At 35.9% G+C, this 72,089-nt stretch overlaps 2 protein-coding genes and 1 pseudogene across 2 annotated transcripts; 2 read left to right on the forward strand and 1 right to left on the reverse strand.

Annotated features, from left to right (window-relative positions):
• Window positions 1-12,853: 12,853 nt before the first annotated feature.
• LOC107610675 (putative serine/threonine-protein kinase PBL18) lies at window positions 12,854-19,130 on the reverse strand. The gene is made up of 7 exons (XM_021123050.2): window positions 19,006-19,130; window positions 18,330-18,691; window positions 17,934-18,069; window positions 17,702-17,838; window positions 17,296-17,419; window positions 16,484-16,786; window positions 12,854-12,945 (listed from the first exon to the last, which is right to left on the reverse strand). The coding sequence occupies exons 1-7, from the start codon at window positions 19,064-19,066 to the stop codon at window positions 12,854-12,856; spliced, it is 1,215 nt and encodes a 404-aa protein (XP_020978709.2). The 5' UTR covers window positions 19,067-19,130.
• Window positions 19,131-34,726: 15,596 nt separating this feature from the next.
• On the forward strand, window positions 34,727-36,444 carry LOC148578272 (uncharacterized; annotated as a pseudogene).
• A 477-nt stretch (window positions 36,445-36,921) lies between these two features.
• On the forward strand, window positions 36,922-37,684 carry LOC148578273 (uncharacterized). Its single transcript, XM_088501226.1, has 2 exons — window positions 36,922-37,289; window positions 37,540-37,684. Exons 1-2 carry the CDS (start codon window positions 36,922-36,924, stop codon window positions 37,682-37,684), a joined length of 513 nt encoding a protein of 170 aa, XP_088357352.1.
• Window positions 37,685-72,089: the final 34,405 nt, after the last annotated feature.

Here is a 72,089-nt window from a genome sequence, read left to right on the forward strand (position 1 = left end):
AGAGTCTTTTATTATTTATCCCTTGTTAAAACACTTTAAATTTATAACTCAGTTAGTTAGAACGTGGTGTTTATGTTCATGGTAATTGGTTATCATATTTTTTAAAAAAAAAAACCTTTTTCATAAATAATATTTTCTCTATTAAACTGTGTGCCAAACCTTAAGTTTGGTGTTCTTCAAAGTGTTCTTAAGTTTTCCTTGTGTCTTGATCTTAAAATTTTTAAGTTTGGTGTTCCTTGGTGTTTTCCCCCCCCCCCCCCAAAATTTTCGAAAATAAGGAACCTCAGATCTAAAAAATTTTAAATCCTGTGTTATCTTATTGTTTTTTCTCTCCTAAAAAAAAATTTAACTTCAAAATTCAAATTCTTTTTAGTTATTTTATTTTATTTAAGTATTCACTTCTTATAAAATAAAATAAATAAAAAGGTAAATCAGTCCAAGTTATATCCATATATCCATCATGGACATAAGTGGAGATGGACAGTCCAGGAGGACTTTGGGGTAGCATCTGCATACCCTCCATTGGAGTTAGTAGCTTTGAGTTGAATCCTCAGCTCATTATCATGGTGCAGCAAAGTTGTCAGTATTCCGGTCTTCCACAGGAAGAACCTACAGAGTTTCTGGCACAATTTCTACAAATTGCTGACACAGTACATGATAAGGAAATAGATCAGGATGTCTACAGACTATTACTGTTTCCATTTGCTGTAAAAGATCAAGCTAAGAGGTGGTTAAATAACCAACCTAAGGCCAGCATAAGAACATGGAAACAGCTGACAGAAAAATTCCTGAATCAGTATTTTCCCCCAAAAAGGATGACACAGCTAAGGCTGGACATCCAAGGCTTTAAACAAGGAGATAATGAATCTCTTTATGATGCCTAGGAGAGATACAGAGAGATGCTACGAAAATGCCCCTCTGAAATGTTTTCAGAGTGGGTTCAGTTAGACATCTTCTACTATGGGCTTGCAGAAGGAGCTCAGATGTCTCTAGATTACTCAGCTGGTGGATCTATCCATATGAGAAAGACAATTGAAGAGGCTCAAGAGCTCATTGATACAGTTGCCAGGAATCAGCATCTGTATCTAAGCAGCAACCCTTCCATGAATGAAGAGGTTAAAACAGTAACTGCTGAATTCAGTACTGTAAAACAAGCTGCTGAATTCAATCAGCAATTGGATTTTCTAACAAAGCAGCTAGCTGAATTCAAAGATAGGCTACAGGAGACAAGGATAGCTAATATACATATGGACGAACAGTTTAAGCAAACAAAGCAGCAGCTATCAAGGCAAATAGCAGAAGAATGCCAAGCAGTTCAATTAAGAAGTGGGAAAACATTAAATACCCCACCTCAAGGCATCAAAAATTCAAGAAATGAGCGACCCACCAAAGATTCACCTGAGGACAGTAAGAGCCCAGGGAAAAATAATTCTGGCACTAAAACGCCAGAAAATGGGTGGAAGGCTGGCGCTGAACGCCCAGACCATGCCCAAAACTGGCGTTCAGCGCCAGAAACAAGGCAGGATTGGTGTTCAACGCCAGAAATGGGCAAGAATCTGGCGTTGAACGCCCAAATGGTGCAGAATCCGGCGTTGAACGCCCAAAATGGGCACATTTCTGGCGTTCAGGCGCCAGAAACAGACAGTGAGTTGGCGTCTAACGTCACTCCAGCTTCTGACTCTGGTACTCAATTGCCAGTGAGGGATCAGACACACACAAGTGCTAATAACAACCCCTCTAAAAAGGCTTCTTTAACCACTAAGGTTGAGGAATATAAAGCCAAGATACCTTATCCTCAAAAACTCCGGAAAGAGGAGCAGGATAAGCAATTTGCTCGCTTTGCAGATTATCTAAGGACTCTTGAAATAAAGATTCCATTTGCAGAGGCACTTGAGCAAATACCTTCTTATGCCAAGTTCATGAAAGAGATCTTGAGTCATAAAAAGGAGTGGAGAGAAACAGAAAGAGTTCTCCTCACTGAAGAATGCAGTGCAGTCATTCTGAAAAGCTTTCCTGAAAAGCTTAAAGACCCTGGGAGTTTTCTGATACCATGCATATTAGAAGGTGATTGCACCAAGACAGCTTTATGCGATCTTGGGGCAAGCATCAACCTGATACCTGCATCCACTATCAGGAAGCTTGGCTTAACTGAAGAAGTTAAACAAACCCGGATATGTCTCCAACTTGCCGATGGTTCCACTAAATACCCATCAGGCGTGATTGAGGACATGATTGTCAGAGTTGGGCCATTCGCCTTTCCCACTGACTTTGTTGTGCTGGAAATGGAGGAGCACAAGAGTGCTACTCTCATTCTAGGAAGACCCTTCCTAGCAACTGGACGATCCCTCATTGACATTCAACAGGGGGAAATAACCCTGAGAGTCAATGATGATGAGTTTAAGTTGAACGCTGTCAAAGCCATGCAGCATCCAGACACATCAACAGACTGCATGAAAGTTGATCTCATTGACTCTTTGGTAGAAGAGATCAACATGGCTGAGAGTCTCGAATCAGAGTTGGAAGACATCTTTAAGGATGTTCAGCCTGATATGGAGGATTCAGAGGACATAAAAGAGCCTCTGAACTTTCTTCTGGAAGAGGAAAAACCTCCTAAACCCGAGCTCAAGCCACTACCACCATCCTTGAAATATGCATTTCTGGGAGAAGGTGACACTTTTCCAGTGATCATAAGCTCTGCTTTAAATTCACAGGAAGAGGAAGCACTTATTCAAGTGCTAAGGACACACAAGACAGCTCTTGGGTGGTCCATAGGTGACCTTAAGGGCATAAGCCCAGCTAGATGCATGCACAAAATCCTATTGGAGGATAATGCCAAACCAGTGGTTCAACCACAGAGGCGGCTAAATCCAGCCATGAAGGAAGTGGTGCAGAAAGAGGTCACCAAGTTACTAGAGGCTGGGATTATTTATCCTATTTCTGATAGCCCCTGGGTGAGCCCTATTCAAGTCGTCCCAAAAAAGGGAGGCATGACAGTGATTCATAATGAAAAAAATGAACTGGTTCCTACAAGAACAGTTACAGGGTGGCGCATGTGTATTGACTACAGAAGGCTCAATACAGCCACCAGAAAGGATCATTTTCCTTTACCATTCATAGACCAGATGCTAGAAAGACTAGCAGGTCATGATTATTACTGCTTTTTGGATGGCTACTCAGGCTATAACCAGATTGCAGTAGATCCCCAAGATCAAGAGAAAATAACATTCACATGTCCATCCGGAGTGTTTGCTTATAGAAGGATGCCCTTTGGGCTATGTAATGCGCCTGCAACCTTCCAGAGATGCATGCTCTCTATTTTCTCTGATATGGTGGAAAAATTTCTGGAAGTCTTCATGGATGACTTCTCAGTATATGGAGACTCATTCAGCTCCTGTCTTGATCACCTGAAACTTGTTCTGAAAAGATGCCAAGAAACCAACCTAGTTTTAAACTGGGAAAAGTGTCACTTCATGGTGACTGAAGGAATTGTTCTTGGGCATAAAATCTCAAACAAGGGAATAGAGGTGGATCAAGCAAAAATAGAGGTAATTGAAAAATTACCACCACCTGCCAATGTTAAGGCAATCAGAAGCTTTCTGGGCATGCAGGATTCTATAGGAGGTTTATAAAGGATTTTTCAAAAATCGCAAAACCTCTAAGCAATCTGCTAGCTGCTGACACGCCATTTGTGTTTGACACAGAGTGCCTGCAGGCGTTTGAAACGCTGAAAGCTAAGCTGGTCACAGCACCAGTCATTTCTGCACCAGACTGGACATTACTATTTGAGCTAATGTGTGATGCCAGTGATCATGCCATTGGTGCAGTATTGGGACAGAGGCATGACAAGCTTCTGCATGTCATTTATTATGCCAGTCGCGTTTTAAATGATGCCCAGAAAAATTACACAACCACAGAAAAGGAATTACTTGCAGTGGTTTACGCCATTGACAAGTTCAAATCCTACTTAGTAGGATCAAAGGTGATTGTGTACACTGACCATGCTGCTCTTAAGTATCTACTCACAAAGCAGGATTCAAAACCCAGGCTCATCAGATGGGTATTGCTTCTACAAGAGTTTGATATAGAAATAAGAGACAGAAAAGGGACAGAGAACCAAGTAGCTGATCATCTGTCCCGGATAGAGCCAGTGGAAGGGACGTCCCTCCCCTTTCTTGAGATCTCTGAGACGTTCCCTGATGAGCATCTATTTGCCATTCAGGAAGCACCATGGTTTGCCGATATTGCAAACTATAAAGCTGCAAGGTTCATACCCAAGGAATACAATAGAATACAAAAGAAGAAACTAGTTACTGATGCAAAGTACTACTTGTGGGATGAGCCCTATCTCTTTAAGAGATGTGCAGACGGAATTATCCGTAGGTGTGTCCCCAGAGAGGAAGCACAGAGAATCCTATGGCATTGCCATGGATCTCAATATGGAGGCCATTTCGGAGGTGAGCGAACAGCCACCAAGGTCCTCCAATGTGGCTTCTATTGGCCCACACTCTATAAAGATTCCCGAGAGTTTGTACGTAATTGTGACAGTTGCCAAAGAGCTGGTAATCTGCCTCATGGTTACGCCATGCCTCAACAAGGAATCTTGGAAATAGAGTTGTTTGATGTATGGGGAATTGACTTCATGGGACCTTTCCCACCATCATACTCAAACACTTATATTCTGGTGGCAGTTGACTATGTATCAAAATGGGTTGAGGCTATTGCCACACCCAACAATGATACTAAAACAGTGCTGAAGTTCCTCCAGAAACATATTTTTAGCAGGTTTGGTGTCCCTAGAGTACTAATCAGTGATGGGGGCACTCACTTCTGCAATAAACAGCTTTACTCTGCCATGGTTCGGTATGGAATTCGCCACAAGATAGCCACTCCATATCATCCACAAACCAATGGGCAAGCTGAAGTCTCTAATAGAGAATTAAAGAGAATCCTGGAACGGACAGTAAGTACCCGTAGAAAGGATTGGGCACGGAGCTTGGATGATGCTCTGTGGGCTTACAGAACAGCATTCAAGACCCCTATAGGGACCTCTCCATACCAACTTGTGTATGGTAAGGCATGTCACCTGCCCGTGGAACTGGAACATAAAGCCTATTGGGCAACCAGGTTCCTAAACTTTGATGCCAAATTAGCAGGAGAAAAACGATTGCTCCAGCTAAATGAGCTAGAGGAATTCAGATTCACAGCTTTCGAAAATGCCAAGCTTTATAAAGAAAAATCAAAAAAATGGCATGACAGAAAGCTGTCATCTAGAATCTTTGAGCCAGGGCAGAAGGTCCTGTTGTTTAACTCTAGACTCAGGCTATTCCCCGGGAAACTGAAATTCCGATGGAGGGGACCATACGTGATTACAAGTGTGTCACCATATGGTTATGTGGAGCTTCAGGATATTGATTCTGATAAGAAGTTCATTGTCAATGGGCAGAGAATCAAGCATTACCTTGAAGGCAACATTGAGCAAGAATGCTCAAGGCTGAAGCTAGATTAAAAGCTCAGCATGGTCCAGCTAAAGACAATAAAGAAGCGCTTGCTGGGAGGCAACCCAGCCATGGGGCATCAATCCTATAAGCATTTTTGCCCTATTTTTATTTTTATTTGTTTATATAAAGTTCACTGACACTAAGGTATAGAATCATTTGTATAAGTTTACAGGGTTACAGAAGGAATCTGCACACAAAACAGAGATAGGGAGCTCAATGGCAAGAAAACGCCAGTAAAGAGGCATTTTGGGCATTCAGCGCCCAAAATGGGCATCCACTGGGCGCTGAACGCCAGTAAAGACAGCAATTGGGCGTTCAACGCCAGAAACAGGCACCCAATGGGCGTTGAATGCCAGTAATGGCAGCAACTGGGCGCTGAACGCCCAGGAGATCAGCATTTGGGCGTTGAACGCCCAAAACAAGCAGTGTTTGGGCGTTCAAACGCCAGGAAGACAGGGAGGAGCCAAATCCAGTTATCCCACACGTATTTCCATTTTAATTTTAGATTTTATGCTTCAATGCATGATTTTTACATGAACATATCAAGAACCCTGATTTCTAAAATCCTTAATTTCTAAAAATCCATCTTTCCAAATTCAATCCAACTCTTTTCAAAATCTTTTCTGAAAACAAATCTATCTTTTTCACTCAAAAATCTTTTCAACTAATCCATATCTTTTTCAAATATCCATATCATCTTTTTCAAAATTCAGAGTTATCTTTTTCAAAAATCTATCATATCTTTTCAAAATTAAACTCTATCTTCTATCTTATCTTTTTCAACTCAATCTTTTTATCTTATCTCTTCCAATTTTTCGAAAACCCACCCCCCCACCCCTTTAAAATTGGGTTCGGCCTCCCCCCTCCTCCATCAACAAGTGCACCTCGATCTCCTTCTATCCCTCTCCTTTCTTTTCTTTTGCTTGAGGACAAGCAAACCTCTAAGTTTGGTGTGTTTTTCCGAGATCACTAAGATCATGGCTCCCAAAGGAAAACAATCCAATCCAAGAGGCAAGAAAGAGAGCGTTCCAAAACCACTTTAGAATCAAGGGAAGTTCTTATCTAAAGAACATTCAGACCATTATCTTAAAGTAATGGGTCTGAGATCAGTGATCCCGGAAGTTAGATTCGATCTGAAAGAAGACGAATATCCGGAGATCCAGGAGCAAATTCGAATCAGGAACTGGGAAGTCCTAGCTAATCCTGAAACGAAAGTAGGAAGGAACATGGTCCAGGAGTTCTATGCTAATATGTGGCAGACTGACAAGCAAAGACTATCTGGAACAGCCTGCTACGAATTTTGGACCATGGTCAGGGGAAAGATTGTTCATATACCACCCCTGACAAGATCAGAGAGATATTAAAGCTACCTCAGCTAAAGGATGATCCAGACTCCTTCAACAGGAGGATGATGAGAGTAGACATTGGCCTGGATAAGATCCTAGAGGACATATGTATCCTTGGAGCCAGGTGGACCACCAACACAAAGGGCGTCCCAAATCAACTCAAGAGAGAGGATCTCAAACCAGTTGCTAGAGGATGGCTGGACTTCATTGGGCGTTCTCTGTTGCCCACTAGCAACCGTTCTGAAGTCACAGTTAAAAGAGCAGTGATGATTCATTGCATCATGACGGGGAAGGAAGTGGAGGTTCATCAGCTGATTTCCACTGAACTCTACAAGATAGCTAATAAAAATTCAAGAGAGGCCAGGTTGGCTTATCCAAGCGTGATTTCTCTGCTCTGCAAGGACGCTGGAGTCAAGATGGGAATAACTGAATATATCCTAATTGAAAAGTCAATCACCAAAGCATCAATGGAGAGACAACAAGCACAGGAGGATCCTATCAAGAAGAGAGCACAGGAATTCCTCCCAGAGATTCCTCAAGCAGAATATTGGGAATATCTTGAGACGTCTGTCACCAAGATACAGGAAGCTATGGAGCAAATAATAAAACAACAGAAGGAACACAATCAAATGCTGACCTATATGTTTAAAGAACAAGAGGAGCAGGGGCGTGACTTAAGGGAACTGAAGCGCCAAAAGCCTTCTCTACCAAGCATCCCAAGGATCAGAGGAACCCCCGTGCCCCCAGAATAAAGGTTGTTAATTTCCAATTTCTGCCTTAACTCTGTGACAGTGTCCTTATAAAAGTTTACCTTAGAAGTCATATAATAGTAATTAGTATCTATTTGATTTTATCTCCAATTAAGCTATAGTTTATTTTTCTCATCATCATTAAACATGAATAAAATAGTAGATCTTTTGAATAAGAAGCAATAAAATTTTGAGTTTAATAAAAGAAATTCTAATTGGTTAAATGTGGTGGCAATGCTTTCTGAATCTTCTGAATGAATGCTTAAACAGTGCATATATCTTTTGAATTTGTTGTTTAAGACTGTTAAATATGTTGGCTCTTGAAAGATTGATGAACATGAGACATGTTATTGATAATCTGAAAAATCATAAAAATGATTCTTGAAGCAAGAAAAAGCAGCAAAGAACAAAGCTTGCAGAAAAAAAAAAAAGAGAGAAGAAGCAAGCAGAAAAAGCCAAAAGCTCTTAAAACCAAAAGGCAAGGGCAAATAAAAAGGATCCCAAGGCTTTGAGCATCAGTGGATAGGAGGACCTAAAGGACTAAAATCCTGGTCTAAGCGGCTAAACCAAGCTGTCCCTAACCATGTGCTTGTGGCGTGCAGGTGTCAAGTAAAAACTTGAGACTGAGCGATTAAAGTCAAGGTCCAAAGCAAAAAGAAGAGTGTGCTTAAGAACTCTGGACACCTCTAATTGGGGACTTTAGCAAAGCTGAGTCACAATCTGAAAAGGTTCACCCAGTTATGTGTCTGTGGCATTTATGTATCCGGTAGTAATACTGGAAAACAAAGTGCTTAGGGCCACGGCCAAGACTCATAAAGAAGCTGTGTTCAAGAATCATCACACTGAACTAAGAGAATCAATAACACTATCTGAATTCTGAGTTCCCATAAGATGCCAATCACTCTGAGCTTCAATGGATAAAGTGAGATGCCAAAACTGTTCAGAAGCAAAAAGCTACTAGTCCCGCTCATCTAATTAGGATCTGAGCTTCAATCAAAAACTCTGAGATATTATTGCTTCTCAACCTATTAGTCTTTTATTTTATTTGTCTAGTTGCTTGAGGACAAGCAACAGTTTAAGTTTGGTGTTGTGATGAGCGGATATTTTATACGCTTTTTGGGGTTAATTTCATATAGTTTTGAATATGTTTTAGTTAGTTTCTAGTTTATTTCCAGTAGTTTTTAGGAAAAATTCATATTTCTGGACTTTACTATGAGTTGTGTGTTTTTCTGTAATTTCAGGTATTTTTCTGGCTGAAATTGAAGGAGCTGAGCAAAAATCTGATTCAGGCTGAAAAAGGACTACTGATGCTGTTGGATTCTGACCTCCCTGCACTCAAAGTAGATTTTCTGGAGCTACAGAACTCGAAATGGCGTGCTTCCAATTGCGTTGGAAAGTAAACATCCAGGGCTTTCCAGCAATATATAATAGTCCATACTTTGCACAAGAATAGACGACGTAAACTGGCGTTCAACGCCAGTCCTCTGCCCAATTCTGGCGTCCAGCGCCAGAAAAGGATAAAAAACTGGAGTTGAACGCCCAAACTGGCACAAAAACTGGCGTTCAACTCCACAAATGGCCTCTGCACATGAATTGCTTAAGTCTCAGCCCCAGCACACACCAAGTGGGCCCCAGCACACCAAGTGGGCCCCAGAAGTGGATCTCTGCATCATCCATCATAGTCCACTCATATTTTGTAACCCTAGGCTACTAGTTTAGTATTTAAACGACTTTTAGAGACTTATTTTGGATCTCATGACATTTTCAGATCTAACTTTGTATTCTCTGACGGCATGAGTCTCTAAACCCCATTGTTGGGGGTGAGGAGCTCTGCTGTGTCTCGATGAATTAATGCAAGTATTTCTGTTTTCTATTCAAACACGCTTGTTCCTATCTAAGATGTTCATTCGCGCTTAACTGTGATGAAGGTGATGATCAGTGACATTCATCACCTTCCTCAAACCAAGAACGTGTGCCTGACAACCACCTCCGTTCTACATCCGACTGAATGAGTATCTCTGAGATCTCTTAATCAGAATCTCCGTGGTATAAGCTAGAACTGATGGCGGCATTCATAAGGATTCAAGGATTGAATGACTGTGACGAGCTTCAAACTCCTGAAGGCTGGGCGTTAGTGACAGATGCAAAAGGATAGTAAATCCTATTCCAACCGGATCGAGAACCAACCGGTGATTAGCCGTGCTGTGACAGAGCGCGTGAGCGTAGTTTTCACTGGAAGGATGGAAGGTAGCCATTGACAACGGTGATCCACCAACACACAGCTTGCCATAGGAGGACGTGCGTGCGTGAATCAGAAGACAGAGAAAAGCAGAGATTCAGAAGACAAAGCATCTCCAAAACTCCAACATATTCTCCATTACTGCACAACAAGTAACCTTTAATTTATGCTCTCTTGGTTATTCACAATTCAACTGATTAACATAATTGACTTCCTGACTAAGATTTACAAGATAGCCATAGATTGCTTCAAACCAACAATCTCCGTGGGATTCGACCCTTACTCACGTGAGGTATTACTTGGACGACCCAGTGCACTTGCTGGTTAGTGGTACGCGTTGTGAAAAGTGTGATTCACAATTCGTGCACCACTTTGTTTACTTGAGTTTTCCTAATTGTATAACATGCCTACCTGCTTATTGATCTACTTGTTGTATATGAATATTATCTGTGTTTTACTTATTTGCATTAATTGTGTTTGTCTGGTGCTGAGGAGGTTAGGTAGGCGGTGGCGATGGGATCGCACGGAGGTTAGGGTGGTGAAGGCTGTGGGATACAGCGGTGTGATTAATATTAGTTAGAATTCCCCTAAGTTTAGATAACCCGGTTTATGGTTTAAGTTCCTGATTTATTTATTTTGTTCTAAGCTTGAATATCCGTATGTGATGTGAAGCTCTAGGATCGCCTTCGGCGTCCCGAAGCCTTACATCTTACATTATTGGACACTGTTACCATACTAAGAACCTCCGATTCTCATTCCATACTTTTTTGTTGTTTTTCATATGCAGGTCGCAATCTCGGTGAGTTGTCTGGATGGTGACAAAGGCGGAGGATCTAGATACCTTTTGAGTCTCTTGATTTATTTTTCTATTCATCTCTCACTTTTATATTTTGTTTAGCCTAGAGGCATGTATTGAGAGATCAAAACTTGTATAAGCTGTTTTTACTGTCTGGTTTCATGTATGGTCTGTATATGGCTAGCTAGCTTAAACTCCGCGAGCCGGGGCTAGATTCTTATGATATTATACTATGATATTTTGATTATATGGTATCTATTTCTTGTACTTTAAGTTAGTAACTTCGCTAGTACGTTTTGCGCTTTTCAAATCCTATTAAATGAGCTATATGCTTCATTAGGCTTCTAGAATATATTATTTCCTTCCATATATAAATATGTATAAGCCTTAGGACTGTCGTAACCTCTAATTAACCTTGGCTTTACGGCTAGAGGTAAGGCTTAGGGTAATTGGGGTGTTACAACATGCTTCTTTGATTCCTTGCTATTTACATTTCTTGTCTCTTGCCATTAAGACCACAATCCCTCATAGCCAATAATTGATCACTTATTGCAATTCCTAAGGAGAATGACCCAGAACTTAAAACTCTCGGTTAATTGATTTAAATTGTGATAATTCTTGATTTAAACTTTGATGTGAGGATCCATTGCCGGTTTGGACTATACTTGCAACGAAATTTAATTTGTGAATTCCAAATCGGCATAAATCATATACATCACTGATTTATGCAATCTTGTGAAGCATTTCTTCTCTACCCCTGAAGAGATTGGAGAAATTAACAAAACTCTTATCACACTGATTCCCAAAAATGAACTAGTAACCACCTTCTGGCAAATGCAACCCATAAGCCTCTGCAATGTGTCTTACAAAGTGATAACCAAGATTATTGCTACCCGACTGAGGAGTTTGATGGGAAAACTTGTCCAACCTACCCAATGCAGTTTTATTCCGGGAATGCATAATTCTGATAATATTTATTATTTTCCAGGAGGTTTTCCATTCTATGCGAAATAAAAATGACCCAAATGTTGGATGGCTATCAAGATTGACTTCGAGAAAGCATATGACAGACTTAAATGGAGCTTTGTGGAGGACACTCTTCATGACATTGGCTTTCCTACCCAGACCGACAACCTTATCCTGTACTGTATCTCTACAGCCAAGTGGAGTATGTTATAGAATGGGGAGGACCTTGATAAGTTTACACCTTCGAGAGGGATTTGCCAATGGGATCCTATTTCCCTGTATATCTTCATTTTGTGCATCAAAAGATTATCCCATCTTATTAATGCGGTGGTTCATCATGGGTTCTAGAAGCCTATTCGCCTCAGGAAAGATGGCCCTAAGATATCCCACCTTTGCTTTGCTGATGACCTCTTTCTTTTCTTAGAAGCTCATCTAGAACAGGCTGATGTCATTAAGAGATGTTTGAAGGCCTTTTGTGATAGCTCAGGTCTAAAATTCAGTCAGGATAAGACTGGTGTCTTCTTCTCCAAGAATGTGGGAGATCTGGTTTGTACGGAGATTAGTGACGCTCTTCAGTTTTCTAGAACGGACGACATAGGAGAGTACTTCGGAGTCCCCCTCCTTCATTCTAAAGTAACCAAGTACATCTACAAAGAGATCATTAGTAAGTTGAATTCAAAACTGAATTCTTAGAAGGTATCAACTCTCTCTTTAGCTAGCAGGATAACTTTTGGTGAAATCTATTCTTTCATCTATTCTTTTTTATACTATGCAGTATGCTCTTTTACCTATTTTTACTTGTAATAGTATTGATCGTAAATGCAGGAGCTTTCTTTGAGGAGATACCAAAAATTCTAAAAAGATCCACCTCTTAAGCTGGGATAAAGTTTGTAAATCGAAGAAGGCTGGGGGTTTGGGTATCTGTCATGCGAGTAAGATGAACCATGCTTTTATGGTGAAGGCTGGGTGGGGTCTTGTTGAAAAGAAAGACTCTCTCTGGGGCCGTGTTATCATATCCAAATATAATGGAGCGAATGATATTATTCCAAGGGTTGAGAGGAAGTGGAATGAATTTAACCTGTGGAGAGGAATTTGTAAAGCTTGGCCAGATGTTTAGAAAAACCATATTTGGCGCATCAAGGAAGGCTCTATGATTAATTTCTGGAGCCATAATTGGGTACCGGAAGTGGGCCCTTTGAACCAATTCACCTCTCAGGTAAGTAACAGTTTTGATCCTTCTGGCTTTCTCACAGATTTTCTTACCGTTTCAAGGAGCTGGAATGTGGCAAAACTGATACGTGGCTATTGGAGGAGGTGGTCAAGAAGATTACGGCCATTGTGCCTCCATCGCCTTGGAAAAACAGTGATCAAATTGCTTGGAATGCTTCCTCGGATGGTACTTTCAACCTCAAGATAACCTATCAAAAGCTGAATGAAGATCACTATAATCAGAATAAGTTGTTTTCATTGATTTGGAAATGGAGAGGCCCATAACATATACACATGTTTCTCTGGTTGATTTCTCATGGTGCCATCCTAACTAACCTGGAAAGAACCAGACGCCATTTAACAACTGTCGCAATTTGCCCAAGATGTAATCGACAACATATTTTTTTGTCATTCCTAGGTGGCGCAACAAGACCCACGTAGTTAGGGTTAGAGACTATGATAAATAACTGATTCTGTAATGACCCAGGAGTAGCCGAGGTAGAAGGCAAGGACTGAGAAGTCCCATGGGAGCCAGTAGTCACCCTCCTTCTATCCCAACCACGAGGCTGCCTGGTGACACCTCTATCTGGTGCCATGTCTATCTGAAACAATATAATTATATCATAATCTAATTGTCAAATCAATAAAAGATATATATATATTTTGAACCTCAAATCGTAGGTTTAAGCTTTACTCTAAGTATGGTATAAACTAATTGGCAAATTAATGTCCTTTTAACCAAGTACATAAACACTTTAAATTACTTTATCGTCAATAGGTCAACAACCTACATTCTACATCCCGAGGGTCATAATACCTCAAGTAAGTCACCCTCATCTTTGATATTACATAATTAAGATACTTGAGAAGAGAACATTGAAATTTAGTAACTTTAACTTTCACTAATTAAATTTACCCACAATTTTGAAAAATATTTTACAGTTCCTACAAATCTACCTAACCTCTTATTTCACAAGTTCTCAATCCACCACAACAATCAAAACTCAATTAAATTCACCAAATCTCATAAACATAATATGAAACTAAAAAAATACAATAATATATCCAAAGCTCAAATCTCCCTTATTAAATTAAAAACGAAAGTTCTTTGGACATTTCGATTTTACAAGTAGCATTGCCTAATTTCCCAAGTATGAGTCTTATAAACATAATATCAACAAGTATGAGTCTCATATGGACTACCATTCTGCATTAATTCAGTTAAAGATAAGATAAGAAATTTCTAGCAGCAGATCAAAATTTTCAATACTTTCAATAACTTAGGTAATTGTTGCTGAATAAACTAAGACATACATAATTTAACAAGAAGTAGAAAATTAAAGATTCATGGATTGAAACTCAAGAAGAAAATATTAAAATAAAATTAATCCATAAATATTTATCATAATAAATATAAAAGTATTGAATTCATAAATTTTCATCGTTGATTTTGAACCTATATCAAAATTGTCTTTGTGAGAGAAAATAATCACTCATTAGATCAATCTTGTTAGAAGACTCATCATTTATAATAAAACTTTTTATTCAACAATAATTTTCACTTTCCCCTTTCTTAAAAATTCACTTCTAAACTTAAATTTTAAACCCTAAATCTGAAATATAAATGTAACATACATAAATTAATTTTTAATAAAAAAAACCTCTTAAATCTATATCATCAATATAATTTATACTAGAAAGTTAAAACCTTTAGAATACATACAACAAGTACTCATTCTAAAAATACAAATCATAAAATTAATCTCTACAAGAGGGCTCCGACTAGCAGCAGTGGCAGTAGCGGGGACACAATGAACCATGTGACACAAGGAGTTCCAACACAGTCCACGCAGTTTTTGGAGGCTGTTGGTGGTAGCCGGTATTGGCGGGGAGAGAGAGAGAGAAAGAGAGAGAGAGAGGGAGGGAGGGAGGGAGGGAGAGAGAGAGAGAGAGAGAGAGAGGGTGCGCATTTTGAATTTAGGGCAAGTTTACCGTCGGATTTACTGGCGGATAAATCCGACAATAATGCATTGCGGGTCACCAAAATGCTGCATTCTACTAATTGAGTTATCCGCGGGTAAATTCGACACTAACGTTCACGTCTATTTTCCCCGTTTTTCTTCTAATTATTACCAGCAAATTTGCTGTCGGATATACAAATTTGCCCATAATAATTTCAGCTGACGAATTTATTGCTATGTCTGTTAGAAAATTTGACACAAATCTGCGACACTAAATTTAACGAAAAATCTAACGATATTTAACATTTTTCTTATAGTGTCTTCTGAGTTAATAGACATAATTTTCTATTTCTGAGTCACAAATTTTTCATCCCCAAATTGTGCAGTTTGTGGAGAAATAAGCATCGAATGCTTTTAAGATGGTGATTTCATCAAATTCATTTGTTTAGTTAATTTAATACATAATAAATATAAATTAATGATTCCTATTTTTATTAATATAGTCATGTATGTAATTAGGTATTGGATAAAGTAATATTGTGTGTCAAATATTGTAGGTAAATATTAATATTATTTTATACTTTTTTTAATCTTATTTTACCACTAATTCAATAATTTGGTTCATATGATTATTAGTTTTCTAGTTCAATATCACCTTTTTTTTCCAAAGGAATATGACTACTAAATATGAACAAAATCCAACTTCTTTCGCTGGAAACTTATATTAATAAAATACAATGGCATGATTGTCAAATGGATATGATAGGAGAGGTTCAGTGAATTGAATCAGATATGGTTAAAATCTAGATTCGATCTCATCGGATATTGAATATATTCATAAAATATAAAATTTATTAAAAAGTTTATTTTTATAAAAAAATTATTCTTTTAAACTTGTGTATTCTTAAATATTATTAAACTATTTTTTTTTAAACAAAACGTTAAAATAATACCACATATATTTTTAAAAAATTATGAATTAAAATAAAATATAAACACAACATATATATTTTTATTTATTTATTTATTTATTTATTATTTAATGTAGATATATGGATATGTAGCTTGAATCTATGAAAACAAATGTGATATCCATGATGCGATTCCATTAGAGTGCGAATCGGATCCAAATCAATTTGACATTCTGCGGATTGGATTATATTTGTAATTTGCAGATAAATACGAATAAATACTTCTAAGGATGAATTGATGATAAACAAATATCTGAGACTATGAAGACATTTCTAGTCACTACAAGTAAGAAAGTAAAAGTCTTGGGGTGCCTACCACTTGCAACACAATCCAAAAAAAGGCTAACGAATGTAACCTACGTAAATATATTTACATTACAATGAACAAGAATTTTACAGAATGAAGATATACAAATTCTTTTTTTTTTTTTGCCATTGTCAAATATAAGCATCAAACTTTTTTGTCATTCATTTTGTATTGTAAAATCTGTAAAATATACCAGACTCGTACAAAATGAATTATATAATATATGACATCGATATTGACATTAAAAAAAGTGTGTGAATCATTAATAATGATGCGTGGGTTGCAAGAGGGGTGACCTGCCGGTGTTGTATGGTGAATAATAATTATCATTATTACTATTATTATATCTCAAAGGAGACAAAACCAATTGATTAGGGGCCCTGGGTAACCTTGGGCTTGATGATATGGGCCTATTCTTGGGCCTATGTGAGTGGTTATTACTAGTTAGTGGAAGCCTTTCTAAAGTAGATAAAATATCAAGCATCTGAGGCCTGAACTTGGGCTCACTAATGCATTGCAAAGCAAGAAGAGCAACTATATAAGCTGCCCTTTGTGAGTATTGTCCTGCTAACTTAGTGTCCATGATCCTGAACAACTTCCTCCTATCACCCAAATAGGGTTTTGCCCATTCCACAAGATTATGTTCCATCCCAGATTTTGTTACCTCAATTGCACGCCGTCCAGTTAGTAATTCCAATAGTACTACTCCAAAACTATACACGTCACATTTTGTAGTTAGCCGACCTGAAAAAGGGGTCCAGAACAAATAATCAATAGCATAATAAAAGTCAGGAAAGATTTTTAAGGATATCAAAAATAGCATTGTTCGAGTTATTTTAACTATTAATCTCAATAATAAAATATTTACATGATTAAGATTGATGATTAAAACTATTAAACATCAGTATTTATAATATATTTGAAATTTTTTCTAAAAGTTATATCGTTGTTGATTTCTTTTTAGGAAAAGACTAGGAGGTTAGCACTTTTAGCATAAAGATGAAGAGAAATGGCTGGTATTGATTCGAATGTAAGGCAAAAACAAAAAGAAAAGTTGTTGATGAGCGAAAATTTCTAAATTTTTTTATTCAATGATAAAATCTAATGAGTAGTATTAGAGTTGAAATATGAATTGAAATAAAAAATTTAGCCGATACCAGATGGAGTGGGGATTATTTACCAGCATTGCCATATAAGATATGAATGATATGCATGGAAACTATACAAATTTTGGAAGAAAAAATGAAACCTACCTGTAAGGATATATTCAGGAGCAGCATAACCTACAGTGCCCAAGACCTGAGTAGAAACATGACTTCGATCACCAATGGGCCCTGCTTTCGCCAATCCAAAATCAGAAAGTTTTGCATTAAATTCCTGCATTTAATTAATCAATAATTTTAATTAGTAAAAGTACTACACAGGAATTAATAAAATGGGCATACATACATATCAGAAATGCTTGAAAAATAATAAAAATTAGTCTAAATAATTCTAAAGTTATTTTATTTTATATTTATTATCTATTTTTGAAATAAATAGATAATCTTAAATATAATAAATATGTAATTTTAGATGTTATATACATAAAATTATAGATATTAAGATAAATAAAATAATTTTTGATTATTGTCTCCCTAATATTATTGATGTCCATACCAAATCTAATAAAATGTTAGAAGTCTTGAAGTCTCGGTAGATGACTTGTTGCTCAGATTCATGTAGGAAGGTTAGTCCTCTAGCAGCATCAATAGCAACTTTCATTCTTGTTGTCCAAGGAAGCGTTTCATTCCCCTCTACATCCAATATTCAATCTTTTATATTAAATATGGACCAAGCTAAGATTTATGTGATAGTTTTTGTAGTAATTAAGCAGCAACAACCAACATACTATGAAATAGGTGATTTTCTAAGCTTCCTTTTGGCATGTATTCATACACCAGAAGTCGATTATCCCCTTCAAAACAGTATCCAATAAGTCTCACTAGATTTGGATGATGAAGTTGTCCAAGATGATTTACTTCACTCTGTAAATTATGCATGAAAATTCTATATAATTTGGTGATTCATTTGAAACTAAATTAAGATGTTTACTCTCGTACAGAATAAAATTGCCTAGAGAATATAAAAAAATAAAAAGAAATGATCAATTATGTGAATTTTATCACTTTTTTAAATAAAATATAATTTCATTATCAAATATGCCAATACTCTGTATTCTGTATTATTTACTCTATATGTGAGTATTGCCCGTGAATTAATAGGTAGCAATTAATAAGAAACCTACCAACCACTCCTTATGACCTTGAAAACCTTGAGGTTTAAGCTTCTTTACAGCTACAACAACAGTTCCAATTCCAAAGGTAGGGTCAAATGAATGAGCATTAATCCATCCCTTATAAACATAACCAAATCCACCTTCTCCTATTAGATTCTCATGATCAAAGTTTCCAGTAACATTCTTAAGATTATTGAATGTGAAGGATTTTAAATGAGGGGATGAAATTAGTAGTATGTCGCCTTCAGATCTTGATGTTGCTAGAACAATCTCATCATCTTTACCATAATCATCATCATCAACATGTTGTATTGGTGGTGGTGGTAACAATAATGTGCTTCTTTTTCTATAATAACCTCCTTTTGTAGCACCTGCAAAATAATTTTTTTGTTACTATTAAATCAATAAATATAACGAAATAAAGCCAAAAACAAATACAAGATCAAAAACTTAACATTAATATCAAAAGGAAAATCAACACATTATGTAATACAATCAAAACATACAACTAGTCTTGCAATATTAACGAGAAATTGGAAATTGAAACAAAAACACACATGCACAATAATAACAACACCAAAAGCATAACCTAACTATTGCATATATGCATGATGTATATTCAATCATATACCTATTAATTTGAAATTAAAGCACATAATAGACAAAAACATAGTAACGGACGTACCTATAGGATTATTTGGGTATGGCGTGGTGATATCAGAACTTTCTCGAATGCAATTTCCCATTAAAAAAAGAAAAAGAAAAAAATTTCTTGAATAATCAGCATAGAAAATACGAGTAACAATCCATCTTAAATTTCATGCATGCAACATTTCATCTATGGTTATGATTCTCGTGCATGTATTGTCCTTCTCCGTCCCTTTTTAAATTTCCAGAAAAGGCAACAAAAACATAGAATAATGATAATGTTTCATTGCATTTTTTGTTTCATATAATAAACTATAAATAAACATATCTATTAACATATTAAATATATGGACGCATTGTGTGTTTATTATTGATAGAAAAATTTGCTGATGTATTTCGATATAAGCAGGACGGACCCACACACAAGTACGTGGGTGCATTTAGTCTGATAAAATTTTAGGAAAAAAGAAAGTATACACAAATTATATATATAATGTCTCCATTGAACAATGTATTCATCCCTATGTTTAAAGAAATTTTATGTTGTGCAAAACAAAATTATATTATTAACTATGAACATAATGATAAAAGGTTTTGTATTACATAAATTTAATCTATTGAAATTGAAAAAAATATCATATCTACTTGAACTAAAACACAAACAATAATTAATTATCTAAAATCAAATTTGACTTCTCAAATATAAATAAAACTATTAGTATTTAATAGTTTTTCTTAAAAGTTTATTGATATATACATATCATTTACATATTGTATATATACATTATATATTTATTTTTATTATTTTATAAATTTGGTCTTACATATAATAGTTGTTTTTATAAAAGAAAATTCTTTCATAAATATTATAGAAATCAATTCTTCAACTAAATGACAAAAAATAGTTGACTAATTTTTTAATAGAAAGAGAGATATTAATTTTCTAACCTATATATAAAAATAAGGGTTAAGTATTTTTTCGTCCCTAAGGTCTGGGGTGAAAATCAAATTCGTCCCCGACTTTTTTTGTTATTAAAATCATCTTCAACGTTACAAAACGTTATAAAATCGTCCTTTACTACTTCAATTTTATTATCTTGACCAAATTACCTTTTATAATTAATTAAAATAATATTAAAAAACAAAACAACCCCATCCCCCCCCCCACCCGAACTCAACCCTGTTTCTCTTCAGTTTCTTCCCTCTCATCCCCTTCTTCCTACCCTTCCTCCTACCCCTTTCTTTGGAACCCCCCTCCCAACCACAACCCCAATTCTTCTTCTCTCTCTTTTCACCACCGTATCATCTCCGCCCCCGCCTTCTTCTCTACCTTCTTCTCCCGAACGAGGTCCACAACCTTGCCGCCCAGTCCCACGTTGCCGTCTCTGTCGACAGCAAAACGCGCCGAACCAGCGAGTCCAATCATGTGAGCGTTGCAAGAGGTCACTGCCATAGACAGCGAAGAAGTCTATGACTCTGTCCCTGCGATTGGCTTGCAAGCCATGAACGACGTAGAAGCGAAGAAGAGAAGTTTGGATTTTGGAGAGCGTAGAAAGGAGACGAGGGCAACGATCCTATCGGCTTGGAATTTGGGAACGTAGAGGGAGAAGATGAGGCCGATGATCTTATCGACGTGGAAGCCCTTTCCAAGATCGGTTCGGAGCTCAGAGTCGTAAGATTGGAGAGTATTGGTGAAGCCTCAGAAGACGAGGAACTCCCGAACCAGCTCCTCTGCGTACTGCATGTTCTCCATTAGCAGAGATAGTGTGGGTTGGGGACTTGCAGAACACGACGCTCTTTTAGAGCGTTTGTTGGCTGTTTTCTACTTTACTAATTGTTCAAGTGGTGGTGTTTGGCTGTTTTAGGGGGTTTTGGATTCATCTTCGTTCCTCTTTTTTTCATTCTTCCTTTGTTTTTTGAAGAACATAAACATCATTTTTTTAATTCTTTTTAATTTTTGTGGTTGCTGATTTTGGATTTGAAGTGCGATTGATGATTGTTGAATTGTTGTCAAATTTAAAATTTTTAGTGATTTATTTTGTGGTTGTTGTTGCTGCTGAATTTGCTATTGTTGAATTTGCTGAATTTGTTTTTGTTGCTGCTGAAGAAGAGAAGAAGAATTATTGTTACTGAATTTAGTTGTTGCTGTTGCTGAAAGAGAGAAGAAGAATTGGAGTTTTTTAGGTGGGAGAGGCAGAAGAAGGGGGATTCCGAAAAGAGCAGAAGGAAGGGGATGGGAAGGAAGAGACATCGGGGGTGGGGGTGGGGGTAGGGGGAGGGTTTTTTGTTTTTGTTTTTGATTTTTATTATTTTTATTAATTGTTAAGGGTATTTTGGTCAAAATATTAAAATTGAGATAGAAAAGGATGATTTTATAACGTTTTGTAACGTTGAGGATGATTTTAATAAGAAAAAAAGCTCGGGGACGATTTTGATTTTGACCCAAGACCTTAAGGACGAAAAAAGTACTTAACCCTAAAAAGAATTATGGTTCTTAATTTGATAGAAATTTGTATCTTTCTCACATCACAAATTTATTTATTTACTTTTATATCTCTTACACAATTATAGTAAAATTCTATACTGTTGGCTAAGACAGTAATATATTTATTTATTGTGGAAATGAATACAAAGGACTTCAATCGGTAGATGTAAGAATTGGTATTTAATTTTGTGTCCCAAGCTCACTGAATAGGTACCCTTCTTTTCTTTGCTCCATATTACCATATCTCTTCCTTTCCTAATTAGCGTGTTTAGGATAGTTTAGATTGTATTTGTTTCAAAAACTATTGTAAGTAGCTCTTTATTCTAAGTTCTGCTTTGTTAATAGCTTATTAACCCAAACCAAATTCTAAAAATTATTCTAAATCATAGGACATGAAATTAGTGGGTGATTAGATATACAATTTTCTCTCCATATTTGCAACTGTATTCTCGTGTCAACCTGTCAACCCATCTTCTTCTCATCGATACCTTTCTTCCCATTTAATCCATTATAATCTATTTTTCCCTTGCTTCTGCCCCCACCAGAATTTTAGCATTTGTCTTGTAGTTCAACAACTAAAGTTTTTGGAAGGTTAAAACACTCAAACGTGTAAATTGAGATTGCTAAATCCACTGACTTAATTAAAACTTCTTTACCACTTGCTGAAAAAAAAAAGATCTCTTCCAAATGTTACAATTTTTTAGTGACTTTATCTTTGATGAAGCTAAATATATCTTTCTTTAATCTATGTATTAATGCAAGGAGCCCTAGATATTTATTTTGTATTCCGACATGTGAAATTTGCAGCATACACTACAAGAAAAACACCCATTCAAGTACACTTGAAAAGTGTAGTCAAAATTAAAAAAAATGATGCCTTAGGCTAAGGCTACGCTTTTCGGGCTTCGGAGACGCTTTAGTGGGGGATGCTTATTCAGCCGTTGCATATTCTCAAAGGCTACGCTTTTCTGCACCAAGGGCTATGCTTTTGGCGTTTGGGAATAGGGTGCGCTTTTTAAGGGATGCTATCCAGGACCAAAGGCTACGTTTTTCAACGCTACTGCATCACCTGTAAAGCATAGCCACATTGTATACCATGACTACCATTTATAAGTGTAGCCTTAGGTCCCTCATTTTTTTTAAATTTTCTGTATATATATATATATATTCTAATAATTTTTTGTACAACCTAATATTTAGTAATATGATTACATATATAATTTTGCATTTTTAATTAAATTAGTTAAATATTATAGAATGAAAAAAAATACATAATAATACTAAATAATTTCTTTAAATAATAAAAATGATCTTTAAACAAAATATATTTATAATGAACCAAAAGTATTAGAATGAACATAATTTTGAATATTCAAACACCTCACACTAAATTAAACATACCCATATCAAAATATACATGAGACCGCTTAGAGTTTACTACTAATAAACTACGAAAAGCTAAAATATTATATCCTACATAAGTATCTTCCAATAAAACTCATTAATCAATCATCTTTCAATTTCCAACACTCCATCTCTGCCAATTAACCATCATATGATAAACACCTTCAAAATTATCCTTCATAATTATATAAAAAATATTAGGCAAACTAAACATGGCAGTGGATGCATGCTGCAGTTGCTATTCTTATCAAATTGGCAATGTAATCTAACCGTTTTAAAAAACATTTAACTATTCAAATGGGATTAAAAAAAGCATGTAAGTATGTAACAATTCATGCATTGCAATAATGATGTGTAATTTGATCTAAAATCACAGAAATTAACAATCTCATGAGTTTTAAACTTTTAATCATCACCAGATATTGCTCTTACGAACATCACCAAACAGATGCAGGTTCTTGATAAAAGGCATTGGGACCTTTAAAAATTATTTTACCAACATTTAATTGTATATAAAATGCAGTTAAAAATATTCATTAAATATATGAGGATAAAGGACATCCCAAGTAGAGATCCTAGATCAAATTCTATGACAATTATACTACACCAGTTGAAGTTTAACATATCCGCTTCCTATAAAGTTTCTTATTCTTACATTCATTACCTTAATACCTTTCAATATGGATATTACTACTCTTCTACATCTTATATCCTAAATGCATCTCATGAGGGAAAAATATCATACAAACAATAAAGAATCCATGACAAAAAATTACCTACTACACTTATAAAATATAATCAGGGAACCGATTGCCAGAGAAATAGTTGTCCATGCCCAAAATAACAACAGTAATCTTTTTAAGGTCAGGAGCTTCCACAAATGAGATTTTTCAGCAAGTCATCTTCATAGAAAAATAAGTAATATATTTGTGCATTAATACAATATAAATGGAACTAGTTATTTTGTATGTTCAAAATGTAATATAGGAGCATTTGAAAAATTACCTTGTGTGCCACAAGATGTGGTGGAACATTCTTCTTTTGCAATTGTTCTAGGTTTGCAAGAAGATGGTTAATTATAAGCCTCAAATTAACCCAAACAAATGCATGCAAACATAGAGTATGTTAGTGACATAATTGACACTAAAATCTCTGCTGCTGAATTCTGTTTTATAGAGGGGTGGACTAAGATAATATAAGAGAGAGATTATGAATTTACCTTCTCATAGGCAAGGGCATCTGGTTGTGCAAAGAAACTTGACATTAGCTCATCATGATTGCTCCCTACCTCACCTGCACGAAGCAAATTAGTTATAAATTGTGGTTAGACTACAAGATCGTAATTAAAAAATAGAGTTTAAATTCTATGCACCCTTCAACATAAAACACTTTTACATTAAAATCCAATCTGGTGCTACCACGTAAATATCTAGTTAACATAGTTGTAACACTTTCATGAAATTTTTTATGAATTTTTGTCTCATCAACCATAATAATCAATTAAAACTACACATTAGTGTTAAAAAAAACACAAACTAACATTCAAATACAAATTATAGCAAAATATCTCTATCTATGTTGTTTGTTCCTAGTTTACCAAAATCAATCTCACCAGGTTCAAATGGTAGAGGTACCCCATCAATCAAAACTCCCTTTCCATTACTTTCCATGCTAACCTAATTTCAAACAAGCAGGAAAATATAAGAACAGAGAAAATAACAATAAAGTGCCTGAGGCTTTAAATCACAAGGCTATAACAAACAAACCTGTTGAATGTGTGGGGCAAGCTTCTCCAAGGCTTGAGAATAAATATGTGTTGTGTGGGGAGTAGTTTTGCAGTGTTCATACAAACTCAAGCAATATGTGGACTAATAAGAGGAAACAAAATTAAACACTCAGAAAAATCTTAATAGATTCATAGCTACAAGAACCCACTTTTAAAAAAACAAAATTAAAAGAAATAAATTTGCAAACAAAGTTTAATAATCTTGTCCCACTAGGTGTAGATAGTTTCCAAAGATTAGACAATACACAAAACAATAAAGACAATAACAATAACTAAAGTTAGATACATGAAACAACCAATGCTATTGTTCCCTGTCATAAGTCATCTTTGTGTTTATCCCATTCATTTTCAAATCTCTTCTAATAATTTCTGCTAAAGTTTTCTTTGTTCTTCCTCTCCTCTAAAATACATCATTTGTAACTAACTCAAGAAATCTCCCCTAACCTCTCTGAAGCTCAGGAAGCTGTAAGAAAATTAACGGACAGAAAGGAATCAAAAAATACAACAACAATATAAGTAGTGCACCAAACAACAATAGAAATCAACAATTTCAGGAAATCAGAGTAGTCCATAAACCAACAACCCTTAACATAACAGCCACAGTACCTGAAAAGCTAAAAATAATTGGGAAACATCAAAACCAAAAACAACAACAACAACAACAACAACAACAAAGTCTTTTCCCACTAGGTAGGGTCGGCTACATGAATCAAACAACGCCATTGTGCTCTGTCATGTATCACGTCTACAGAGAGACCGTTTACATGTAGATCTCGTTTGATCACCTCATGGATGGTCTTCTTAGGTCTTCCTCTGCCTTTCACCCCTTGTCCATCTTCCATCTCATCCACCCTCTTGACTGGGTGTTCTGTCGGTCTTCTTCTCACATGTCCAAACCACCTGAGACGCGATTCAACCATCTTTTCCACAATAGGTGCTACTCCAACTCTCTCCTTTATATCTTTGTTCCTTATTTTATCCAATCGCGTATGACCACTCATCCATCTCAACATCTTCATCTCTACCACACTCAGCTTATGTCCGTGCTCCCCTTTGGCCGCCTAACACTCCGTACCATAAAGCATAGCCGGTCTTATAGCAGTGCGATAGAATTTGCCTTTAAGTTTTATAGGCACCTTTTTGTTGCATATAAAACCATATGCAATTCGCCATTTTGACCAACTTGCTTGGATCCTATGATTTACATCCTGTTCAATCTCTCCATTATCTTGTATGATACACCCAAGATACTTAAACCTTTTAACTTTTGGTAGGATGTTTTCTCCAATCTTCACTCTATATTAGGGTTTTCCCTTCTCAGACTGAAGTTACATTCCACATATTCCGTCTTGCTACGGCTTATGCGCAGACCAAACACTTCTAAAGCTTCTCTCCATAAGTCCAACTTCTTATTTAGATCTTCCCTTGACTCTCCCATAAGGACGATATCATCGGCAAAAAGCATGCACCATGGCACAAGCTCTTGGATGTGCTCTGTGAGTACTTCCAAGACTAATGTGAAAAAATATGGGCTTAAGGATGATCCCTGGTGTAATCCTATACCAATAGGAAATTCCTCTGTCACACCATCTTGAGTCTTCACACTAGTTGTGGCCCCATCATACATGTCTTTAATTGCACGAATATATGCGATCCTTACTCTCCTCTTTTCTAAAACCTTCCATAAGACCTCCCTTGGCACCCTACCGTATGCTTTTTCCAAATCAATAAACACCATATGTAAATCCCTTTTATTACTACGATACCTCTCCATCATCGTTCTTAACAGGTATATCGCTTCGGTGGTGGATCTGCTTGGCATAAATCCAAATTGGTTCTCTGTTACTTGTGTCTCTTTTCTCAACCTCCGTTCTATCACCCTTTCCCGTAACTTCATGGTATGGCTCATGAGCTTGATCCCTCTATAGTTTTCACAACTTTGTATATATCCCTTATTCTTGTAGATAGGTACCAAGGTGTTTTTTCTCCACTCATCAGGCATCTTCTCTGACCTTAAAATCTCATTAAAAAGCTTGGTTAACCAGTTGATGCCTTTCCCTCCAAGGCCCTTCTAAACCTCAATCGGGATATTATCAGGTCCTACTACCCTGCCATTCTTCATCTGCTTTAGAGCCTCTTTTACCTTGAAGTCTCGAATCCTTCGATAGTAGTCAAAGTTTTGATCTTCTTCCCTTGTGCATAACCGATCAAGGCTCGGAAGAGTCTTCTGTCCTTCATTAAATAACTCGTAGAAGTAGCTCTTCCACCTTTCATTAATCATCTCTTCTTGAGCCAGCACCTCTCCATCCTTATCCTTTATGCACTTAACCTGATCCAAATCTCTCGTTCTTCTTTCACAGCTCTTTGCGATTCTATATATACTTTTTTCTCCTTCTTTCGTGCCCAAAGACTGGTAAAGACCCTCATATGCTCTTGTTCTTGTTTCACTTACAGCAACTTTTGTCTCTTTCTTAATTGCCTTATATTTTTTCCAATATCTACATTACGGCATAAAGACCACTCTTTAAAGTACTCCCTTTTTTATCTTTATCTTTTCTTGTACACTCGCATTCCACCACCAAGACTCCTTGTCTATTGGTCCTATGATCGGTTTTTTAGCAAGGTACGGAATATATCATCCAATATTCAATATGATTCCACGAGATCTAGTTTCATTCAAGTAACAGATTCTAGCCAATTGAAAGGATCTTTTGAAATGAAACTAGATCTCATGGAATCATATTGAATATTTGATGATACATTCCGTACCTTACTAAAAAACCGATCCTTGTTTACTAACCACACATTATCTAACCAAATCCAATTCTCTCTCGATATGCTCCTCAAAAAATCCAATTCGTGCGAATTTTTCCTCCAACTAACGAAGAGATCTTGGTGGCATCTTAGAATGATCCTTTTGTCGACGGATGCTCTTATTATACTCGTCGTCTTTGAAGGATGAGAACCGACTATGTATGTAGCACCTACATCGAGAATTTAAGTATTGTATACGTCATTAGTCCGATCCTTTGTAGGAACTACCCATAATAACGAACTTGCAAAATGAATCTGTTTATCATAAAGGGATTCATTGTTCCTGACTCTACTTCACCTTAATTGTTATTTGAACAAGTAAAGTTATGTCATTCCTTTATATTCACCAAAGCTTTCTTTTGTTGTTCTTCTAATAACTTCTGCCATCTCCCTCCAAATCTCTTCTGCGCTTCCTTTCCCATCCCACTTTGCCTCTTCTCCTACCCGTCTTAGGAAGCTTCTTCGTTCCTTACCTTTCATCCGCCACCACCTCGTCCTTAGGTTCTTCGTATGATGTCTTTTTCTCAACTTTTGCTCAATGCAAAAATCCATGACGAGCACCCTATGTTGTGTTGTCAAACTCTCCCCCGGGATAATTTAACAATTAATACAAAATTTCTGGTCGATTCTCCTCAACAAGAAGAAGTCGATTTGAGAGCTTGTCATGCCACTCTTATAGGTTATAAGATGTTCGTCTCTCTTTTTAAAACATGTATTTGTGATGAAGAAGGTCAAAGGTTGAGGAGAGGTCCAAAATAGTTTTACCCTCGGCATTGATTACCCCGAAACCCTGGCCTCTATGAATACTTCCATACCCAGTTACTTCTCTTCCAACATGGCCATTTAAATCTCCTCCTAAGAAAATCTTATTTGACGAAGGTATACCTTGGACCAAACTCTCTAGATCCTCCCAAAACCTTATCTTGTGTTGTTCGTCCGAACCCACTTGCGGTACATAGGTGCTAATCACATGAAAAGCACCTCCCTCCACCACAAGTTTGATAGAGATGATCTAATCTCCCACCCTCTTGACATCTACTACGCCCTTCTTCCACTGCCTATCCACAATAATACCAACCCCATTCCTATTCTTCACCTTTCCTGTATACCAAAGTTTGAAACCAGAAGTATCCAACTCCCTAGCCTTCGCACCAACCCATTTTGTTTTTTGTAGGCACATAATGTTAATCTTCCTTCTTGTCATGGTGTCCACCACCTCCATGGACTTTCCTGTTAGAGTGCCTATGTTCTATGTCCCAAATCTTAACCTTTTGTCGCTCTGACCTTTACCTTTTACTTTGTGAACTAGCTTATTTACCCTCGTCTGTTCACGAAAATGCGGGAACCCTTGCTCATTTAACACTACATCCGGGTACCAATACAGCGGCTCTTGCTCATTTGACACTGTACTCGAGCCATACAACACGTTGCTTCCGGGCAACGACCTAGCTTTAGCGCAATAATGTCTTTGATTCATGTCATGGGGGTTCGACTATATTTTTATGTTGGTTGTCGAAGACCTAACACAACCCTCCTCCTTTATCCGGGTTTGGAACCGGCTATGTACCGCAAGTATAACATAGGCGGAGTTATCAAAACTAAAAACAAATTAAAAATAAAACATGATGCTTCTTAATTAAAAAATAAATAATCGCAGAACCTCCCCTAATCAGAACAATAATCAAAACCCCTAATCAAAAGTTCCAATCATCAAAATCCCTAATCAGAACAATAATTATTTACCTGTGCTTGAGCAGGGGTCAAAGAAGAGAGAAGAAGAAGACTAGCGGCAGAGAAGAAGAGGACGACCAGGGACAACACTGTCGTAACCGAGACAGAAAAACCAGTTGTCGTTGTTGAGGGTCAGAGAAGTGTCATCGCACTTTGTGTTCATTGTCGTTGAGGGTCGTCAACTCGTCATCACTGAGAGGCGAGAAGCAGCACAGCACCGTCGTGACTCTGATGCTGGTGAGTGGTGACGAGAGCCGTGATGCTGGCTGGTTAGAGACAAAGAGAGGGTTGAGAGGGAAAGGGTGATGGCAGATGGTGAGAGGCAAAGAGAGGACTGAGAGAGGAAAGGTGGCGACACCATTCGTGAGCTGTGAGTGGGACCGAGGGTGCATGGCTGCGTCTTGTGGTGCTGAGAGAAGAGGGCTGTGTGCAGACCCTAGAGTGTATGATAGTATGTGGTTTGGTGAAAAAGAAACAAAAAATTACTAAGTGTTTGTGTATTTGGCCCTTGATACATTAGGCATCACTTTTAAAGTGCACCCAAAACATAATAAATAGGTTACTTCTTAAAGCGCTTCCTTTGGTATGAAAAGTGTACCCATAGATATCAATATAAGGCTACGCTTTATAAGAGATCTTTATTGTATCTAAGGCTACAGTTTTTAAATGATGCCACAATTGTGTTTCCTATTTCCTTATAAAAAGGGAACACGGAGAAAAGCATAGCCAATTCTACAAATGTAGCTTAAAAAAAGTGTGGCTGAATGAGTGTTTTTCTTGTAGTGATAAGAAAAAGTTTATCTCGTTTATCAATAGTGGCGTATTTCAACTGAAAAAGACAGACGATTTATTACGGTTCACTTCTTGTCCACTTATGTCATAGTAAATATGTAGAGTCTACATTAAATTCTAGCATGATAAGGAATTAGCTTTGCCAAATAAAATTGGATCATCTGCAGATAGTAAATGGGTGACCATTAAAAAAAATTGAATACCTTCGGATGTACTGGCGGATGTTAGTGGCGGGATTGCCGGCGGATTCGATTTCGACGGTAAATCCAAGGTAATATTTAGAGAGAAAAAAAAAAAGAGAAATTGGCGTGAGCATTACTGACAGAATTATCAGTGGATGAATCCACCGGTAAAGCTCAATTAATAGAATGCTACGTTTTGGTCAGGTGCAATACATTACCGGCAAATAAATCCGACAGTAAAGTGCAATTAAGGGACCGCTGCATTTTGGTCACGCGCAATACATTACCGTCGAATTTATACGCCGATAAATCGAACTGTAAATTTGCCCTAAATTAGAATTGCGCGCCCCTCCCCTCATTTTGAAAGACCACTCTCTCTCTTTCTCTCTCTCTCTCTCTCTCTAAACCTCTCTTTCTCTCTCTCCCCATCTCTCTTCTCCAAACCACCTCCGATAGCCCCCTCTGCCAACGTCGGCACCACCAACAGTCTCTAAAGACTGTATGGACTCTATGCGCCACATTGGTCATTCTGTCGCTGTTGTTTTCGTCGCTCCTGCCACTGCTACTGCTGTCGCCACTGCTCCCTGTATCGCCAGAGCTCCCTCCTTCCTCCCTCCAGGTAGGTTGTCCTCCTCCCTCTCCCTATTATCTTTTTGCAATTTATTTAAAGAAAATCCTAATGCAGCTTGTCGGTTGGTCACCGTCGCTGCCACTACGCCGTTTGTGTTGTCACTACGCCAAAAAAGTCCTCTGCGCCACCACTATCTTTGGGTAACTCACTCACTAACTTCGGATTATCTACTAGTACGTTCCCTCAAGACCTCTCCATCCTTTTCCTCGACCTCGTCTACATTTACGAGACGTCATTTGGGTCCTATCCACACCAATAAAAATTAATAACTAACTTAATTATATCAACAATATTTCATATTAGAAATATAAAACTTTATTATATCAAATACGACTAAATTAGAAATTAACAAAATATCTACGGTATAAATTAAAAAAATCACAAGTAATAAGCAAATAAATTCAACTTATATTAAAAAATTCTGAATTTCAAACATAAAAATTAAAAAAAAACAACTTAAGAACAAATAATGTTTTCACCAAAACAAATATATATTTGGCATTATTTTATTAGATAGACTTAAAAAGGGGATTCTAGAACATGTACATTCAAATTCTCAATTTTTATTCTCAATCTTGATCATCTTACAAGTTCACTACTAGAAAACTAGTTATTGAAGACGGATATTTCCGACGAATTTTATCTCACGGAAATACAGACAGAATTTCAAAGGGATTTTTTTGTCAGAAAATAAAAAAATGAATTAGCATAAATTACAGACGGAAAAGAGAATCCGTTCGATAATTCTGTCGAAAAAATTAATTTTTTTTCGTGGGAAATGGTTACAGACGGAAAATCCGTTTGTAATTAAATGGACAAAAATGTTGCATTTTATTAAATTATTACAGACAAAAAATCCGTCTGTAATTTAAAATTTTCCGTCGAAAATAATAAGCTAAACCTACCATTGCCCGAGCTCCATTCCCAGCACACAAATCAAACAAGATAAACCTAGCATTCCTCACCCTTCTTCTCCATCAACGGGCTACTTCTTCTTCTCCTTTCCTCACTCACAGCGCCACTGCCAGCCACCCTAACCGCCGCAGCTACCTTCTCCTTCTTCTCCTCTTTTTTAAACACTGAACTAGTAAAACACAGCCCCTATCTCTCTCGTTCTTTCTCGTTCACAGAACAAAGCAAGCTCAAGGTCCACCACCGCCGCGCCTCTCTCTCTCCTTTTATCCCCCTCAGTTCTGGCTACAACCATCATCTCCTCCAGTCAATGCCGCGGCTACCTTCACGCAAGCTCTAGCTCTATGGCGACCAAAATTGGTTCCACCGTCAACCGCGGTTCCACTTCTCTCTTTCCCCCTATTCGAACCGTAGAGACCTAAGCATCCTTCTTTCCCTCTGCTCTGGTTTGATTGTCTATGCTTCCAGGTTTTGGTTTTAAAATTCTTTTAATTTTTGTGGAGTTCAATTAATTTTGTTTAGTTAGTTTGATTTTAGTAATTATTTTAGTTAGATTTGTTTTCTGATTAGTGGATTTTTAGGTTGTTAAAATAGGATTAGATTAGGTTTTTATTCTGAATAGCTGAGAAATGTTTAGATTGTTAATCTGGATTGCTGAACATTGTTAATATGAGCTTGATGAATGTTGTCTATACCAGAAATTTAATTCAGTTAGTGGCTTTTTCTCTGGTAATGCTTCTTCTCAATAGTTTTGCATTTGGAATATTAGCATAATTGTGTTTCTGCTTATCTATTCAACCTATTTTGTTTAATTTATAGATAGATAGTTATTATGAGTTCTCTGTTGTTCATGAGATATGTTAAATTGAGCAATAAAAAAATAAAATGGAATAATAGGTAAAATTCCTTTGCATTATGATTTTAGTTTGTAGGTTTGTTCAATAATTGATACTTTTTCTTGAACAACATTTTGTATTGCAGAAAATTCTCTATTGTTCATGATATTTTTGCATTTGTTATATCTTTTTACATCCTCATGAAATCAGATATTAAGTTACTCAACTTCGCTTCATCGGATGCTGCATTTGGTAAGAACATCTATATTTTGATCTCGTCTTCATCATCTACTCGTTGGATTGCTAGTGTTGTAAAATCTGGAATTGTGATTGATGATGCTGAGAAATGATGTTGAGGTATTGAAAAAGATCGTTGAATTCTTGAAGTTGTAATTTCTATATCCATACGATGTAATTTTGGTTAATCTGTAATTTCTATTTATCCTTCTTGGTGCTGTGGTGGTTGTGATTGAGATCTGGAATTTGATTCTTCTTCTTCTAATTCTTCTCTACTAAGTTGTTCAATTTCTATTTTGTGCTTAATTTCTTCTTCTTCCTCTTTTCTTTCTTGAATTTTATAAAAAGTAGGAGGAGGTAAGCATTTACAAGCTTTGCTGGTTGGTAAAACAGGACCTACAGTTCAAGATCCTTTTCTCATCAAGGTCCCCCACAGTCATTAATTGAAGCTTAAAAATAAGAAGGTAAACAAAAACAACCTTCTTGCACCCAAAACATACACACACATCATGACTCATGAATATTATTGATCAATTTACTGAAATTATTGTTTTGATAGGAATGAGTTTCAGATGAGTTTGGAAAATTTGCTAAGAGAAAGTTGTTTGACCACCAACAGCTTTGTCTTTGACCATTCTTCTACACTTCTCATTTTCCTTTGCTAGTTCACCAAAATCAGATCATCATCGGAGTCTTGCTCAACAAAATCCTGGACTCCTGGTTCTAGTTAAGCACTTTAACAGACTCATCCATGCACTCAGTCCAGTGATTCGCTTAATTATTCCCTTCTAATTTTTCATTTTGCTTCTGAGTTTCTAACTCAATTTTGTTTCAGTAGAATTTAATTTCATGAATCATATGACAATAAAATTTTCTTTTTGATAATAAAACAAAATTCACCATAGAGCTAAAAATAAACAAATGTTAGTGTTTAAGAAGGAAAAGGTAGTAAAGTAAGTTGGTTTTATTTGTAATTTTATACGCAGCTTTACATAGTGACAACGATCGTATTAGTTGTGCAAAGCTTGTACTATAACTATATCTATAGATGGCGCATGCGTCATCGGCAGAAGATGAACAACGACAAGGTACTAGATTTACATGCATAAATTTATTCTCATAGTCGAAAGCAAATTTGACTATTGATATGCAATAACTAGTAGGTGGATGAAGAAGAGAAGAAAGCAAGTTGTTTTCATATAATTCGTAGCTTCCTGTCGTGTCAATTATTTCATACACTTGAGTTTCTCTTATTTTTCTCTTTTTCTCCTATTTCTATATATATAAAGAAAAAGTTCGTTTCAGATGCGTGGTGCATGGAATAACTCAATAAACTACAGTTATTTTAGAGCTTATCCAACTTCATATTGCTATTTTAACAATTTCTTTAAGTATAGTTACTATTAGCAACTTCTAAAAAGCAGAAAGTTTGAATAATAATAATATAAAATATATTTATAATTAATGTAATAAATATTATTGTTATTATTATCTAAATTAACTAATAATTACCACTAATTTATATATAGTTAGTAAAAAATATTTTAGTCAAATATATATTACTTTACTCTTGAAATATTATTTTATAAATATTCATAAATTTGTGTGTTGATTTTATAAAAATAATACTCTAACACATATACACACACTCTCTCTCATTGCACAGTAGTTGATTATTAGAAGACTAATTTGTATGTTTGCTCAGAGACTTTTGGTCCAATCCCTTCAACTTTTTGCTTGAAGTTCAGGCTAGTGCAATTCTTGTGTTGTAAACTTCATTGATTTCTAGGGTATTGTATGATAAATAAAATACTACTTGTGTTGTGTTGTTGCTTGTATTGCATTGAAAATATTGATATGGTTAAATATTGATAGGGTGTTGTATGATAGATGAAATGTTGCTTGTGTTGGATGATTTATAGGTACTAAAAATATTGATTCGTAAGAAATGTCTTGACACCATCGAGTGTGGATGTATGATAGGTTGAATCCAACAAGAGGGGGTATTAAACCTGAGTTTTATGACAAGGTTAAGGAGTTTATAGAAATAATTAATAAGTTAGATGTTGTGAAGTCGGAAGGAAAGTGTAGATGCCCATGCGTTAAGTGTAGATGCACAAACTATAAAGAGTTGAACATTATTAAGATGCATTTGTGGGGAAAAGGGGTTTATGCCAAATTATTGGATTTGGCAGAACATGGAGAGATTGACGACATAGGGATTAATCAGACGGGATTCAATAATTGTCGGGAAGGTGGTTCAGGAAGTGGTGCAAATTTGGAAGAATGTGATATGTATGACATTAGCTGGGAAGACAACTCTAGAAGGTATCATGAAATAGTTTTCGATTCTACTGGTCCAGAGGATCCTCATGTAGAGGCTAAAAACTTTTTTGATCTTCTTGAAGCAGCTCAAAAGCCTTTGTGGGAAGGTTGTGTGCACTCTCAACTATAGATAGCTGTTAGAATACTATGCATTAAGGCCGAGGGAAACCAATCATAGAAGTCATTTAAGCAGTGGGCCACCTTAATTAGGGAAATTGCTCCTGAGGGTAGTGCCATACCTAGGGATTACTATGAGGCTAAGAAGTTAGTGCAAAATCTTGGATTGAAGGCAATCAAAATAGATTGTTGCTCAAACAATTACATGTTGTATCGAAAAGACGATGCTGCTCTAACTAGTTGCAAGTTTTGTGAAGCACTTAGATTCAAGCCTATTTCCGATGGTGGTTGTAAGTCCAAGAGAGTTCCTGTCAGACGGATGCACTACTTACCCTTAATCCCTAGACTTCGAAGGCTTTATGCATCAATGAGGTCAGCTCAGCACATGACGTGGCACATAAAAAACCAACGTGACAATGGCGTGATGACCCATCCGTCACATGGAGAGGCATGGAAAAGCTTTGACCGTATCCACTCTGATTTTGCTTTGGAGCCTAGAAATATTAGGTTAGGTCTTTGCTCTGATGGGTTTACCCCAAATATCTAATTTAGCAAGCCTTTTATTCTTGTTGGCCCATAATTATTATTCCATACAATCTACCTCCTGGAATGTGTATGAAAGATCCTTATTTGTTATTGACTTGCTTAATACCTGGTCCTAATAACCCTAAAGCCAACATTGATGTATTCTTGGGACCCTTGATTGACGAATTAAATGAGTTGTGGAATCCTGGTGTTTTGGCATATGATATTGTAGAAAAGAAGAATTTTGTCTTAAAGGCGGCATTGATGTGGACTATCAATGATTTTCCAGCTTATGGGATATTGTCTGGGTGGATGACACAAGGAAGGTTGTCATGTCCTATTTTCATGGTGGATACCAAGTCTTTTACACTATCACATGGAGGCAAGGTATCATGGTTTGATTATCCTCAGAGGTTTTTGTCGATAAACCACCCTTATAGGCGCAATAAGAATGACTTCAGGATGAATAAAATAGAAATCAATCATGTACATGTAGAGGAGGATGAGGAAGAGAATGATGTAGCTTATCAAACGGATGAGAGCAATCCTTCTAGGATTTCTAACACCGAGCCTCCTATTAGTTTTAAGTCTCCATTTGGAGAGGACCGCATTGTCGAATTGTCTATCGGCTCTAGTTCTAGGGCTAATAAAAATGATTATGATGATGTTGCAGACTTTGATGATGATATTGATTTTTAATAGGGTAATCATTTTTAACTTGTATTATTTTAGCTTATATTTTTCTTTACATATTGGATTATGGCTACTGTTTTAAGTTCTATATTTATATCTGGCTCACCTTTTCCAGGTTTGTTCCATCTACAACCGTTGGGATGGTTCTTGTATAGAGTGCAGGATTGTTAATTGTTTGGTCAAGTTTCATCCTTGGTGTGCTCATCAGAAGGTATTTTGATATGAAAAAAAATCAAAATAAAGTGCACAACCTTTCTAAGAAAATACGGAGATCATACTTATAATCCATTATGCGAACAACAGGAGGATCTGCATCTGGGGATACTATTACCTGCATAAAATAAGTTTCACTCACGTCAGAAGTATAACATTTTAACCAACCCCCATTAAATGGTCCACTGAATCAAATCAAATATTATAAACCATTTGCATATTATTTTAGCTGGTATTGTTTTAATATTGTCTTTAATATATATGTAGGTCATGGCTCCTCGGGTCAAGGGTAAAGGTGTCAAGGGTCATAGAGATTCTTGCACCACCACCGCAGCCGCTATTTCAACCACCTCCACCTCTTCTAATTTTCAATCAGGACCACTTAGCCAGCAATCGTATTTGATGGTACCTAATCCAGGCTACACGGGTCTTCCTCTACCAAGTTGGCCTACTGCAGGATGTATAGGTCCCCCTCCTCCACCCTTTCCTCCAATTTTGATTCCTCCTATGCCTCGCAATTCCAGTCTATTAGTTTATTCAGAGACACCTGGAAACTCTAGTACATCTTCTCCATCAGAGACTGCATCTGTTCCTAATAGTGTCACAAAAGAAAGATTGGTTCCTGATGAAAAAATAAGGTAAAATTTGGATCTCTCCATAACTAAAATTTGGATCTCTCTATAACTAAATACAAGTTGATTAAACAAGGTAATTATTAATTTTGTTTGTATATGTTTTCACTAGTTATATACTTCCTAATTATGATTAAAGTGCTAATAGACTAAAGATATGTGTTTACTACTATATTTTAATTTCAGATTAAAGTGCTAATAACTTAAAACCGTTTTTTTAGTTTTCTAACTTGTCAATTCTTTATGAAATTATCAGTTGGTTACCTTTCCCTCCTGGTTCTCAGAAGATTACAGAGATCATCAAGAAACGATATGATAAATCGTACAAAAAGTTTGGAGATGTCCCTCTTCCGACAAAGAAGTTTTGGTTTAAGGTGTGGAAGGTAAAAATGTTGGATTGAATAAAATTATTTTGGATTGAAATATAGTAGGTGATTAGTTGATAGTTGATAGTTGATAGTTGATTGTTATTTGGAATTATAGAACAAGTGAGAAACTATTTTAAATTTGGCTTAACACAGGCCCTAGTTTTCAATAGCACCACAGTAGCAATTTATAATGTTGTTCCTATTTATGATTCAATCACAACAGTTTTATCCTTTGAAAATTCATTGTACTGTGCTATTATGATTGAAAACGTATGGTTGTTGATTAGAGGTTACTGAATCATCTTTCTCTATCTTGTAGATGCTTAAGATTTTGTTATAATGCAGCTTGGAATATTAGCTCGAGATGTTCAATTTAGCTTATATTTTATGTTGGTTTAAAGGATAGTCTCTATAAAATTAATAGCTTAGTATTAATATTGTGAAAGATCCCATTTTCGAAGGTTCTCCTACCCTTACTAACTATGGTGAAGTTAGGCAGAGTTTGGCAGCTGGGCAAGACACATACAAAGTAGGAAATTTGTATTTGTATCTTGTGTGGGCTACCAAACACAGCCTTAGATAATAGGAACAAAATTAAGATTAAGAGTAGTTCTGTTTTGTGTAAATAACTACATATGGGGTTTGGAGACTACTACAGATAATTAGCATACCAAACTTGTGACCCTGCTCTGTGGCATTTCTCTTCTTTTTTTCATTGATCACTATTGTGACCTCTGCATGTTCTCCTACTGTTAGAGACATAACTTGTCTTTAATCATATCCAAAATTTGCAGATTTATTTTATTGGATTGAATTTAAAATTATTTATGATGGTGGGTATGTGCAGAGCCACTTTCTTATTGATGATGATGATGATGAGTTTTTTGGAGGGCTTTCAAGTATAGGACAAGTAAGCGATTTAGCCAAATGATATTAGATATCCGTGAGGGTATGGATACAACCCACGAATGGCTAATTCCTGCTTACAAAAAGGTGTTGGAAAGGTACTGAAAAACAGATGAGAAATGAAAAAATATAAGGAAAAAAGCAAGGGAGAATCGAGCGTCACTCTTAGGTGGTTCTGTCCATTGCGGTGGTTTATTCCATTGAGCTCAACTATAGAGAAGACGGTAATATAATTTAAGTGGCTTTAAATCTTTTTTAATAGACATCTATTTATGTAAAAATTTTCTTATTTTGTGTTTTATGTGGAACAGAAGAAGCAGTTGGGCCGTACACCAACCCATGAGGAGGCCTTCAAAGAAACCCACACACTTAAAAGTGACAAGTCTAAATGGGTGGACAAGCGCTCTCAAGACACTCATGTGAGATATAGCATAAATGTTAAATTAATATACATGCTACCACTTAAATATTTATATACACGCATGTATGTATATATTCAACTAGGAATGCTTAATTAAGACACTACCATGCATTAGTAGTATAGGAATTTAATTAATTAATGGACTCTGTGTTAACTAGTCATTATCCAAAGGACTTGCTATTGTCCCAACTAGATTCATCTTTAAAGCTTGTACAGTCAAAACATGCTACTGTCTAAACTCACCTGTGTATCGCCCTTATAAGGTAACGTTTAGTAAAGGGCTCTTTTCCTTACCCCTCCCCCTCCCCTCTTTTTTCCAGCATTATATGCTACCAATAAATTTCATCTTTAACTACTTATCCCCTTCATCCGTTACTACTACCTTATTCACAAAGAAATATATAGATATACATGCATTGATACCACTTTGTTACTTAGTAATTAGTTACCCCAATAGTGTACACCATTTTCTTTCTTTCTAAGCCCATGATGTCACCTAAATTAGAATATTCTTCTCTGAGCCATTTTGTAACCACATTCATACAAAATACAAAATATATTGTTTGAAACTTGATTTATATAATTGATATAATCATTGTGCAATAGGAGAAGTTTATAAAAAAGTTGACAGAAGTTCAAGCCCAACATGCCGTTCTCAAGCATAGGAAATGGAGCTACCACCAATTGATGAAGACTTGATTTGGGAGGAAGTGTGTGATGGGCAAAAGAAGAGATAAAAAGGGGTCATTCTTTTCTAGCTCTATCAAGTCTGGAACCACTTCTGCCAATTCTGTATCTGGAAGAGCACCAAAATTCTGTTCCTGATTTGCGATAACAGATTCATAATCTCAATGAAGAGCTTTTTCAGCGTGTTACTCAACAAACAGATGAGCGTATTAGTAAGTTGTTCATTACACACTTGGCTCCTTTGGAAAAGACTCAAAAGAAGTTATAAAAGTTGGAATGGGCAATTGGAAAGGCCAAGAAGAAAAAGCTAAAACAGAAGAGATGGAATGAGGCTTATATTAGCTATTATGAGAAGGTTAGAGTGTCAAGTAGTTCTAGTGCAGTTTCACTACCATCGCCACCACCGCCACCCTCAATCTCTTTGGATGAGGACTATGATGATGATGAGGATGAAGATGACACTGAAGACTATAGCTGATAGTTTTAGTATGGTTGAACAATATACTAGGTGTAACACCCTACCATACAGAGTCTTATGCTTAAGTCATAATTTAGAGATGGCAAGGTATTACGACCTATAAAACAAAAATTTAGTACGTATAGTATTATGAATGATTGATTATAACTAGGAGCCTTTGAAGAAAAAGGGGTAAACAAAAACCGTAACTCGAAAACGCAACACTCCGAATGATAACGTAACGAGCAAAGGGTAAGCTAGCGCAAGATCATATATATAAAGAGTGTCAAAAACGGGAATATCAAGACTCAAAACCCGGTTGCGAAGATAACCGGTCCGAGCATAGCAATATATACATATGATAAAATAAGGAAACCCAAAGGGACACAAATACAGAAAATCTATTCTCCAAAAATCCACTCTAGAAGGAGTCATCACAGTTTGTATTATTTAATGGAGATAAAAGTATCTAAACAAGATATATAAACCAAAACAGAGTCCCGAGAACAAAGGATCTTCGCTAATCCAGAAGTCTCCAGCATGCTTCAGCGAGAAGCCTCACGTCCTGCATCTGAAAACCACAAAATCCGCATGGGTGAGAACCAGAGGTCCCCAGCACGGTAACAGCTTCCACATATATAATACATAATAATAGAGGAAAGCCGAAGGCAATCCTAGAACTTCCTCCAGATAATATCAAAGCTTATAAACAAGCTAAACCGTAAGTGGCAACTGACTAAAGATTCTTCAGTCTAACTAATACTTCCCTTTCCAATTCCTTCAGACCTCCCAACCACCAGCAAGAGTATAATATAGCAAACACAGTTATATCAGACAAGAGATTTACAAATAGGAACAGATAAGGCATTTAAGCAATTAGCAAGTAATATGCAGTCAAATAGGCAATCTCAAACAATTCATGTAGTATGCTTATGATGCATGCCTGTCCCTAGTGGCTGATGATATCATCTGTCGGTTATAGAGCCAACCCGACAAGTCCTGGTAGCTAACCATTGGACTGTCCCTCTGTCGTGCATCCCCAACTCGAGTTATACTCATCATAAACTTGATCATAATCATGATCCATATCCATCACCCTCACTGGTGAATATTTATCCATCACCATCATTGGTGAATATTTACGGGGGCGAGCTCATCCGAGCCTTTCACAGTGCCCGGCCACACTTACGACATTGGGTTAACAGAGTTTCGAGTCTCAACCTGGAGCACATGGTGGCTAGCCATTGCTACTACCCAGGGAAACCCTCATCTCCAATGGTGGAAGTGCAAACATTCACAATTCAATCAACAGCATATATGCATTTATACTTGGCCATAAACATGGCTCCGCCGTAACACGGCAATAATCCAGCCATCCGGCTCACGGTTAAATCCATAACCAGCCAATTCATTAACAATTACGGCCTTTCGGCCCATGGCATAACAAGCACTTCCACCGCCATTCTCCGCATCTCACATAATCATCTTTGATCCTCAATGATCATTCATTTTTCCCTTGCTTCACTCGCAAGTTACCACATTCACTAGCCCTTTTTCTCATGCTAGGCATATCATAATGATTTAAGACATAAGTGGTGAGATCGGAGGCTTAGAAGTATGAAATTTGGCTTTTAAAACTCAAAAATCAACTTTGGGATGAAAACAGGGCCACGCGTATGCGCACTCCACGCGCACGCGTGGATGGCCTTAAAACTCATCGACGCGCAAGCGTCATACGCGCTGACGCGTGGGTTGAAAAATAGCCAAATGACGCGTAAGCGTCAGCCACGCGCACGCGTGGGTGCTCTTGCGCCTCAGGCACAAAACTGGCACAACCCTGACACAACTCTCTGGAAATTGACTGGGCATTTGATGCAGCGCATCGACGCGCTCACGCACACCACGCGCACACGTGGATGGTGCTTTCTCGAAGAACGGCACGTACGCGCCAAGTGCGCCTACGCGCGGAGGGTCATTCTGCTAAAAAAATTTTCTAAGTTAAACGCTGCAGAATTTACAAATTCAACCCCCAATCTTCCGACGGACATAACTTTCTCATTTTAAATCGTTTTCACCCGTTCTTCGAAAGACATGGACATCCCGGATCCAATTTCATTTCTAAACAGATTTGGCATAAATCAGAGATTCGTAGTCCAAGTTATGTCCCGTCAAAGTATGCCCAAAAACCATGTTTTCATACAAAACCTCAAAGTGCCATTTTCAAAACAAGCCTTTTTCAACTCTTTTCAAAACCAACCAAAACATGCCAATTTCAACCTTTTTTGAAATCAATTAAAATGTACCAGAAATCAATATCAAGCCATCCTCAACTCACACATTGACACTTTGCCAAAATTCCCAAAGTCACCACCTAACCATTTAACACTTCTCAATCAAATGGCTAAAGGACAAACATAATATCATGTCATACATCCTTCCTCATCCCAATTTCCAATAGTACCACTTCCAATCAACCATCATTGTACACAATCAACATCATACTCACCATCAACATGGTACCACCCATCAATTCAACCTCAATCATTCATCACGCATATATCACAACATGCATTTCTCATATATCACACAATCAAGGCATCAACATTAATAATCACATATATGAACACATCATATATCTCAACCATTCAACAACATCAACAATTCAATGCCTATCTTAGGGCCTCTAGCCTAAGTATTTCCTACCACATTACATATTAGATACGGGAAACCGAAACCATACCTTAGCCGATTTCCCACGCTCAACCGGAGCACTTCCAAACCACTTGTCCACAAGCTCTCAAGGTATCAACACCTCCAAGAACAGATTTTATCACACAAAATCCTCTTCCAAGCTTTCCAAACTCACCAATCAAGCTCCAATATTCACATATACACAACCTAAGCCACAACCATCATACCCATACACAACATCTCAATACCCAAACATCATAGAACAACAAATTACACTAGGGTTGAGAATCTTACCATACTAAAGGTCTAAGGAGACAAGATTAACCTTCTCCTTCAAGAGAGTTGGGTCTTATAACATCAAAGAACCCAAAATCTCAATATTACCCAAGAAACTCGAAAACAAGGGCTGGGATTTCGAACAGAAAAACGTGGCTTACCTCAAGATTAATTATATGGGTTTTGTAGAGCTCTCCGCGGTGAATGCGTGGCCACAAACGGAGCGACAATCGGAGCTCTAGATCAAAAGTTATGGTGGTTTGAAGATCAACCAAGGGAGAGAACTTGAGAGAGTGTTCTTCCCCCCTCCATCTTAATTTTCAGCGTGTGTTTGTGTGTTGTGAGGAGAGAGAGTGCTGAAAACTAGGGTTTTGGTTTAGTTTAGTTGGGCCAAGGGCCCACTTTGGGTCCGGTTGGTCCGGTTTGGCCCGTTCGGTCCAATCTTGGTCTGATTTCTATAAAATTGGTACCGAAATTCTCGTCTCAATCTCCTCTATCATATTAAGTCATGAAAATAATATTTTTGGCTTTCTAGAATAAATTCTCATTTTATGGGTTAATTAGCCGTTAATTGACCGGGTCTTACATTCTACCCACCTAATTGGGAATTTTGCCTACAAAATTCAAATTCAATTACCTGAGAATAAATGCGGATAATCCGTTCGCATCTCCGACTCAAGTTCCCAAGTGTGTTCCTCAACACCGCCTCGACTCCATGCCACTTTAACTAATGAAACCTCTTTTCTACGCAACCGTTTGATACTAGTATCGTCAATTCTGACTGGAGCCACTGGAAGCGTCAAATCTTCTCTTAACTGAACCGATTCGGGTTCTAACACATGGCTAGCATCAGGGGTGTACTTCCGAAGCTGCGACACGTGAAACACGTCGTGCAGGTTCGAAAGATGAGGTGGTAGAGCCATCCGATATGCCACCGGTCCAATCCTCTCCAGGATCTGAAATGGACCAATGTATCGAGGATTCAACTTCTTCGCTTTAATCGCTCTACCTATTCCTGTGGTCGGAGTAACCTTAAGGAAAACATGATTTCCTTCCTCAAATTCCAAGGGCTTCCGCCTCTGATCGGCGTAACTCTTTTGGCGACTCTGCGCCGTAAGCATCCTATCTCGAATTTTCTTCACTTGTTTAGTGGTCTCAGCTATCATCTCCGGCCCCAACAAGCCTTTCTCTCCAGCTTCATACCAACATAGCGGAGATTGACATTTCCTCCCATAGAACGCCTCATACGGAGCCATTCTAATGCTCGCATGGTAACTATTATTGTATGCAAACTCCACTAACGGCATATACCGATCCCAACTCGCCGGTTGGTCCAAAACACAAGCTCTCAACATATCCTCTAGTGTTTGGATCGTCCTCTCAGATTGACCATCTGTTTGAGGATGGTAAGCTGTACTCAAGCTTAATCGGGTTCCAAAAGCTTTCTGAAATGCACCCCATAACCTCGAAGTGAAACGAGGATCTCTATCAGAGATTATAGTAGCAGGTACACCATGAAGTCTCACAATCTCCTTTATGTATAACCGTGCTAGCTCCTCAAGGGTGTAAGTCATCCGAATGGGCAAAAAGTGAGCTGACTTCGTCAGTCGGTCCACAATCACCCAGATAGCATCAAAACCAGTCCTAGTCCTTGGCAATCCCGACACAAAGTCCATTGCAATACTTTCCCACTTCCATTGCGGAACCTCTAAAGGTTGCAACATCCCAGAAGGTCTTTGATGTTCAATCTTTACCTTTTGACAAGTTAAGCACTTTGAAACATATTCCGCCACATCATTCTTCATACCCGGCCACCAAAACATCGCCTTTAAGTCATGGTACATCTTAGTACTTCCCGGGTGAATGGAGAATCCGCTTTTGTGTGCCTCCTTTAAGATATCTTGCCTCAAAGTGCCAACATCCGGCACAATGATCCTACCCTTGAATCTCCATAACCCGTCTTTTTCTTCCGACATTCTCCACTGTTTTCCTTGCTCGATAGCCGGTAACACCTTCCATAACGCTTCATCGTTTTCATGAGCCTTTAGGAGTTCGGACTTAAAGTCACTTGAGATTTCTAATCGGCTCAAACACAAAGTTCCAGATACTTCTCGAACACCAATTTTTAGACTCTCGAATCCCTTGAGCAACTTCTCCTCTTGAAGCATCATCCAAGCCGCATATAACGACTTCCGACTTAACGCATCCGCTACTACATTCGCCTTTCCCGGATGGTAATTCAACTCAAAGTCGTAGTCCTTCAATAATTCCATCCACCTCCTTTGCCTCATATTAAGCTCTTTCTGATCAAAGAGATATTTCAAGCTCTTGTGATCAGAGAAGACTTGGAACTTAACCCCATAGAGATAATGTCTCCACACCTTCAAGGCAAACACAACCGCAGCGAGTTCCAAATCGTGCGTAGGGTAACTAACTTCGTGAGGTCTTAACTGTCGTGAGGCATACGCCACCACATTATGATGCTGCATTAGCACGCATCCTAAACCCTTTAGTGAGGCATCGCAGTACACTTCAAATCGTTCGTTCGGCTCAGGTAACACTAACACAGGTGCAGTGGTCAACTTTTTCTTCAATGTCTGAAAGCTCTCCTCGCACTCAGGAGTCCAAACAAACAGAGTGTCTTTGCGGGTTAACTTTGTCAACGGCAAGGCTAATTGCGAAAAGCCTTTGATAAACCTTCGGTAATAGCCAGCTAAACCCAGAAAACTCCTTATCTCAGTTACTGTGGTTGGTTGCCTCCAATCCATCACAGCTTCCACCTTAGTTGGATCTACGACTATTCCCTGCTTTCTCACCACGTGACCCAAAAACTTCACCTCACTCTTCCAAAACTCACACTTAGACAGTTTCGCATAGAGTTTCTTCTCCTTTAAAATCTGCAACATGGTCCTCAAGTGTTCCGCATGCTCTTCTTCAGTCTTGGAGTAAATCAGTATGTCGTCAACGAAGACAACAACGAATTTATCCAGAAACGGACGGAATACTCTATTCATGTAATCCATAAACACTGCAGGAGCGTTCGTCAACCCAAAAGACATCACAGTATACTCGTAATAACCATAACGAGTCCTGAAAGCGGTCTTAGGGATATCCTCACCCCTCACCCTTATCTGGTGATAATCGGATCGCAAATTGATCTTGGAAAAATCCCCAGCTCCTTGTAACTGATCCATGAGATCATCAATCCTCGGCAATGGGTACTTATTCTTTATGGTGACCTTGTTCAGCTGCCTGTAATCCACACAGAGCCGCATACTTCCATCTTTTTTCTTTACCAGTAACACTGGAGCACCCCACAGGGAAACACTTGGTCGGATAAAGTTCTTACCCAACAATTCCTCTAACTGAGACTTTAGCTCGGCCATCTCTAACGGTGACATCCTATAAGGAGCACTTGAGATTGGTCCCGCCCTAGGCACCAACTCAATAGCAAACTCGACCTCTCGGTTAGGTGAAAATTCCTCAATATCATCGGGAAACACTTCTGGAAACTCACACACTACCGGAATCTGATCCAACCTTTGATCATCACCCGAAACACCAGCGGTTAACAACAGGATACCCTGACATTCGATTCCAGAACAGTTCACCATCATCGAATTCAAGTAATAATTATTCACCACGACCGGCCCTTATGTATCTTCCGGCATAAAGTACACCGACTTTGTAGAGAAATCAAGCAGGACATGGTTCTCAGATAACCAGTCCAATCCCAAGATAAGATCAAGACCGATCATCAGTAAACAGATTAAATTATGGACAAAATCACGCTGCTTGAACCTAAACGAAACTTTCGGGCATCCTAGCCTAGTTACCATGGCTTCATGGGTAGCATTATACACTTTTAGGTCATAACCTAAGGTTACGATCTTCAATCCTAACTCATGGGCTTTCTCAAATTCAATGAATGAATGCGATGCTCCCGAATCAAATAAAGCATTTAAAGTTTGACCAGCCATTTCACAGTTACCTCGAATGAGTGTCTCGGATCCCTCTGCACCCACAGCTGAGGTGGTGAACACCCGACCAGTCTGTTGTGCTCTCCCAGCACCTTGCTTTTGCTTCTCTGGACAACTTGCGGCTTTATGCCCTGCCTTTCCACAATTGTAGCACAAACCCCATCCGGCCTTGCATGGTACTCCCGGATGGTGACTCCCACACCTAGTACAAGCTTGATCATTCTGAGGCTGCTTCCCAAACCTTTTTCCCTTGGAAGTAGTTGTTGTTGGGCGTCCTAAAAGAACCTCCCCTCTTGAAAGACAGACCTCTAGGTGCAAAGCTCTTGCCTCGGTTCTGTGGAAACGATCCTTCGTGACTTCCTTTCTCAGCGGCTGCCCTCTTCACACACTCTTCAACAACCCTACACTTGTTCACCAACTCGGAGAAAGTTCTAATCTCCATTGGTCCCACTGAACTGAAAATATCACTCCGGAGTCCTCCCTCGTACTTAACACACTTCCATTCCTCATATTCCACCGGAGTCCCTTGACACATACGAGAGAATCTGAACAGCTCCTCAAACTTGTCAGTATACTCAGATACAGACATAGTACCCTGCTTCAGCTGCAACAATTCAAGCTCCTTGGCCGTCCTAGCAGAAGTCGGAAAGTACTTCTTATAGAATTTCTCTTGGAAGATGTCCCAGGTGATATAATCATCACCCTGCTGCAGGAGGCGTCGGATTCCTTGCCACCAATGCGACGCTTCACCAATGAGCAAATAGGTAGCAAACTCCACACGCTGCCCTTCAGGTACCACCTGCGCTTGCAGTGCTCGTTCCATGGCTTGAAACCATGTATCGGCTTCAGTCGGACTAGTGGTTCCCTTGAACTTAGGTGGATTAACCTTCAAAAAGTTCGCCAGTGTCATCGGGCCCTGAACTCCACCTCCGTCATTACCATGGTTGTTCATCTGTTGACCAAGAGCCTCAGCAGTGGCTTGCATAGCAGCAGCCATATTCTCCAACGCAGTCATAAAGTTCACCGGGTCATTAGGGTTAGTCTCTGGCGCACGAGCGTTAGTACGACTCCTCCCACGACCTCTACCGCGTCCACGAGGCGTCATCTGGTTCCTATACACACCAAACAATCGATATTAAGTTGATCAGTCTCAATATCGGAGGTTTAGTGCTTCAAAGTCCCAAATTCATGCTCATGAACGTTTATGCCAATTATATCAAGCAGATATACTAATAACACATAACACACATACAGAGAATGCACAGAAGCATAGTCAGTCCATTCCTCAGGCTCTACAGGAACGAACTGCTCTGATACCATAATGTAACACCCTACCATACAGAGTCTTATGCTTAAGTCATAATTCAGAGATGGCAAGGTATTACGACCTATAAAACAAAAATTTAGTACGTATAGTATTATGAATGATTGATTATAACTAGGAGCCTTTGAAGAAAAAGGGGTAAACAAAAACCGTAACTCGAAAACGCAACACTCCAAATGATAACGTAACGAGCAAAGGGTAAGCTAGTGCAAGATCATATATATAAAGAGTGTCAAAAACGGGAATATCAAGACTCAAAACCCGGTTGCGAAGATAACCGGTCCGAGCATAGCAATATATACATATGATAAAATAAGGAAACCCCAAAGGAAACCCAAAGGGACACAAATACAGAAAATCTATTCTCCAAAAATCCCCTCTAGAAGGAGTCATCACAGTTTGTATTATTTAATGGAGATAAAAGTATCTAAACAAGATATATAAACCAAAACAGAGTCCCGAGAACAAAGGATCTTCGCTAATCCAGAAGTCTCCAGCATGCTTCAGCGAGAAACCTCACGTCCTGCATCTGAAAACCACAAAATCCGCATGGGTGAGAACCAGAGGTCCCCAGCACGGTAACAGCTTCCACATATATAATACATAATAATAGAGGAAAGCCGAAGGCAATCCTAGAACTTCCTCCAGATAATATCAAAGCTTATAAACAAGCTAAACCGTAAGTGGCAACTGACTAAAGATTCTTCAGTCTAACTAATACTTCCCTTTCCAATTCCTTCAGACCTCCCAACCACCAGCAGGAGTATAATATAGCAAACACAGTTATATCAGACAAGAGATTTACAAATAGGAACAGATAAGGCATTTAGGCAATTAGCAAGTAATATGCAGTCAAATAGGCAATCTCAAACAATTCATGTAGTATGCTTATGATGCATGCCTGTCCCTAGTGGCTGATGATATCATCTGTCGGTTATAGAGCCAACCCGACAAGTCCTGGTAGCTAACCATTGGACTGTCCCTCTGTCGTGCATCCCCAACTCAAGTTATACTCATCATAAACTTGATCATAATCATGATCCATATTGGTGCACGAAATTGTGTTGTCCAGGCTCGAACAATCCCTGGTAATGGCTCCAAAGCTTGGTGCTTTGATCTTAATTTATAGTTGACACAACTTCGATACAACTAACCAGCAAGTGCACTGGGTCGTCCAAGTAATACCTTACGTGAGTAAGGGTCGAATCCCACGGAGATTGTTGGTATGAAGCAAGCTATGGTCACCTTGTAAATCTCAGTCAGGCAGATATAAAACAGTGATATGGTTTTCGAATTTAATATAATAAAATAGGGATAGGGACACTTATGTAAATCATTGGTAGGAATTTCAGATAAGCGAATGGAGATGCTTTTCGTTCCTCTGAACCTCTGCTTTCCTGCTATCTTCATCCAATCAGTCTTACTCCTTTCCATGGCTGGCTTTATGTGATACATCACCACTGTCAATGGCTACTTTCGATCATCTCACGGGAAAATGATCCAATACCCTGTCATGGCACGGCTAATCGTCTGGAGGCATCACCCTTGTCAATGGCTTCATCTTATCCTCTCAGTGAATAATATGCTCACGCACCCTGTCACGGCACGGCTATTCATCTGTCGGTTCTCGATCATGCTGGAATAGGATTTACTATCCTTTTGCGTCTGTCACTAACGCCCTGCAATCGCGAGTTAGGAGCTCGTCACAGTCATTCAATCATTGAATCCTACTCGGAATACCACAGACAAGGTTTAGACTTTCCGGATTCTCTTGAATGCCGCCATCATTCTAGCTTACGCCACGAAGATTCTGGTTAGGAGATCTAAGAGATATTCATTCTAGCTTAATTCATGTAGAACGGAAGTGTTTGTCAGGCACGCGTTCATAAGGTAGAAGGATGATGAGCGTCACACATAATCATCACCTTCATCACGTTCTTGGGTGCGAATGGATATCTTAGAAGCGAAATAAGAAGAATTGAATAGAAAACAGTAGTACTTTGCATTAATCTTTGAGGAACAGCAGAGCTCCACACCTTAATCTATGGAGTGTAGAAACTCTACCGTTGAAAATACATAAGTGAAGGTCCAGGCATGGCCGAGATGGCCAGCCCCCCTAAACGAGATCAATAGTCTCCTAAGATGAACAATGGAATAAAACTGAGACCAAAGATGCCTAATACAATAGTAAAAGGTCCTATTTATAATAAACTAGCTACTAGGGTTTACATGAGTAAGTAATTAATGAATAAATCCACTTCCGGGGCCCACTTGGTGTGTGTTTGGGCTGAGCCTGAGTGTTGCACGTGCAGAGGCCATTTGTGGGGTTGAACGCCAGTATTTGTGCCAGTTTGGGCGTTCAACTCTGGTTTTGGATCCTTTTCTGGCGCTGGACGCCAGATTTGGGCAGAAGGCTGGCGTTGAACGCCAGTTTACGTCATCAATTCTTGGCTAAAGTATGGACTATTATATATTGCTGGAAAGCCCTGGATGTCTACTTTCCAACGCAATTGGAAGCGCGCCATTTCGAGTTCTGTAGCTCCAGAAAATCCACTTTGAGTGCAGGGAGGTCAGAATCCAACAGCATCAGCAGTCCTTTTTCAACCTCTGAATCTGATTTCTGCTCAAGTCCCTCAATTTCAGCCAGAAAATACCTGAAATTATAGAAAAACACACAAACTCATAGTAAAGTCCAGAAATATGAATTTAACATAAAAACTAATGAAAACATCCCTAAAAGTAACTAGATCCTACTAAAAACATACTAAAAACAATGTCAAAAAGCGTATAAATTATCCGCTCATCACATATCCATCACCCTCACTGGTGAATATTTATCCATCACCATCATTGGTGAATATTTACGGGGGCGAGCTCATCCGGGCCTTTCACAGTGCCCGGCCACACTTACGACATTGGGTTAACAGAGTTTCGAGTCTCAACCTGGAGCACATGGTGGCTAGCCATTGCTACTACCCAGGGAAACCCTCATCTCCAATGGTGGAAGTGCAAACATTCACAATTCAATCAACAGCATATATGCATTTATACTTGGCCATAAACATGGCTCCACCGTAACACGGCAATAATCCAGCCATCCGGCTCACGGTTAAATCCATAACCAGCCAATTCATTAACAATTATGGCCTTTCGGCCCATGGCATAACAAGCACTTCCACCGCCATTCTCCGCATCTCACATAATCATCTTTGATCCTCAATGATCATTCATTTTTCCCTTGCTTCACTCGCAAGTTACCACATTCACTAGCCCTTTTTCTCATGCTAGGCATATCATAATGATTTAAGACATAAGTGGTGAGATCGGAGGCTTAGAAGTATGAAATTTGGCTTTTAAAACTCAAAAATCAACTTTGGGATGAAAACAGGGCCACGCGTATGCGCACTCCACGCGCACGCGTGGATGGCCTTAAAACTCATCGACGCGCAAGCGTCATACGCGCTGACGCGTGGGTTGAAAAATAGCCAAATGACGCGCAAGCGTCAGCCACGCGCTCGCGTGGGTGCTCTTGCGCCTCAGGCACAAAACTGGCACAACCCTGACACAACTCTCTGGAAATTGACTGGGCATTTGATGCAGCGCATCGACGCGCTCACGCACACCACGCGCACACGTGGATGGTGCTTTCTCGAAGAACGGCACGTACGCGCCAAGTGCGCCTACGCGCGGAGGGTCATTCTGCTAAAAAAATTTTCTAAGTTAAACGCTGCAGAATTTACAGATTCAACCCCCAATCTTCCGACGGACATAACTTTCTCATTTTAAATCGTTTTCACCCGTTCTTCGAAAGACATGGACATCCCGGATCCAATTTCATTTCTAAACAGATTTGGCATAAATCAGAGATTCGTAGTCCAAGTTATGTCCCGTCAAAGTATGCCCAAAAACCATGTTTTCATAAAAAACCTCAAAGTGCCATTTTCAAAACAAGCCTTTTTCAACTCTTTTCAAAACCAACCAAAACATGCCAATTTCAACCTTTTTTGAAATCAATTAAAATGTACCAGAAACCAATATCAAGCCATCCTCAACTCACACATTGACACTTTGCCAAAATTCCCAAAGTCACCACCTAACCATTTAACACTTCTCAATCAAATGGCTAAAGGACAAACATAATATCATGTCATACATCCTTCCTCATCCCAATTTCCAATAGTACCACTTCCAATCAACCATCATTGTACACAATCAACATTATACTCACCATCAACATGGTACCACCCATCAATTCAACCTCAATCATTCATCACGCATATATCACAACATGCATTTCTCATATATCACACAATCAAGGCATCAACATTAATAATCACATATATGAACACATCATATATCTCAACCATTCAACAACATCAACAATTCAATGCCTATCTTAGGGCCTCTAGCCTAAGTATTTCCTACCACATTACATATTAGATACGGGAAACCGAAACCATACCTTAGCCGATTTCCCACGCTCAACCGGAGCACTTCCAAACCACTTGTCCACAAGCTCTCAAGGTATCAACACCTCCAAGAACAGATTTTATCACACAAAATCCTCTTCCAAGCTTTCCAAAATCACCAATCAAGCTCCAATATTCACATATACACAACCTAAGCCATAACCATCATACCCATACATAACATCTCAATACCCAAACATCATAGAACAACAAATTACACTAGGGTTGAGAATCTTACCACACTAAAGGTCCAAGGAGACAAGATTAACCTTCTCCTTCAAGAGAGTTGGGTCCTATAACATCAAAGAACCCAAAATCTCAATATTACCCAAGAAACTCGAAAACAAGGGCTGGGATTTCGAACAGAAAAACGTGGCTTACCTCAAGATTAATTATATGGGTTTTGTAGAGCTCTCCGCGGTGAACGCGTGGCCACAAACGGAGCGACAATCGGAGCTCTAGATCAAAAGTTATGGTGGTTTGAAGATCAACCAAGGGAGAGAACTTGAGAGAGTGTTCTTCCCCCCTCCATCTTAATTTTCAGCGTGTGTTTGTGTGTTGTGAGGAGAGAGAGTGCTGAAAACTAGGGTTTTGGTTTAGTTTAGTTGGGTCAAGGGCCCACTTTGGATCCGGTTGGTCCGGTTTGGCCCGTTCGGTCCAATCTTGGTCTGATTTCTATAAAATTGGTACCGAAATTCTCGTCTCAATCTCCTCTATCATATTAAGCCATGAAAATAACATTTTTGGCTTTCTAGAATAAATTCTCATTTTATGGGTTAATTAGCCGTTAATTGACCGGGTCTTACACTAGGAATTATAGTTGATGATCAATAAACTTTGTTTATGTTTTGAATTATATTGACTTGCTTGTTTATACTACCTTTCTTTTAGTTTGATAATACGATGAATTTATTTATTTTTGAAATATTATAAATATTCGAATACAAATTAGATAAAAATTTGTATTAAATTTATATTTATTTTGTATGAAAACAAGTTTATTTTGTAATTGGAAAAATTTAAAATAAATTCTATTTTACCTTACTGACGGATTTACAGACGGATTTTCTGTCTGTATTCAGAGTGTGAGATGATTTTCCAAGATCCAAGGTTCAAATTACAGACGAAAAATCTGTCAGAAAATCTGTTGCCAATTACAGTCGGAAAATCCGTCTATAATTACCGTCAGAAAATCCGTCTGTAATTACCGACGGAAAATCCGTCAGAAAGTTCGACGTTCCAGGGAAATGAATGAAAAATTTACAGAGGAAAAATCCGTCGGTAACTGGTAAAAATTCGTTGATAATTTTCCGACGGAAAAAATCTGTCGGTAAATAATTTCCGATGAGGCTTTTACAATGGGACAAAATTCGTCGATAATTTCGTCGGTAACAAAAAATCCGTCTATAATAAAGACTAAATCTGTCTGTATTAATCTATTTTCTAGTTGTGGTTGAAGTATCTCCTTCTGTCACTGAATCTTCGAACTCCAAGGATAATCACTTAGTTGGTGTAATAACATTTTTCAACACTTCAGATCCACCATTGTTCGTAATCTCATTAGAGAATTTAAGCAATAAATTCTGTAAAAAAATACTACATTAAATAAAAGATATCCTTCTCACATTTTATTTTAACACAATAATATTTTTTGAATAAAATCACACATTAACTTTAAAAAAAAACAAAAATAATTTGTAGAAAGAGATAACGCCAACTTGAACACTTGAAGCTTTTTGTAAAAATATCGATAAATCTCTTTAAATTTTGCAAAAATATAGGTAGAATTTAAAATTTAAATTTTATTATATCAAATAAAATTAAAAAATTAACTTCATGTTAATAATTAAAAATATTTTGAAATGTGATAGTTATTTAATTGTTTCACAATCATGTGTTGATATCAAATTTTAATTTAATTTAAATTTTAAAACTTTAAAATATTAATTAATTAATTTTTTTGAGAAAATAGATATTAGAATTATAATTTGTTATGATTGCAAAAGATATTTTATATTTAAATTTCATTAACTTATCAACATTTAATTTAAGTATAATTTGAATTTAAAAAACAAATTTAAGTTTGACTTGAATATAAAAACCAAACAAACCTCTTAATTCAATGAGTTTTTAAATCTAAAAAAGGTTTAAATAAATAAGATGATTAGATAAAAATAATCTATGTGCAACCAATTAAAATTACCTTTTTCTTAAATTTTTTTTTCAGTTAAGGATATTACTTTATCTAATTTCTCTAACTGCTCAAGATTTTTCCTTCATAATTTTTAAAAATGCAGCATCATTTTAAATTCTTCCAATATTACTCTTACGTTCTTTAGATCTTGCAAAACTAAAAAAATAAAACGAAAAAATTCTATTAGATAATAGACACATAATCCTAAACACAAGAATTAAAATATATATATATACCTATTTTTAAATTAAAAGACATTTTTATCTTTAAAATTGAAGAACATCTTTGTGTTATACATGAAATTTTGTAAAAAATCTTTTCTAAAAAATTTAATTTAATACACAATGGATAAAAAGTTACATAAAAAGAATATATTTTGAGAAAATTGTGGAAAAATATTACCGTTAAATGACTTTACTCTAACAAATTATATGGCAGTTCCATCCTTATTTCCATAACTTAAAAACATATTTAACTCTTAGCATAGTTATCATAAAGTACACACTCTATTATTTTTCAATGTCAAATATAATGTTTAATATTAAATATACTTTCTTAATTAGCAATTAAATACATAGGATTTAAAATTATAATTAAAAAATTAATTACAACTTAAAAACTAACCACCAATAAAATGGTATCAAACTATATACATATTTATATTTTAAACTTTTAAAATTCACAATCTCATAAAATTTTAAAAATAATTTATAAATAATTTTTTAATAAAAAAATAGTTACAATGTAAAAGTTAACAATTAATTAATTAATCATTTTAATTTTATAAAGATCAAACAATGAAAAATATATTTTTTTAAGTATGCATAGCTTTTATATTTTTAGTATTAACATACCAATAAATAAAATTTTAAATAAAAAGATAGAAAAAATATTTATTCACCGAAAATAATTTTTTTTAACAAATTAAAATCCCTCAAGCACAAAAAAAAGTTTAATATTACAAAAATATTTATAATAAAATAAAGTTAAAATAACAACTTAAATAGATAATACTGAAACAAATAAATTCAAATTTATAGAATAAAATCTTGAAATAAATTCAAATAAATAAATTTACATTGAAATCAATATTAAAATTCTTAGATTTTATTTTACTCATCTAATATGTATAAGTGTTTATATTTTAAAAAAAAACTAATTACAACTTAAAAAATAACAATAAAAAAATTGTATCAAACTACATACATATTTTATATTTTAAAATTTAAAAATTAACATATTCATAAAATTTTATGCACAATTTATAAATTAATTTTTAATAAAAAATAGTTACAATTTAAAAGTTAACAATTAATTAATTAATTATTTAATTTTATAAAGATTAAACGACGTAAAATATTTTTTTGAGTATGCTTATTTTTTATATTTTTAATATTAACATACCAATAATAACATTTTAAATAAGTGTTAGGAAATTATTTTAATTTTTTAATTTGTTTGTGGGTAATATATAATCACATTCAAATTAAATGACTTATATAATGGTGATCTCATTTATTGTTATAAATGTTAAATTGAATAAGTCATAATTACTTTTGATTTAGAATTAAATGAGAATAAAATCATATATTATCTTTTGTTCTTTAGATAATTATCTTTTGGATTTTAGATATATTATCTTTTGGGCTTTAAATACTATTTTATTTGGGTTTTAGGGTCTAATAGGTGATATGTTCAAATATAAATAGTGCCTTTAGGGTTTCGGTTCCCAATATACCAAAGCCGCCTAAACAACTCTTTCCCCATCAGAGAAGTTGCAATTCAGTCGCTTAGAAATACAGAAGGTTTTGGTTGAGGAAGATCGAAAAAACCATAAGACTGAGACAATCCTTCCGTCTAATTTCTAATTTCTATTAGTAAAGGTACGCTTCTGCATTATGATATATTTTTGGTAATTCAATATAGATGATCTGGGTTATTGAAATTAATTTATTCCAACAATAAGAATATAGAAAAAATATTTATCTACTGAAAACAAATTTTTTTAACAAATTAAAATTCTTCATACACAAAAAAAGTTTAATATTATAAAAATATTTATAACAAAATAAAATTGAAATAACAATTCAAATACAAAATATTAAAACAAATAAATTCAAACATATAGAATAAAATCTTGAAGCAAATCTAAATAAATAAATTTATATTGAAATTAATATGAAATTTTTAACTTTCGTTTTACTCAACTATTATGTGTAAGTATTTATATTTAAAAAAATAATAATTCATTATCCATTATCAACTTTTAATTTAACAATATTGTACGTGGTAGACTTGTTATTCTTTTTAAGATTACTTTTACTCTGAATTCAAACAAGATATCCGATAACATTTAAAATGGATTAAAATAAAAAAAAGTTTGTTGTCAATAAGTTTGCTAAGAAAAAAATACAACTGAAATTATCAATAAATTATTAATAATTTATCAGTGAATACTTTTTTAAACAACAAAATTACTAACTAAATAGATGTAATCAAATTCAGGAGCATTGAAAGTATCAAAACTCACAAAGCTAAATCCATATTGTAGGATACTCGACGATTCTGAATATCTGTGCACATCAGTACATTGGTTTAAACTCAAAACCATTCTTTTTCTTAGCAAATTTATGAATTGAGACACAAGAGCCCTCTTAACTAATTGAGGCATGTATTTTTTTTCCTATAATTGACATACAAAAATCAAAGAACAAATAAAAATGGTAAATAAACACATTTGAAATATCAATAATATAAATTCAACATCAATTAAAAAATAGCAAAAAGCTCACATCTTCATCGAGGCAAACCATCTCAATTGATTATGACAGTAGAGAATTTTCGTAGGTCAGTAGTGTCCAATTGTCCATAATTTTATCATTTGTACACACAAATTCTTAACCATAGAATTGATCTCAATAATTTTGTAAACACCAACTACTATTGAAAAAGGTAGAAAAATTTTAAGTAAGGCAAATATGTAAATGAAGTAATTGATTGTATTGAACAATGAAGATGTATTATACATTTCTAACTCGTACTTTTATAGTTGACTCATAACTAGAATTTTTTGAAACATAATTGAGTTTTATTTAAATTTGATTTAAATTTACAAATAAAACAAATAAGTTTAAATTATAAATCCTAATATATAACTAACTAATTCAACATTATAGTTTTCTCGAAAATCAAAGAGAATAATGAGAAATATAAGGTCACTACAATCAATTAGGTGAACTTAATTATTGTTATTAGTTACTAAGTGAACTTAGTTTTTTCGAAAATGATAATTTATTAATTTTTTTTAAATAAAATAGTAATATTATTATAATAAAAATAAAATACAACCATAATTTAAAAATTTAAAAAGTAACTTTTTAAGCAAATAATTTATGAATAATTTTTTAAATTAACTCAACAATATTAAAAACTAAATATCTAACAACTTAAGAAAGTGTATTTAAAAATTTAAAAACTAACAACCTAAGCAAATAAACTTAAAATTTTAAAAATAACGACCTAAACAAAACAATTTATGCAAATAACTTATAATTTAAAAAATAACCATCCAAGTAAATAACTTATAATTTATAAATAAAGTTTTAAAAAATTTTAGTGATGACACCTAAGCAAATAATTTTCAAACTCAATGTATGAGCGCCTCGTCAGTAAAAGAAACTCTCCATTTGTATATTAAAAACTAAATAACATCCAAGCAAATAACTTATAATTTATAAATAAAATTTTAAAAAATTTTAATAACAACACCTAAGCAAATAATTTCTAAACTCAATGTATGAACGCCACGTCAGCAAAAAAAACTCTCCATTTATATATTAAAAACTAAATATCTAATAATTAAAAAATTGTATTTAAAAACTAACAACCTAAGCAAATGACTTAAAATTTTAAAAATAACAACCTAAACAAAACAACTTAAGTAAATAACTTAAAATTAAAAAAATAATTATCTAAACAAATAACTTATAATTTATAAATAAAATTTTAAAAAATTTTAATGACAATACTTAAACAAATAATTTTTAAATTCAATATATGAGTATTATGTTAATAAAAAAACCCCTTTTATATTACTATGAAGACAACTATAAAACAATTTTTTCTCCACTTGGAAATGCTAAGTCTACTTTTATTAAGGTTGCGAGAACCAGACCGGTCATTGAACCGGTCAAGTGACAGGTTTAATGGTTCAACAGTCCAACCGGAGTCCAATCGGGGTCTAACTGGAGTTGAATCGGTTTCATTAAATATATAATATAATTATAAAATTCAATATACAATTTTAAATATACAAATTCAATAATTTCTTAATTAATAAAATTCAGAAGTTTATAATTTGACATAATAATTTATTCATATTTTATTATTAATATTCTATAAAATAAAATTTTTTAATTAACTTCTAAATTATAACAAAATAATCAGCAAGAAAATTCATCCTTTAACTCAGAGAATGCTTTGGTACAGAATAAGCTGTTGGTTTAAATCAATGATCTATGTCTAAAGTTCATTCCAAGCTAGACAATGTCCATGAAAAGGTAACCCAACACTCAAAGCTGGTTAGAGATCTTATCTCTACTCTCTGAGTATCAACTGGCTACTATCTGAGAGGAACTTTAATAAAAGAAGAAGCAAGGAAGAAAAGTAAAAGTTGGTCATTGCAATAAAAGTTTAGAATCACAAACTTACACTTAAAAATTTCAATCCATCAGCAATGAAAAAATTCAGTTACAGCAAATTTCAACAACAATCTTTCAATTTATTCAACAATAAAACTCAGAAAACTTAGAATCACAAACTTACACTTACACTTAAAAATTTCAATCCATCAGCAACAAAAAAAATTCAGAGTTACAGCAAATTTTAACAAAAACCTTTCAATCTATTCAACAACAAAACTCAAAAAAATTCAAAATCCAAATCCAAATCCAAAGAATCTAGAAACAGAAAACCTAACCAAAACAATCCAAACTTAACCTCCAAACTAAATTCAAAACCACATGAGCAGCAATCCAACTCAGAACACAATCCCAGTTCAGAAGCCAAAATCTTAGAAATTGAAACTGAAGAAGCAATGGCTTAATTATTACCGGAGACACGGCGAAGGAGGAACGGCAGTGACAGAGTAAGTTCGGAAGAGGATCATTTTGGACGGCGAGGCCCTGAGCAGTGATTTTACGGCGAGGCTCTGGACAGAGATTCACGGAGGAAAGGATGCGCTTGAAGAGGATTGAGTAACCATTTGAATGACATACATGAGAAGAGGATCGAGGACGAGGACAACGACGGCACCCTCCGTCGCCGGATTTCACGACGAGCACAGAGACAGTGAGCACAAGAGTGCCGACAGCTGGGGGTGACGATGGCTGGTGGGGATTCGCGATGAGCAGAGACGGTGAGGAAGAGAAGAGTAGCGGCGGCTAGGGGGCTGACGGTGGCTAGTGGGGCTTCATGACGATGCTGGGGCTGATGGTGGCGGCAGTGTTTTCTCTCATAGCTTAGGCAAATTAGGGATTTTGGTTGGAATGTGAGAGTGAGACAGAAGGGAGAGGGTCGGGTGTTTTGGGGGTGGGGTTTTTACTTTTTTTTTTTGAGAGAACCGATCTTTTGAAAAACCAGACCGATTCATCCGGTTCACCGATTAATTATTGGTTTGACTAATTTTTAAACCGATTTTTTACAAGATAGTTTTGTATGCCAATCGAACTGGTATAAGACCGATTCTCAGTTAATCCGGTCAAACCGACCGGTCCGATCCAGTTTTAAGAACCTTGACTTTTACATATATATATATATATATATATATATATATATATATATATATATTGCAGAACGGGAGCCCTGAACTTTTTTAAATTAATAGTAAACCCAAAGACTTCGGCACAAAAAATACATAGATGTTAGTAACTAAATTATAATAATCATGCACATCCAGATATGAGAATATTAAATTAAACCTAGCTAGTTCACACAGATTAAGAAGGTAAAGTAAGTATCATGTTAATGCGATTGGAAAAAAAAGGAGTGTAGTGGAGTTTGATGTCTGTTGAACATAATTATAATATAATAGTTATTTTAAATTATAAATTAGGACTATTAATTATATTTGAGTTTTAAATTATGTTATAACATAATAGAATAAAATTCTACATTCAATTTATAATCCTAACTAAGTTTAATAAAGTATTTTAAATTTATATGCGCACGTTTCAGTGCCTTCGCTTCTTCTTCTTTATGATGCTACGTCTTTTTCTTCTTCTTTTCTTTTTTCGATATCTTTCTCTTTCGTTATCGTCATCAGCAACAACACCAGCATTTTGTTAACATCTTTATTGGTTTTAATTTTTGGTGCCATCATTAAATAATTTTGGTTCATTTCTTAGTTTTTTTGAGCTTTATTTAGATCCAGAAATGAATTCAATGTATTTTTGTTGATGATAGAGTCTTTTTGACTGCTTGTTCAAATCTGAAATAATTTCGGTTCATTTGTGAATCAATTGAGATTCACTTAATGCTGCTGATAAGTATTGACCAAAATTTATATTCTTTAAGTAATTTTGGTTCATTTCTTAGTTTAATTGAGGTTCATTTGGATTCAAAAATGAATTCGGTGTGTTTTTGTTGATGATTGAGTCTTTTTTACTCCTTGTTTAAATCTGAACTAATTTCTATTCATTTGTGTGTTAATTGAGATTCACTTGATGCTGCTGATAGGTATTGACCAAATTTTTTATTTCTTAAGTAATTTCGATTCATTTCTTAGTTTAATTGAGGTTTATTTAGATCAAAAAATGAATTCGATGTATTTTTATTGATGATTATTGTGTCTTTTTCAGTACTTGTTCAAATCTGAGTTAATTTCAGTTCATTTGTGTATTACTTGAAGTTCACTTGATACTACTGATAAGTATTGACCAAATTTTTTATTCCTTAAGTAATTTTGGTCCATTTCTTAGTTTAATTGAGGTTCATTTAGATCCAAAAATGAATTTGATGAGATTTTGTTGCTGATTGAGTCTTTTTGACTGCTTGTTCAAATCTGAACTAATTTCGGTTCATTTTGTATTAATTGAGGCTCATTTTATGCAGTTGAAAAGTATTGACCAAATTTTTAGCAAAGAATGAAATTATTCACTATCACTTTATTCAATTGCATTCGATTCCATTCTATTCCATTCAATTTCACTACGGCAGAGGCAGAGAGTAGCGGCGAGTAAATAGCGACCTTCGCCATAATCGCGCGCGCGCTCATTCGAAGGATAGCGGCAGAGGTGAGTGGCGGTCTGGAAGAATCTGCAAAACACCCCTAGATAGCGGCTGGGCAGTGAAAACCGCCGCTCAATTGGGATATATATCTTCAAGCCCCCTTGTTTCGGCCTGTCTTCTTGGCGCGAAGAGAAGCAGGAACAGAGGCGCAAAACACACCCACCCCTCGTTCCGCAACATACCTGGCGACTACTTCAAGAAACGCCGCTAGGTAAGTTTCAATTCATGGTTTCAATTCCCCCTTTTTCGTACTTCCAGCAATTGATTCCCCCAATTGTGTAGAAACTCGTGAGTTGTTTTTGGTAGCGCACCAAACGAGCAGGAGCAGAGCCCCGATTCATCAGCGAAAGAACCCACCCAGGTAAGGATCTGATCATAATTCAATTTGTCCATTCCCTCTTGTCATGTTACAACAATTAATCGACTCCCCCAATTTTGCAGAAACCCCCAACTTTTCGAGCTTTTGCCCACAATTCCAAAAACCCACCCAACTACCATCCGTGCTTCCCTCACCGGCGTCGAAGTTGAGCTTCTCATCGATCGTGCGTGAAACAATTACACCGTCCTCCACTGTGCGCCAAGTTGGGCTATCGCGGCTTCTCCCCTTTCACTGGTTCGTTCTTTGAATTTGTCTATATCTTCTACTAATTTGGGTTAATTGCTGCTGTTTAGAGTTAGGGATTTGATTCATGTGACTTGTTCTACTATGAGCAAGCTCAGCTGGCTAATTATTTTTTCTGTTTTTGTCATAACTTTAACTATTTGAACACTTGAGAGTTGACTAGCTAGATAGCTAATTAATCTTAATTAACTAGCAGATTGTAATTTTATCTTTTAAAAGATAATTCTAATTAGAGTATACATACATCTGTATATGATTAGCAAGAATGGATTGCTCTGTTATTTTTTCTCTTAAGTAATGAGACTAGATTGTAAATAATTATTCTCGTCTATCTCTCACCCTTGAGTAACTCGCTTATTATGTAGACACCTCGAGTAATTTTTGCATGCTATGATAAGTGTTGAGTTGGGAAACAAGGTTGAATAGTTTGAGTGATCAAAAGAGCATGTTGATCTCATTCGATTGAATTAATTTTAAAGATTCTGTGATTCTTAATCGATTGTACATTTTTGCTTTTTTCCTCCCCTTTTTTCTCACGATTGATCACCCATGTATCTCTTTTTTCTCAAACCGGCTTTAGTTAGTTGAATTTAAAGGCAATCATTTTAGTTGAAATGAATCAGACAAGCTTCACTACGAGTTAAGAGAAAACTCCATAAGCCTCTGAACCATCACTGAACCCCTTCTCTATGCATGTTCCTTTTAAAGCGAAGATTCGTAAACTAATCTAGTTACAAGGTTTTGGATGAATCCTAATAAATAGATGCCAAGTGGTTGTCATCATTTCCTCTTTTTTGGTCTCTTCTACACGTGATAACTCATGAACTTTAAATTAACCCTTTAAATTAATTTTCCTTTTCAGATAACTCATGAACTTTAAACAAGCCTTAAACATTCCCGGCTGCCCCTAACAATACCATAATTCTCTAGGAAATTGACGGTTAGAGTATATAAATGAAAAAAGGGTCATTATCATTATTAGAGGAATGAATTGGTCATGGATCCTGCTTTCTGTTCTTGGAATTGGAATCATGAAACAAGAGGGACTTAGGTGCATGTATAGATTAAAACAAACAAATGCTAAGGTCTTCATAATGATCTCCACTATGCTCTTTGCATGCTACTAACATCTATGTTCTGCTTCTAAACTTGGAAATTTAAAGCCACTATACAATTACACTATAGAGAGAGTAGATTGGAACTGAAATCGTGCTGTTTTAATGCAGATCGATTTGAAACCAAAAGTGTTTAGAGGCTCTTCAACGAAGAAGGTTCTGGTGCAGGAAGCGACGTTGTTTGGTGTCGGTTGCTAAGTACTACACAAAGTAATTGCCAAAGTGTGTTTCACTCTCCACTGTTGATAAGAATTTCAAAATTACTTACAGTAGAAAAGCTTCTAGAGCACACTCTGATCAAGGTTATTTTTCTTTCAACTTTGTTATTTGTTATGAGTATGATGATTTTGATTTACTATTGTTGTTCTATTCATTTTTTGCATATGTGAGTAGTAGAATTGATCATTCTATTAGTTAGAAAAAGGAAAATAATAAGTAGGAATTGAGAATGATTCAAACTATAATATTATTGAAGTGTTATAAGCAATATTCATCATTGGCAACTTCTCAACACTACAACTTGGCCCTATTATCAGTATTATTAAAGTGTTATAAGCAATATTCTAGGAGTTTTGAATATTGTTGGAGAATTGATAATATAGAATATTGGGGAATATTGGGTTGGTGACCTCGATTTTTGCTTCGTCATTAGCACAAGTTGATTGGGTTATAGATTTATTGATGCGAACGTTAAATGGGAAGGGTGGGAGTTAAAAAGACTGAAATTCTACGTACTCATGCTTTAAGGATAAAGGATGAAGGGTATATAGAGAATACATATCTAATCAAGCCAATATTTACAACAATTAGCACTTTGTTATTGACTCTTCCAAGTGACAATTGAACATTGGTATTTTTATTTTTCATATGTTGTGTTGCTGCTGGGTTATTTGTGCTTTACAACTTGGTTTTTTGTTAAACAAATTTGCTAGAAAAGGAGAACATTTTATTTCAGCAAAATTTGTCTCTGTTAACTTTGATCAATCCAAATGGCTTTGATGGAACAATTTTATATTTACTTCTTAGTTGAATCTCTTTGAAACTTATATATGTCATTGTACAATTTTTATTTCTTCTTGCTGCTTAGTTCCTGAGATAGCTGCATTTTCAAAGTATTTGGTTTATTGTGTCCGGTTCATTGAATTTATCAAAACTTGTTGATTGTACTTTCTGTATATTGTGAACCTAGTTCTTTTCCATGTTTTGCAGCATTCATACATGTTATCATCTGATTGATGAATGAAATGTTAAAATCAAGAGGAGTTTCTAAGTTCTAAAAAACACATAGACACATAGGTCTTTATTGATTGTACTTTGTGCAGCTAGCTAGCTTAGCTAGTTTATATATTAATTATTGGCAGAAAAAGTGTTGTACAGAAGAGATAAACGATTTTGATATTTTTACAAGTATGAATAATAATGGAGCTATTATATACTTTGCGTGATTAATCTGATTTAATATTTATTTAATTGACTCCAATTTATGTCCCTTAACGAAAGTATCCCCTTTCTTTTTCTTCCTTGGTTAAAACAGTTTCCTTTTTCATTGCAAATGAAGCCAAAATTTCATAAGAACTCAATGATATGCTTTATTATTATTACTATAATTATTATTGTCGTAGCATCTTCTTCCATGGCTCAAATCCAAATAAGGGTACCCCAATAATTCGTCTGTACCAGGTCCATTTGCATCACGTTTTGGTTTCATACAGTCATAGCCAAGCCATTGTTTTTGTTATTTCTCAGAATTCATATTCTTAAGTTTAAATTTTCTTGTTTGACCTTTTCTTTTCCAAGTAAAGAAAATATTGGGTTTTTCTTGAGTCGATCATCAGAAATTGGAATACACAACTTAGATATATCAGTAAATAAATATATAATTTCCATTTTTTTCTATTATTATTATTCATCTCCTCTGAATACAAGATGAAAACTATTATAGTCTATCTATGTGTTGAGAAGAAGAACAATGAATACAAAATAGTTGACTCTTAGTTTTTTTCCTGTTGATCCTACAACTTATGAAGCAAAGAATATTTTACCTGCTAGCATTTTTGGTTCCCATTTCTTTTTTGTCTGACTCTTCTTGCCCTGCCTTTTTTATTTTTTTATTTTCTTTACACTGAATAAATTATTTGTTCTTACACGCTAGAAGACAACACAGGAAAACCATAATATGACTTTCTTAGAAACATATCTAAAGTAATATATCTACGATTTCTAATTTCCATTCTCTATCTGTTATAATTGTTTATTTATATTTTTTATTTTAATTGTTTTTTAAATCTAACTTTCAATTCTGTTTTCATTTTCATTTTTTAAGATATTTTGAATATTCTATTCTCTGTGCCTTATGATGGATTAGTTATATTTCTTGTTTTATTTATTTTTTTAATTTTAACAGTTATTCCTACTTTCTTTTTCATCTTTTAAGGGAGCTTTTCTTTATCTTTTCACTTTTTGGACTTGGAACCAGCAATTTTTTCTACCAGTATTTTTTAAAGAAAACACAGAATTTTGCAATGAGTAAACCTCCTCCCAAATACCTTTCGTGTGCTACATGTTATTCGGGATGCAAGTAATTTTGTTTCTCTTTCCATTTTAAGTTAGTCCTTCTTATAATTGTGATTAACTGTTGTTGTTTCTCTTGACACATAACCCATTTTTTTCATTAGGTTTTTTAGTGTTATGTATTTATTTACTGTACATTTATTTGTTCGTGCTATTTCATTTAATTAGACATTGATAAGAGTTGGATTACAAAGCCACGAGGTAGTACAAAATATAGGGATGGTCTGAATAGATTCCTTGATTTTGCATTTGCCAATGCATCATCCGATGGGATGATACATTATCCATGCCCTTTGTGTGGGTTCCGATTTTTCCAAACTAGAGAGGATGCCTACGATCATCTTCTGATGAAATCCTTTCCCCCTAACTATACCTTTTGGTTACATCACGGTGAGAGGATCATAGACGAGAGCTCCAGAGGTGGTTATTATTAGCTACATAATGTCTCGATTTTCTATTATTAGCTAGCATTATATTCATTGAATGCTTAGTTTATATATCGTCAATAAAAGTTTTGAAATGGTAAAAGATTTCACTTCAAATTGTAGCTTCACCTATTTAACACCTTAATTCTATATATAAACTTGTCCATTTCTAGATGCACTATTAGTTAACGAATTAAAATTCAACTTTTGCTTGTAACAACTTGTCCAAAAAAACATAACTGTGACATGACCAAGACTTGATTGTGATTTAATCTCTTAATTTTTTTCCAAATTGCAACTGTGTTATAACCTCTGTTCTTGTATGTCTGATTTTTATAGAATTTTAAAAGATAGGTGATTTATTTTCTTTTAGGTGGTGAGTGAATGAAATTTAAAATGTATATTTTTGTTTATATATTTTTATTTCATGTCTCCTTAATAATCTTATGAATGTATTATTTTAATTAGACGTCAAGTTTAGACAAAAAGAAAAAGCACTTACCATGAAAAATGTAAAAATCTTATAATAAGAAGATGATTAGTGTATACAAGACTAGGCTTCCATCTAGTAAACCTTTGATGTATATTCTGTAAAAGTAATTGTAATAATCAATATAGGATTTTAATTATGAATTACGAAAGTATACATTATCCTTTGACTTTCATTCACTTTAATTTGTTTTATTTGGGAAATAGGTGCTATTTATCTTTTAAGATGGCTAGGAAAGGTCGTTACACAAAAAAACAAAAATTAGGACTAGGATGTCAGCAACCTCAAACAGCTCCGCCTCCGGCTTCGGCTTCCCACCGCGATGACTCTCAAATTCTCCTAGACAGTGGTGATAGTGTCCCTCCAACTTCACGCCCTTTCCTTCCGCCGCGCAGTGTACCAAGGCCTGCTCTACAAATGAGCACAAATAACATTCAGGACTCGGAGCCAGGCCACGTAAACTTGGCAGCTGATGCACATGATGTAGATTCTCTTGATCAAGAAGCTGATGACCACCTTTGTTAATCCTAGATCTCAGAGTCGCAAAGGACGCAAGACTACAGAGTTTTGGGAAGTTAAGATCATCGGTAACATATTTAATAATTTTTCTTTGTTCAACATGATTTAGAATCTATGTTATATATTAATTTTTTTGCATTCTATCCACAACGGAAACACATATAAGGTATTATATTTGGCTTATAGATTCCGATGGCACAATCAAGCCGGCAAGAATAAGCGTGAGGGAGGCTATGGAACGGCCTAATGGGAGAAAGGTCGTGCTCAGGTTCAACAGCACAAAGCAAGCAATTGGAGACGAAGCTGGACTGTTGAGTGGCGTGCTTGGTTTGTTAGGATCTGACTATGAAAAATTTCCTATCTGTAAGGAAAGTTGGCATAAGATTACCACTAAAGACAAGGTTTATAACGAATGTGTCAAGGTAAAAGTATATATCCATGATGAATCAAATCTACTTATCTTTTTAATTATTGATAAATTGTATTATTTGTATAGCAAATTTTCTACTTTGATGAAGATAGTGAAGGAACTATCAAGAAAAATATTTTAAAAAGTATAGGGAAGTCTTGGAAGGAAGCAAGGCTGAGGTTGTATCGTGATTTTTATGAGCCAACATTCACGATGGAACAAAATATTGAGCAGCATCCGCCGGGAATTGATCGAGATCATTGGAGATGGTTCCTTGAGTATCGCGCCAAAGTTGAGAAGAAAGTACTCTAATATATCATTGGTATACCACAATACAATTTATTTAGCATTGAGTCTTTTTAAATCAGTTTCTAATTGCCCTTTGTCTCTGATGGACCAACAGGAAAAGTGCAGGAAAAACGCGATTAATCGATCAAAACAACTATATAACCACACTGGCGGATCGAAAAGCTTTGCACGGCGGATGGAAGAAAAGGTACTTTACTTTTTTATTCACTCTTTACTGGACTATTTCTATGACTTAAGATACCTTGGTTGTGTGGAATACGGTGATGGCTTGAACTTTGTTGATACAGTCGGAACAACAAGGGAGAAGAGTTTGTAGAGGAGAGTTATGGATCACAGTGGACAAAAAAAAAAGGATGGCTCTTATATCAATGAGGAAGCAAGAGCAATTGGTGTAAGTACTACTTATTATAATCACTACAACAAATAAGAGTTTTTGCAACGGTCAAAAACCATTGCCGTAGATCAAAAAATTGTTCCTAAAACTTTAGGCAACGCTTTGGCAACGGTTTTTGACCTGTGGTATATGCGGCCGTTACCAATACTCATAGGCAACGGTTTTTTACCTAAGGCAACGGTAACAAAAAAAATCGTTGCCACAGTTACTAGCATAGACAACGGTTTTGAAGGGAAGTTTTAAACAACGGTTTCGAACTGTTACTCGATAAGCAACGGTTTAGAACCGTTCTTATTGATGATCCAACAGTTTAAAACCGTAACTGGATAGGCAACGGTTTTAAACTGTTGTAGTTTTGTTATTTACATAGCCAACGGTTTTAAAGCGTTACCATTGGTATCGATTTTTGGCAATGGTTTTAAATCGTTGCCAGCAAGGAGCATCTCTCACGGCGGCGATGGTGAGCTTCAACAACTGCGACGGTGACAGCAAGGAAATCACCCACCACCATGCGTTCTTCTTCTTCCCCTTTCTCTGGTCGTTCGCATTCCTCTTCGTCCTGCCCTAATCGACGGTGCACTTTCGGCGACGACGACAAGGCTGGCTTCAACGCTGACGACGGAACGGCGACAAGGACGATGCTTCCTCTCGCTCACTGCTCGCGTCTCCCTTTCGTCCTTGTTCTCAATGGTGACGCACGATGATGGTGGCGACGGTCTCTCTGGTTCTCCCTGTCTCGGACGCAGCTCTTCCCCTCTCTCCCGGCGACAGCGATAGTGGCGATCCTAAGAGGTGTCGTCCCTTCTTTCTTCCCTCTCCTTCTTCCCCGAGCCCCCACTTCTCTCTTTCCCTTTCTTTCTTTTGTTTCCCCTCTCTGTATTTGCGTGAGTGTAATTAGTGTTGGGTTAGGTTTCGGATTTAAAAATTAAGGTTTTGTAAAGGTATAAGAATAAAATAAATTTTTTGATAAAATTAAAGAATAAAATAATAATTTTAAAATCAAATGTATTTTATTAAAATTATTTAAAAATATTATTTATTAATATATCGTTGAGTTTAAATAATTATTTTTAATTTAAATTATAAAATGAACAGATTAATTATACTTTATAAAATACAGTTTAAGCTTGAAATATTAATTTAATTCTTTATTGTTTTTTATCACCAAAATTTTAATTTCAAATTATATAAATAACTAATTACAATAAAAATATACAAGAATATTAATTAATTTAAATTCAAAGTATTTATAAAATCAATTTTATCATTTTTAATAGATTATTTTCTAAAAATAAAAAACTCGAATTAGATCATAAATTATTCATAATAGAAGTTACTTAAATTAAATTATACAATTCTTTCTTATTTTTCAATTATCGAAATTATAATTTTAGTTATACAAAAATTCAATTATAATAAAAATTATATAAAAATCTTAATGAATTTAAACTCCAATTATTATAAAAATTATATAATTTTTAATTATTTTTAAATTTAAAGTATCATAAAATTTTATTTAACTACTTTTAGTGAAATAATTTTTTTAAAATAAAATTATCAACAAATATGATAAATCATAGATAAATTATTATTTAATTTTTTAAAAACATGGGTTGTTACAAGTTTGACATTATTCGATGATGGCTCTAATGATGAGTGGTGTGGGTTATGGAGCGCTAGGGCTAGTAGAGGGAGGAAAAATTGACAAGTCTCTATGTTTTGTTTTGAAGAGAGGTTGTTGAAATTTTTTTGAAATGTTAAAAAAATATTATCTTAAATTTTAGAGTGGGAATGAAACCAAAAATATAAAATTGTTATAAATTTATTTTAAATTTATTTCTTCTATAAATAATATTTGTAATATATTTATAACAATAATTTTGAGTGTTCTACAAATTTAATATTTATAGAGAAAATTATTTAAATTTGTATAATTATTTAAATAATATTAAAAAATTATTGTTTGATAAATAATTGTTGTAACGGTTATAAAACCATTCTTTAAAATAGTCAAAGAGAACGGTTTTATTTTGTTGCTATAACATAATAAAAAATTGAACTTCAACAGCAACACTGTAAAAACTGTTGTCTAAGACCATCTAATAGAACGGTTTTAAAGTGTAGCATTTTGACAACGGTTTTTATGTGTTTCTTTTGTACAATTATTTAAATAACAATAAAAAACCGTTGCTTAAAACCAAATCATGGTAATGGTTATAAAACCGTTCTTTAAAATAGTCAAAGAGAACGGTTTTAGTTTGTTGCTATAAAATAATGGAAAACTGAATTCAATAGTAACACTCTAAGAGAACGGTTTTAAGGCGTTGCAAAATTTGGCATTGCTAAAGCCCATATTTGTTGTAGTGAATTGATCGATAAAGTTATGATCTCAAATAGGGTTATAGTCTACTTCTCTATTTTATTTTGTTTTTCATTTCTTTACTGAATGGTTTACTCCCCTATGTCAAGATGGACCAAAAGAACTTTACTATTTCCAATTCACCTTACTTTTAATTATTGTTACAAATTTACCTTGCTATGTTTCTAGACATTTTCAACTTCGATGTAACTTAGAGACAGTTGGGGTAGAATTTAAATGATTCAGTTTCACTTATCCTTTATTTCTTTTTATAGTGGTTGGCATCCTATGAAACATATGCTCTATTTTAGTTGTTTTATGTTGTTATCTTTTGAGCCCCAATTTTTATCGTAACACTTGTGTGTGTTTTACTGTGATAAAAGTGATACAATTAATGTTCCTATTTGGAGTGTTCTTGACATGAGATGGACTTATCCACAAAATGATTGTGTTTGCTAATCTGTGATTGTAGGAAAGAATTGAAGAGATTGAGCAAGAGGCTGCGTCTGCTAGAGTGTTGTCTCAAAATGATT

Source organism: Arachis ipaensis, chromosome B1 (assembly GCF_059453495.1).
Source record: "Arachis ipaensis isolate K30076 ecotype BB chromosome B1, ASM5945349v1, whole genome shotgun sequence".
NCBI lineage: Eukaryota > Viridiplantae > Streptophyta > Magnoliopsida > Fabales > Fabaceae > Arachis > Arachis ipaensis.

Coding starts and splice junctions, on each gene's coding strand:
- LOC107610675 (XM_021123050.2), bottom strand. CDS start 19,066: ATGGGAAATTGCATTCGAGAAAGTTCTGATATCACCACGCCATACCCA. Junction 17,839..17,933: donor AGAAAATCACCTATTTCATA/GTATGTTGGTTG, acceptor TATTGGATGTAG/AGGGGAATGAAACGCTTCCT. Junction 16,787..17,295: donor TCCTGAATATATCCTTACAG/GTAGGTTTCATT, acceptor CCCCTTTTTCAG/GTCGGCTAACTACAAAATGT.
- LOC148578273 (XM_088501226.1), top strand. CDS start 36,922: ATGGCTCCTCGGGTCAAGGGTAAAGGTGTCAAGGGTCATAGAGATTCT. Junction 37,290..37,539: donor GTTCCTGATGAAAAAATAAG/GTAAAATTTGGA, acceptor TGAAATTATCAG/TTGGTTACCTTTCCCTCCTG.